General features: G+C 35.3%; 1 protein-coding gene across 5 annotated transcripts; it reads right to left on the reverse strand.

Annotated features, from left to right (window-relative positions):
* Positions 1-3,606: 3,606 nt before the first annotated feature.
* On the reverse strand, positions 3,607-27,795 carry LOC131032483 (uncharacterized). Of its 5 annotated transcripts, XR_009359383.1 has the most exons (8): positions 27,563-27,781; positions 27,230-27,406; positions 26,833-26,973; positions 26,657-26,746; positions 25,777-26,472; positions 22,247-22,505; positions 21,420-21,718; positions 20,754-21,267 (listed from the first exon to the last, which is right to left on the reverse strand). XR_009359383.1 is itself a non-coding variant. In XM_059213976.1 (7 exons), the coding sequence occupies exons 5-7, from the start codon at positions 26,188-26,190 to the stop codon at positions 3,622-3,624; spliced, it is 867 nt and encodes a 288-aa protein (XP_059069959.1). In that variant the 5' UTR covers positions 26,191-26,472; positions 26,657-26,746; positions 26,833-26,966; positions 27,230-27,406; positions 27,563-27,795; the 3' UTR covers positions 3,607-3,621. The 5 variants fall into 5 exon arrangements, 4 of the variants coding, with proteins under 4 accessions (XP_059069959.1, XP_059069958.1, XP_059069960.1 ...); XM_059213976.1 differs by lacking the exons at positions 20,754-21,267; positions 21,420-21,718 and adding an exon at positions 3,607-3,815 and having other exon boundaries at positions 26,833-26,966; positions 27,563-27,795; XM_059213975.1 differs by lacking the exons at positions 20,754-21,267; positions 21,420-21,718 and adding an exon at positions 3,607-3,815 and having other exon boundaries at positions 27,563-27,795.
* Positions 27,796-72,089: the final 44,294 nt, after the last annotated feature.

The raw sequence follows: 72,089 nt of genomic DNA on the forward strand, positions 1-72,089 counted from the left end.
TTGTCCTTAACACTCCAATCCTCATCCCTTGCCTCAGTATTTGACTTGTCATGATTGTTTGAGGTAGGGGAACCGCCCTTCTAAATCCTAGCTTTGGAAGGAGAGGGAAGATATTTAACATGCTCAAGAATAAGGAGAATTAAATATTCACGTAGAATTGAATTTCTTGCACTCTTCCTATTCTCTTTAATTCCAAATTCTAATGAATCTAGTAGATGATATGAAAAGGAAACCTTTTAATTATGCCTAAAATAGTTTAGCAGTGTAAAGTGGAAGCTAAATAAATAATAAATCTCCCATCCACGGAAAAGTAGTGCATAATTACCTTAATGACAACCACCTAGAGAGGTTTGTGGGATTTGATGTTGTAGCCACTATTAGACTTCTTTATTGATTTGTTCCCCTCATTTCCTTTGAGGAAATTATACACAACCACCTTAGAAGATTTTTGTCTCTTAATATTTTCTTTCCCTTCATTAGTAGCACTATAATATCCTTGATGAATTTTTTAGAAATCTCCACATTCTTCCCGTATGAAGAAATATTTTTGATCCTTCCAACCCTTAAGTAATATTTTAGAATCTTTAGGATTAGAGCCATAGAGATGTTCTATTTAAGGAGTAATACCACCCCTTTCCAAGATTGTCTATACCTTATCATCTCTCTTAACATTATCACAAGTGAAAGGTTCAAACCTGTTCCTTTTTTCACCTATATTCATGTCAAATAAGAGGGAAAACCCAAGGTCCACCGCTAGGAATATTTCACACAGGATCATAGAGAGATCAAGTTGCTAACAAGCCACATTTTGACTATTCCATAGAGAAAACTAGGAAATAAAAATACCCACAATCCATGTGGTAATCATGAAATGATAGGGAATTTCCATTAAATCATTAATATAGTAGGCCTTCCACATGGCAATAAGGGCCTTAAGAAAAGTGAGGCAATTAAATGTAATTTTATCTTCAACCAGGAAGCACATCATGCTTAATAATATCATCCACAATAGGAGGGAAGCTACCAATAAAAAATCATCTCTCCTAGTGTCACCAATGTTGGAAAATGATTCAGAAAGGGTATTACCTTCCCTAAAAATATGGGAGATAAAAGAAGCTTCAAAATAATTTATAATAAGAAGATAATCTCTAATTAAGGCCTCTATAGACCAACTAGGCTCTTGAATCTTCTTTAGCCATTGAATAATGTTGACAAAGTCACATTCAATCCAACTATTTTGTACCCCCAAGAATGAGCAATTTTAAGAGAAACATAAATCTCTACAGTTAAATCTATCTCATTATGAATAAAATTATCATGCTCATTTAAATTATAGGTCAAGATATTAAATACATTCTCTTTAATCTCAAATTCTAATGAATCTAGTAGATGATATGAAAAGGAAACATTTTAATTATGCCTAAAATAGTTTAGTAATGTAAAGTGGAAGCCAAAGAAATAGTAAATCTCCCATCCAAGGAAAAGTAGTGCACAATTACCTTAATGACATCCGCCTAAAGAGATTTGAGGGATTTGATGTCATAGCCACTATTAGACTTATTTACCAATTTGTTCCCCTTGTTTCCCTCCTTTAATAGCCCTATAATATCCATGATGACTTCTTCATAAATCTCCACATTCTTCCCATAAGCAGAAAGAATTTGATCCTTCCAACCCTTAAGTAAGATTTTAAATTTTTTAGTATTAGAGTCATGGATCTATCTTCTATGTAAGGAGTAATACCAATGCTTTCCAAGATTGTCTATACCTTATCATTTCTCTTAACATCATCACAAGTCAGAGGTTCAACCCTATTCCTTTTGCCAACCATAGTCATGTCAAATAAGAGGAAAAACTCAATAACCACTGCTAGGAGTATTTCTAATGGGAACATCTAGCTCATCACCAAAAACACAAAACTTCCAAGAATTTACAATCAAACCATAAAGCAATAATGATAGGAAGTTTAGGATCTTAACTAGTTCCTATAGACTTCCTGTCAGAACTGTGACACAAACAAAATAGTGATTAAGCGAATTCTATAATAGACATATAGGAGACAAGAACTATACACAACTTATTCTTCTTAACTAACCACTTGTCAAAACGTGGGAGAACTTTCAGAAATACACTAAATTAACAGTGTCACAAGGAGCACCTCTATATCAATTTCAAAAGACAGTTTATAATATGATTATGTAGAGATTGTCCACACACACATTGATGTTCTACATTATTATTATTCTGACAAACATTACATAATAAGTATTGGCCAAACCATGGCCTTCCTCACTTCTCTTTACACCTTGGTTCGGCCTCCAGAATGTTAAGACCTTACTGGTTGCCTTCAAGTCCCCTCTACTTCCCGTACACATACTCCTTGTTTTCTTAGTCATTTTAACTATATGATGCCCAAGTCTTACAATATTAAACTCCTCCTTAGCCTATCCTCGCTATTATGCCTATTCTGGTGAATTAGCCTTCCTTCAATCGGCCTATTGAGCCTCTTTCCTTTTGGCTCACACACACTAATCTACTGATTGGCCTTCCTTCTTTGTTGCAATTATTCTATATAGTTATGCCCTCTACCAGACTAATTAGGCTCTCTCTCTATATTCTAATTGGGACTTTCCTTCACATCCAAATCAAACACAACTATTCAACCGCCCTTGCCTCTTCTGAGCAAACCTCCTTCTGCCTTTGTTTACCCATTTTATCTCTTCCAAACTACTCAATCACATCTGAGCATTTGATCACCATTTGTAACTAATTCTTTTCAAATGCTCATTAATCATTCAACTCCTTTTTACCAAAGGCAACTAATTCATTATGTCCAACTTTCCGCTCATGTGGTGACAGGTTCTGTAACCATCCAAACTGAATCCTGGCTACACAAGGTGAACAAAACCACTAAACAAATAAGTAGACACAATGCTCTTGCATCAATTTCACACAAGATCATAGAGAGATTAAGTTGCCAACAAGCTGCCTATTGACTATTCCATAGAGAAAACTAGGAAATAAAAAATACCCACAATCCATGTGGTAATCATGAAATGATAGGAACTTTCCATTAAATCATTAATAAATCTAGCCTTCCACATGGGAATAAGGGCCTTAAAAAAAGTGAGGCAATTAAATGTCATTTTCTCTTCAACCATGAAGCACATCGTGCTTAATAATATCATCCACATTAGGAGGGAAGGCATCATTCCTTTGCCAACAAAAATCATCTCTACTAGTGTCACCAATGTTGGAAAAGGATTCAGAAAGGGTATTACCTTCACTAAAAATATGGGAGATAAAGGAAGCTTCAAATAATTAATAACAAGAAGAGAATCTCTAATTAAGGCATCTGTATACAAACTAGTCTCTTGAATCTTCTTTAGCCACTGAATAATATTGAGCAAGTCACCTTCAATCCTAACTTTTTTGTACCCCCAAGAATGAGAATATTTGTTGCAACAAGAAGGTTTGAGTAAGGAAGAATATGTCTATATGTCTCAAAGTCCTCAAACAATGAGGCATTAGAATTTTTGATAGGGTACCTGTATTTTATAGAAGGATAATTTAATGCTAAAATCAATACAACGACTGCTAAATAAATGAGTTTAATAGGTCTCAATACAACTTGACACAACAACGGTACATTATAATCCATGTCCCTGTCACAACAATAGATGCTATTGGATACTTAATACCCTCTCCATCAACCACTCTAGAAGTCAATTTCTTTTTGGCCTCAATACAATGACACAAAAAGTAATATTTTCCTTCTTCGTTGTTCTCATCCAATATAAATGCATATACATGACCTGCATTTAATAGAAGGATATAAGTTAATACCAAAATCAGTATAAGTTAATACTAATAAATTGAGCTTAAAATTGTAACAAATTGCACCCCTTTACCTGGTTCAACTATGTCTGATACATATTGGTCAAAATCCACTGATGCTTCAATCTAGTTCATTTGTAGTGCTCTAGGAAGTTGATATCTATCTAGGGTTTTCAAAGGTCTACAAGACCATTTGTCAACCCACTCTTTTGATTCACATTCATCCCACACAAAATACATACATGAAGAGAAAAACCATGCAATCTATCTAGTATAAATAACTAGTGATGTTGCATTTGAACTTCTAAATGAATGCATGTCACTTGATCTGGTAAGTGTACAACAATCTTGATAGTTTTCAATGTTAGATTCATGTATTAACCAAAAATATCTAGAAACTATAGATTTACCTACATTACTTGGTCTCATCATAGAGTTACACCATTGCATAATTGTTTCTGCATCTATTAACATTGCGCCACCTTCATACTTCAATTCCTCTCCAATAAGAGCTCTTTTCACTTTTACTCTCGCACCATCATTCTCTCCCTTTCCATGCCCCACCTCAATGATATTCCAAAAATGTTGCACACCACTTGTCACATGTATCGTAGTCAACCAGTAGAAAATCCTTGCATTCTTGAATTGTGATGTGCAATTGTTCAACCATATTAAGTGTTGGTTGTATCTTATATCTTTTTCCCTTAAACTATCATAGAAGATTGTAAAGCATCCTTGCACAAAATCTGAGGAATGAGTAAGGTTATCATTGATATAGAAGTGATATTCTCTTATAACCTTTCTATCTTCCTCGATGCTATCATGTGCATGCATGAATGCTATGTGTATAGAAACTGTAACTTGTGTAGAGTGGTAATACATAGATTGTACTTCATTTTGTCACTTTAGTGTATAATTCTCAGCAAAATCAATGATAGAGACAATAGTGCTGAGGGGGAGAGTGTCCTTACACAACTTGAATTGCTCATCTAACCACCTAGCTCTATGTGTGTGACCTATGTACTCATACACTAGTTTCTCTTGAAACATCTTCATAAAATCAGCTACGCATATATCCATTTTCACTAACTCACACCTCTTTAATTCTTTTGCATCTTTAACACCATTTTTGACTAACTTATATTTTTCAATAGAAACTAGTTCCTTACCAATTTCATGTGTGCTATCCAGATGTAGACATCAATACAACTATTGCAATCAGCTACATGTAGGACAAAATCCTCTCAAACACATCATCTTATAGTAAATGCACCCATTATCTCATTTACATAGTACAATTAAAATAAATTCTCTCAGTGACTTAGGAGGTGCTTGTAGACCACATTCTTGCAAAACATCATTACTCTGCAAAGTGCAACATATATAGCGATAAATATCATAATGCATGGAAAATTCAACATGGACCCTACAACAACATGTAGTACATGCATGATTAATCTTAACATAAAATGGTTTTGTCATCTCAAAAAATCTTTGACTAATTTTAATCTGAGGAAAGCTTTGAAGAAAACTTTCATAAAATTGTGTTTGAGTGGTATCTAAATAGTGTTTTGGATGTGGTATCTAAAACGTTCTTAGTGCATCAAAAACAACCTTGTCCTTGAGTGGGAGTCTACTCGAGAAGGCCCAAAGAAAATTATCGTTAGGATCCTCGATTTTGTCTCACCTTTTTAAGGCATAGTGTAATGTGGTTCTACTTATCTTTAATGACTTGCTTGTTTTGCATATTAAACGAGATTTTTCCATTTCCTTTCCCATTATGGTTGATGCGAGGACACGACGAGTAACATTAGCATCTTTAGTGCATGATTTCTAACCAATGGCTTGGTATGCATCAAAAAGATTTCTCACAATGGTTCTTTCACTATTATTTTCGGATGTTCTTAACCCCAAAATTTTCATTGTCTCTCTAAATTTCAGATTTTTAATCATTTCAACAACTAATTGGCATCTTCCACTTTGATTTAATTTTTCAAAATAGTTATTCCAAATTCTTCTAACAGTTCTTCTACAACTTCTTTCAGAAATTTAATCATGCATTGGCTTCACAATATTTTCATCAATATCTATTAGGAACATTTGTTTTCTACAAATTATTCTAAGAGGTGTTAAGATTGGTGCATGCTTTTTGTTTTCATTAGGTGCATTATGTGCATTGATCGCATCAAACTCAAATGGTATATCTTCTTCAATTTTATTAACATGTACATTCATCAAATCATTTTCAAATGGTGTATTTGAATTGGTGTATGTTGATTATTTTTATTTGGTGCATTCATCATATCAATTTCAATTGTTGAATGTTCATCACTTTCATTAGGTGCATTAGATGATGTACCTTCACATAATCTCCTCATACGCTCCCTTTGTTGCCTCTCTTTGTTTATTTATTCCTCTCTTGTTCTTTCCCATCGTCCTACACATAAAATCATGACGACAATCCACAATCAAATAGAAAAAAAATAACAAATGATCATGATTTTGTTATTATCTAAAGTAACAATAATAAAATAACTTTTAAAAAAACCAAAATAAAAGACAAATAAATCATGACCAAAGAAAAAAAATAAAAAATGATCATGTTTTTGTTTTTGTTATAATATAAAGTAACAATTAGAAAAATAACTATAAAAACAATCCAATATACGAAACAAATCAATCATTCCAAAGAAAAAGTGACAAAAGAATATGAAAACCAGACTGTTACTGTCCCAGAAAATCATGTGCAAAAGCAGTGGGGCCTTCAAACAACTTGCAATGTTGGTTTTAAGGCCATTGGGACTAAAATATATTAAGATTTTCCCATAACCCAGAAATTTTTATGTGAACGTTCACAATTTCTCATAACCCGTACCGGTTATGTAGAACTAGAAGTTTTGGCATTAGTTCTACATAACCCATATGGGTTATGTAGATCTAGGAAAAGGAGAGGGGGAGAGGGAGAGAGAGGGAGAATGGGAAAAGGAGAGGGGGAAAGGGAGAGAGGGAGGGAGAGGGAGAGGGAGAATGGGAAAAGGAGAGGGGGAAAGGGAGAGAAGGAGGGAGAGGGAGATGGAGAGAGAGAGAGAGAAGGAGAGGGAGAGAGAGGGGGGGAGTGGGAGGGAGGGAGGGGGAGGGAGAGGAGAGAGAGAGAGAGAGAGAGAGAGAGAGAGAGAGAGAGAGAGAGAGAGAGAGAGAGAGAGAGAGAGAGAGAGAGAGAGAGAGAGAGAGAGATTAGGAAAAGGAGAGTGGGAGAGGGAGAGAGAGGGAGATTGGGAAAAGGAGAGGGACAAAGAGAGACAGAGAGGGGGAGGATGAAGAGAGGGGGGGAGATTGGGAAAAGGAGAGGGAGAGAGGGAGGGAAGGAGGGAGAGAGGGAGGGGGAGGGAGACTGGGAAAAGGAAGGAGAGAGAGATTGGGAAAAGGAGAGAGAGAGAGAGAGAGAGAGAGAGAGAGAGAGAGAGAGAGAGAGAGAGAGAGAGAGAGAGAGAGAGAGAGAGAGATAGACAAATAGAGATAGAGAAAGAGATAGAGACAGAGATAGAGAGACAGAGACGGAGACAGAGAGAGATAGAGAGAGACAGTGACAAAGATAGAGAGAAAAGGAGAGAGAGAGAGAGAGAGAGAGAGAGAGAGAGAGAGAGAGAGAGAGAGAGAGAGAGAGAGAGAGAGAGGGATAGATGGAGAGAGAGGGGGTGGGTAAGAGAGAGAATAGGGGATATGAAGAGAGGGAGATTGGGAAAAGGAAGGAGAGAGAGAGAGAGAGATAGAGAGAGAGAGAGAATATTGGATAGGAAGAGTAAGAGAGAATATGGGATAGGAAGAGAGGGGAGATTGGGAAAAGGAGGAGGAAAGAGGGAGAGAAGGAGGAGGAGGGGAGAGAGGAAGGGAGAGGGAGGGAGGGAAGGGATGGAGAGAGAGAGGAGAGAGGCGAGGAGAGAGAAGAGATGAGGAGAGAGAAGAGGAGGCGAGAGAGAGGAGGAGGAGAGAGAGAGAGAGAGAATGGAGAGGAGAGAGGAGAGAGGGAGAGAGAGGAGGAGAGAGAGAGAGATTGGGAATGGGAGGTGGAGAGAGAGAGAGAGAGGGGAGCGGACGAGAGAGAGAGAGAGAAGAGTAGAGAGAGAAGAGAGAGAGAGAGAGAGGAGAAGGAGGGGGATGAGGGATGGATGGAGAGGGAGAGATGGAGATTATGAAAAGGAGAGGGGGATAGAGAGAGAGAGAGAGAGAGAGAGAGAGAGAGAGAGAGAGAGGCGGGGGGATGGAGTAAGAGAGAGAATAGGGGGAGAGGGAGAGAGAGGGATATTAGGAAAAGGAGAGGGAGAGAGTAGGGGAGAGGGGGTAAGAGAGAGAATAGGAGATAGGAGAGAGGAATAGAGTAGGATAAGGAGAGGGGGAAGGAAGACGAGAGAGAGGAAAATAAGAGATACATGCATGTATATAAATATATATACATATATCTATATAAATATATGTATATATAACTGTAGATATGCATATATATATACATAAATGCATATTATATAGGTGTGTGTAAAATATGTGTAATAAATGGTAAGTTTACAAGCATACATTATTATGTCTTCATAACCCGTACAGGTTTTGTGAAACAAAAAAAATGTTTTTAGTTTAACATAACCCGTATGGGTTTTGTGAAACAAAATAAAATAAAATAGTTTTACATAACCCATATGGGTTTTGTCAAACTAAAAATAATGGTTTTAGTTCTACATAACCCATACAGGTTATTTAGAACTACGAATAGTACTTTTTGTTTTTTGAAACCCATGTAGGTTTTGGCTTGGTAAGAGTTTTGGAAAATGACCCTAAGGCTTGCAAGCCCATTTTCCGCCCTTTTTGTCCCTTTACACATTTTTCATCCTCCAACATGATTTCTCGACTTCATCGTCATCAAGTTTACAAATGATCAAGTGGGTATCTCTAAAATTACCACCATAATCTCACACATCTTCTTAGTTTTCTGACCATATAAATTTTTCTATTTTTGGACAACATTAGCAATGTAAACTTTAATTTTCTTTATCATTGCCTTGACAGTCCTCATAGACATATGTCTACCATTTTTTTAATAACTTTTGATATAATTGACCAAACTCAAATAAAATTACATATTATTGTTCTACACTAGATTATATACACTTTTTTAAAAAAGTTTGCATTTTTTATTATTTTGATCCAAGTTATGCCCAACGCATGAACAGGTACCAAACTTTCAAGATGCGGTCACTTCAAAAAATCATAAAAAAAAAAATACTCAAAGGAAAATTACAAAAAAATACACAACTTCTAGATCTAACTCTTACCTATCATCCTACCAAAGGGTTTTGAAAAATACTAAATCTAACTATATATGTTGTGTTGTGCATGAAAAGAGCTATGTTATATTTTTTGAAAAAATCAGGAACAATTTTTTATGCGTGAAAGGTTTGAATCTCTTAATCATATCCAATTTTTTTAAAAATTAATAGTTTAGAAACTATATTCAGAGTACTACTATTATTTTTGTTTTCTCAACTCCTAGTTTTGACTGCATGACCTTCAAATATCTCTTTGAAGTTCGGGTTTACCTGTTTTCAGGAAAAAAAAAAAAAAAAGTGGCCACTTATACCCCCCTTTTTGTTCACCATCTTCATGCACTTACCCAAGATTGCATCTGCAATGCAATCCAAGGAAAAAAAAAAAAGAAGATAATAAGAACTAAGAGTAGACAAGATCAAACTATACAAACTACAGTTGACATATTTTCCAGTTTGCTACCGGAGATTGATACTTATAGTCTCACAACTCCCATTCAAAAATTGGACCACTTGGTCACAAGAACAGGGGAGCAAATGAAAAGTCTTGGAGAGGTTTCTCTACATAATGTAGACAAATAATATGAAAAGAAAAGAGTTGAGAGATTGATCAAGGCAATTGATAAAGACATATAAGGTCATACTATGAATATGGACCAAATCAAAGAAGCCTTGAAGAATGGAGGTAAAATTCTTTCTACAATTTGCAACTTTTCATTGTTCTTTGATGATCTTGATAAGAAGAGAAAGGAAGCACCACAGGAGCTAAAGAGTTTGAGTGAATCATTTGATCCCTTAAATGATTCGACACAATTTCTGGTAGATCTATCATAGTGATACATCATAAGATTAAGGCATATGAGGCAAAATAGATTAAGAGGACTACATCAATGCAAGAGTTGTGTAGACTCATCTAGTCACTAAATTAAAAATTTTGCAAAGCAGATACAAAGAGACAGAGGCAATTTTGATTACACCTGAAATGAGTACACTTGATGCTATGGAAGAGCTTGCATACCAAGTCCAAACACACATTGAGATTACACCTATTCTTTTGGAGATATGAAAAAATTATTTAAAAGTCTTACAAACAAATTTTGTTAATATTTTTCTCAAAATACAATTGTGAACTTTTGAACTCTCATACATTTAGTAATGCAAATTTTGGTGTGTTTTATTCATTTGCTTCAAATGTATTTGCTTACCTTTGTCATTGTTTTCAAAGGGGAGTAGTATAAGTCATTCACAATTTTGTAATAGCATGCAATTGCTAAGGGGGAATTTTGCATTATGCATTTGAATTGAGTCATGATTGTTGTAATGTGATAGTTGGACAATTTTTTTCTTAAGTGTTGCCATCAATGACAAAGGGGGAGATTGTTGGCTTCATGATGATGATATAGTTGTAATATGTTGTTTGATGACTTTATTGATGTTTCAATTGATGGCAACCATTTTTGTTTAGTCATCTAGGTCATCTAGACCAACCGGTATAGCCTAACCAGTAGTGGAATCAGTTAGACAACAAAAACACTAAGTTGTTGTCAACTGGTAAATAGGAACAAAGTGATGATCAAGTGAATGGTACGGACGATTGGTGAAGAGTTACACATTGCAGCTTTACAGGAGTGTTGGAGACAAGAACATGCACCTATGTTCCAAACCACATCAACATATTCAATATATTGAGCAAGTCATCAACATATTCGATATATTGAACAAGTTATGATGGATTTACCAGTAACAGTCAGGAAGAACAGAGAATCGATATAACAGAGTTAGTTTGATTGGTGACCGGTAGACTTATTGTTATGTTTTTAAGTAGTGAATTGTTTTATCGACAAAATAAAAGTGTATTGAGTGGGAAAATGTAAAAGGTGACTAGATTCAATGAACCTAGGGAATTGTTCCAAAGTTCTTAACCAACCTAACAAAGTTATTTATAAGGAGATGCAAGTTGTATGATTTCATGTATCAAGAGTGAGAATTTGATTGTGTGGTTGAAGGAGAAGTTAGGTATTGATGTCTATTCAGTGATAGAAGCTGAGGAGAAGAAGATCTAATCAGGAACAAAGGTGCTAACTTCAAATCAGTTGAACTTTTCATCTTCCTAATATTTGCAACAACAAAAATCCTCTAACAAGGTCACTCCTAACAAGGTGCAGTAGGATCCTAGCAGGTTTGAAGGTGAAATCTTCTAACCAAGTGATACATTAGCTTGTGTTTGTGAATCTTAGTAACATTGGTAACTCCTAACAGGGCTGGGTCATAACAGGCCTTATCGTATAGCTCTTAACGGAGCTAAAACGGTCTTAATCAGGTGTGCCCCTAATAGGGTAGTTGAATAAGCTTAATTGATCATATCATTATATTGTAGTTAGAAGATCCTTGTGGGTGCTAATTCCCATCATGGTTTTTCCCAGTTAGGTTTCCACGTTAAAAATAATTGTATTATGGTTTGCATGCTTTGTTGGATGTTTTCTTATGTGGTTATATTTCTTGCATGCTTATTGATTTTCAAGTTGCTGAAAGTAGTTATCAGATTTATTAAGTTTTTTCTGGCACTGATTCACCCCCTTTCTCAGTGCCTTATAAGTTAAAATAAATCTTGATTGAGGATTTCATCACCCCATAAGGGTACTTCAAATTGGGACACGTCGGGGATATCGACTTCCTTAAATGATCTTGAATGATGTGTTTTTGAGCCACTATATAAAAAACCTAGTCAAAGGCCCAGAGTGCTTAGTGAATTCGACATATGTGGAGGCCTTCTCTTCACCAATAATATCACTAAGAGCCTTTAGTGGCTTGCTTCATAAATTTTTTGTTGGACTAGACTCGTTAGAAAGTAACTAAGAACCATATTGTAGTAGCCCAAAATCCCACATTCATAGTGTATGGGATGCAGATTGTACCCCAAAGTTACCTCTCATGTACCCACTCAGGATGAGATAGGAATTCCCCATATAATAGATCCCGAGATCTTTAGGGTAAGAGAATCTAGTATTCCTGAGAAGTGAGTGTGTTGTAAGGGGGAGCCAGTGCTACCGGAATTTCTATCTGTTTGCTTGTTTGAGGTATCACTTGTGTGAGAGGCCTATTTAATGATTTCCATCTTCTAACCTAAGTTGTATGTTTGATGTGTGTCTTCATTTTGTGCAAAACCAATAAAATTTTGTTTGGGCTAATCTAGGCCCCCTTCACTTTCACTCTTGTCATAAAGCATTTCCTTGTCTAATGTGATTGTGATTATTTGATTTCTCTCGCCAAGAGTAGATAACATCCAAAACATTCCCCAAAATTTACCAAACATTTGACCAAACCCTTCAATCTTCACTTTATCACTATCAAACCTCTATTACACCACCTTCGTTCGAGTCAAACCTCTAATTATTTTTCATCCATCCAAATGATCATCAATTGATTAATATCTCTGGCCAACCCTCCATCCAACCTTGGGTAACCTTCCCCTTCTTTTTCCTATCATCAATCCATTCTTCCATAATCATTTTCATTCCATCCTCAAGGACTTAGCACATCAACTTGATCAACCTTCCAATCCAATCATCAATCAATCATTTATCAATTAATCAACCTTATCCTAAGGTCAATACTTTGTGCTGGGGAAAGAATCCCCACCAAGCATTTTTTCTTAAATCATTTGGGTAGATCAAAATCCTAAGCCTTTTGCCCTATTTTTCGTAGGAACATAAGTTTGTCCTAAGAAGAAGAAGGCTTGCTCAATTGCATCTTAATCCAAAGGTCTATATTTTACCTATCTTGGTTGTCACCATGATTAGTGGTTAACATCATCAATCCCCATCTAAGTGCTAATGAAAGGGCTAAGTTGTCAACTTCATCAAAATCAATCTTGTCCTAATACAAGGATCAACCCAATATAATCAAATCAAACCCAATCCAATCTAGTCAAATCAAACCTAATCCAATCCAAGCAAATAAAATAAAATAAAATCAATTCAAGTCAATCCTCAATCAAATCTAAATTTTCTAAGTCCTAGTCCTCACTTCCATTTTGCATCACTTCATCCCCTTTCTTAATCAATTCTATCCATCCAATTACAAATTTTTTTTCCATTCTTGTCATCCTGTGGTTACCCTTGCATTGTCTATATGCACTCACAAAAGAAATGGTGGCTACCCAAAATTCATAAACAAATATCATCGATTGGTTTGGAGAAATGGTTACGGAAGTTCACAGATCACCTTATCAATCATTCCCACCCCAACCTACTTACCAAGTTAATCCCATAACCTCCCATCCATCTACCATATCTTCATCTATTTTTCCTCAACATAGTAATTCATCTGACATCTCTTATCCTCCCCCTACCTTTGATCAAAGAATTCCATCTTATTCTCCATCCATGTTTCCATGTTTTCCTTCATCCACATACCTCTCCTATCCAACATCTATACCTCCATCTCCTCACCCATCCATATCGCAATACAATCTTTCATCTAATCCTAAACCTTCACATAATCATAATCCTCCTAAATACACACCATCTCCATCCTCCAAGTCCTTTCTCCACAATTTCTCCAGGAAATGCTAGCAAAGGAGACAAAATCCCCACCTCAAAACAAAGTTGCCCAGTCTCCCCAAGTTCTCTATCCACCTCCATCCCCTCCAAATCATGATAAAACTCAATATTCTAAGCTTCATGATACTACCCAACTTGAATAATCCACCTCCTCCTCCATTACAACATCCCCCCAACCCACACCATGTCACAAGCTTGTTCCAAATCATACCATCATAGATTCCTCTTCACCTCAAGATAAAGGCATCCCTCCATGTCATGATACCTCTGCATCTGAAAATCCATGTCTACCCTCCACTCCATCTCATGATCCCATCCCCTCCACCCCATCTCATGATCTAATTCCCTCCACTCCATCTCAAGAAAAAATAATCCCTCCATCCAATTCTCTCCTTCCATCTCAAGATCCAATCATACCTTCCACTCCACCACATGATCCCCTCCCAAGTCAAGATCAAAGTATTCCTTCATCTCCATGTCATGATACAAATCCCTCTCATGCTCCTAATATTACTCTAATCCCCCACATGATCCTAATCCCCGATAAGATCCCACTCCTACATAAGATCCCATCACCCCTATCCAAGATATCCATAAACCCCATACCTATCAACTTGGCTCTTCCACCTTCATCCACTCTATTTCCCTCCAAGATCTTACTTTCCTTTTCACATCCCATCCCCCTTAAAATGGACTTGCATATTTTTTCCAAACTAAAGTATCCTATTAGAAAAATTATTTGTGAAAAAATGAATTATCAAGGTAAAGGGTTAGGCCTCCATGAACAAGGCATATTGGAACCTCTTCAAGTCAAAGAAAATAAAAGTTCATATGGACTTGGCTACAAAGATCATGATCAAGATGTTGGTATATCTTCTATTCCCTGTAAATCCAAAATCCCTTTGTATAATTTAAAATTACACCATTCTCTATCCTCCACATCCATTTTGGGTCCTTATCTTACAATTCTAAAATATTTCATACCTTCCATCCATATTGGGTCCCTACATCCCTCCATCCACTACTCCATCACCTCAAATGATCCCTAAAAAATATCAACAAAGGCACACATCCTTGAATTTCTTCAAACGATCTCCCTCCATCCTCCCATCCATAAAATCTCCAAGTCATTTATGCATCCACACCATTTCTATTGGAATAAATTTGGATGCCAAATATAAAATGCATAAACCTATAAATCCACAAAAATCCAAGGATCAACATGTCCCCTAAAAAAGACATGCTGAATAAAAGAAAAAATATGATCTAAAAGAAAGAAAAATCCAAAAGGCCACAAAGGCCCAAAATGAAAAAATAAAAAAATATGTGGATTCCCAAACTACTCATAGTTTAGGAGTGCATCTCAAAGAAAAATCCAAATTGGGATCCAAACTTGCTAATCCAAAAGCTCTCTCCACTCATAAGTCCTCAAATCCTCCATCTTCAAAATCCATTTTGGGTCCTTATGTCCCAAAATCCACTATCACAAGTCCATCACCCCCTTCATTTATTTTGGGTTGTCATGTCCCAAAATCCATAGTTTATCCTTCATCTAATTCAGAGCCCTTTCTTCCACAACTCCACCACCGTTCAAGGTGTGTGCCAATGTTAATCTTCCCAATATTCCCATCCATTTATCAATAAGTCTTTCACAACTACATCCATTATCCAACATCTATTTTCAATAGTCCCATCCCTTTAATTCAAGCTTTTGCATAAATCCTTATCCCTCTCCATCGTCCATCCGTTCCATCTCCTCATATATTTCTACCAACATCTATGAGCATACCTCCAATTCTCATGGTTCAATATAGTATATCTTTAAGAGATACTATTCATGGAACTTGATTCTCAAGTCCTTCTTCCATCTCACTATCTTACACATCCACTTATCCTTATTCTTATCCATCCAAAATAATCCCAAAAAATGAAAAATAAAAACAAAAAATAGAAGAAAATAAAAGTAAAGAGAAAAAATCCATCAATGGTGAAAACCACTTCTTATGGCGCCTTGGGTAAGTACCACGATGAAAACTTAGTAAACAAGCATCATGCGTAACCCCCACATCCCCTTGTACTCTACACTTAGGGGCAAGTTCATGTAGGCCATCCTACCATCCTGCCATCCACATCTTCCATATCCCTTGTCCTCTATCCACATCCTATCCAAGTCCATCGTCCTTTTCTATCATTGATCTTGACTATCCTATCCATGTCATGCATCTTGTATCCCTCATCCTATCCAAATCCATCCTTCATTTATACCTTTGATCTTGATCAATATAGAGGTAAAAATAATATCCTTGCATGCTTTGGAAATGACAACCCTTAATTCCCCCTCCTTCCATATCCATTACACAATATCCTTACATCTCATACATCTTTATCCACCATCCTTCCATCTAATTACACTATTTTCTAATGTGGGGCATTTCACTCCTTTGTAACATAGTTCTTGGATCTCCATTCCACCTATCTTTCATGCTTTACTCCTCCATATCCTATCACTATCCATTTACTTAATCCCTCCATCTCCTATTCAAGAAATCTATTCCTCTATTCTATCCTTTTACTAAGCCTTGGTTCTCCAAATGAGAGAATTTCCGCGTAGATTTGGTTAACACATCATGGATAGGTGTTTGTATTACGTGCAAGTCAATATAAGCTTATATAGATGGGAAAATCTCAGATAGATAGAAAGAACAATGTAAATGGGATAAAGCTCAGTGTAGGATTGGATAATATGGGAGGGGGGTTAATGATTGGATAGAATTGGATGGGATGGGGAATATGATTGGATTAGATTGGACAAGATGGGGAATATTATTGAACATGACAGAATTGGATTATTAATATAGGATAAATGGTTTGGAACAATGACAAGGGAGTACTTGTTACCTTCCATCAATCCATCCACACACTACCCATCAGGATGCATCCTTCCCATGTCTAACAATTTATCCAAATCCATCACTAGCCCATCGAGATGTATCTTTCCCATGTCCAACAATCTATCCAAATGCATGTCCTACTCTTGGCAAGAGGTATCCATTGGTCATGTGCATGTTGTTTGCATGATTGAGCTTTTCACTTTGATTTTTGTCTTGTGTCCCAAGACTATACTTGTTTAGGGCTGCCTTGATCATCTTATATCTTGTTATGTCTTGGTTGGTGTATAATGGGGCATAATTTTTATGGTATGATGTGTTTGAGGGTATTTCTTGTATGATCCTACATTCTAGCATCCAAACCATCATTGGTGTTTGTGAACCTGTGTGCATAGAGATAACCTATTGTCTAAGAGTCTAGTCCACACATCAGATATTCACAGCATCCCGACTTCTATAGTTAGTGGTATAGATACCCTGTTGCAAAATCAAAACTAGGTTTTCTCTCCGCTTCTACACAACAAGAAATCCCACCCACTTACTTCATCTTGTTCATTCATCTCATTTCATCCATTTATCCTGGAGACTCCAATTCATTCATTCCCCCTTCATTATACTTATCCGTTTTACATCCTTTCATCCTCAATCCTCTAGTCCTCAAATCCATTTTGAGAGCATACCCATGTTATTGAAACCCACATATCCTCTCAAGGAGGCATACCACTACCTCCTCATCATCCTTCCTCATCTCACATATGACTAGGGCATCATGTTACTAGTCTTAATCCCTTTTATCCACTACATTTTATTCTTCTTTGATATAACATCACTTCATGACACTATATCAAAGAGGGGAAAAATGTAGGCATCTAAATTAATTAAATTAAGCCTTCCAACTAATTAATACGATTAATTGTGTTAGTCCCACTCGGCTTAAAAGTAATTAAATCTTATTTAGTTAATTTTATCAGTTTGAACTTATAATTAATTTATGAAAAAATAATTATTTTCCATTCTTCTAAAATCCATTTCAAAAATTATTTATTTCTTCTAAACATTTCTTAATTAATTAATTTTAATTAACTAAGATAATCATGTGATTCCTACAAATCACCCTTTCTAATCCTATCATCTAGCCTAATTAATCACCCTCTAATCATGCTTATCATTTTTCTCAAATTTAAATTCCTTCACTAATTCTCTCTCCTCTTGTCACATCCTCCTAACTTTTCCACTTACACTATAATCCTGTATCAAGCCACCTAAGCAATCCCCTTAATCATTTGCACATCCCTAATCACCTTGATTAGGGATGAGTCAACTCTTTTCTATAAAAGGATTTCCTATCTCATCCTCCAATCTTAAATTCTACCCACTTTGATCCTTTGAAAGAAATTAAAATTCTTTGAATCTCCCCATGCCTCCTCTTCCCAAGGAATTTTTAATTGCTTTTCTCATTTAGTTTTCCCACACATCTCTTATTTTGGAATTTTTAATTTCTCCTCCCTTCCCCCAAGGAATTTTATTTTCCTTTTTCTCTTAACAATGTACTTGGGAGCTCTTCCCCATGGATATTGAGAAGCATGGGGACAAGAAATGCCTTTATGGAAAATCTCTTGGTTCTCCCACATTGTCCTCCCAATCCTCCCCCACTCTTTCTTTGAATCCTAGCCCTCCATTTCGAAATCAATATTGGCTCTCCATTTTGGCCTCCTCCAATCTATATATTGGAGTCTCCTCCCTTAATAATCATATCCACTGCTCATGCATTGTCATGATGTCCATTTTAGATCCAAAATAATCCATCATACCATCATAATGCTAAAAATATCGTCTCATGTAAGCCAATCCATCTACCCCTATCATCAAATTAAAATCACTCTTGTTGTGTAGTGGAGATAATTCCACACCCAACCTTGGAGCCAATCCAGTCAAGTGGAGAAGGGGCACATTCTTCATTTCATCCAAGGCTTAATTTGAGGGAGGAGAAGAAGGTATAAGAGCTCTCATTTGCATTGTTTCACGATTTTATATGTTTTTATGAATATTCTATGCATTTGGATTCTCTAACAATTTCCTCATCTTCAATAGTGAATGCTATTTGTTCCATAATAAAATAAAAAATATATATAAAAAAGTAAAAAAATATGTTATCAAAACATAATTTCTTAAAATAATTTAAATAAATAAAACCTACAATTTATGAGTCTATATATAATAAATAAAATAAAATATTTAATAATATTCTATTTAATTGTATCTTTTTAATTAGATGTATTTAAAATATATTATCAAAGCATAATTTTTCAAAATAATATAAATGAATTAAAATACTATAAGTAAAATTTAAAATTTATGAGTCTATAGATGATAAATATTTTTAAATAAAACAAGATAATTTTTAATATTCTATTTAATTATATCTTTTCATGTTTTTAATTAGATGTACTTACGCTTAAGTTTTTTTTTTAAATTATTGTAAAAATGACATTTTCTCTATTTCTAGTGAATGTTGGACAAGATATTATGACTTGATATTATCACTTCTTCTTTTTTACTTTATATAGAATAAGTAACAAACCAAATAAAATTACTTTTAAGAGTTAAAGTGAAGATTTGTGTCATAACCAAGGATAATAATAATATAAATATTCTCTATGCATGTGTCATTCCCCTTTTGGACATCTTTCCCTGACTATATATCTCTCGCTCCCTCTTTCTATACCCATGTCTTCCTCCCTATCAATCATTTTCTATATCTCTCTAGTTCTCTCTCCTTAAATTATCTCTACCTCTCCCTTTCTCTATCTATCTCTCTCACTGATACACACACACACACACACACACAAAATCTATCTCTATCTCTATCCATCTCTTCACCTCCCTCAATACCTCTCTCTACTACTTATCTTTGTCACCTTTTTCTTTTGTCATTCTTTCCCCCTCTATCTCTAAATAAACTAAAATAACCACACTATTGACAGGAACTTTATGCCTTGCACATCCCTTGTTGAATACATGCAATACTTATTCTATAGCATTATGAGCTACATTACAATTTTGATCTTGTAAACAATTTTCTATTTATTAGGGACATGAACTAGAACAAGTTAGATTCATAAATACGTTAAAAAAAATTGAAATGCCTTAATAATGTATGATAACCAACAAGTCCTCATGGGACTAGAAAAAAACTCTATTAGTACTAAAAAAAGTGCCTTATATAATTCATTTATGTAAAAAATAATGTGTTCACGCTTCATGACAAGAGAGAGTTAAAGTCATTAATCACACCTCTCTCACATAGTGTATCTACTTATAGAAAGCATTCAAAATAACATGATAATGATGAAAATTATCTTGATAATGAAGTAACACTCTCTGGTTGGTCCAATGGATAATGTTGGTCATCATGGTTAAATGTTCCCTTTGTTAATGGTGCACTTGGTATTGAAAATTATATTTTATTTTGAAGATACTAGGTCACCTTAATTTCCATTTTATGCGACCATTGAATTTAATAATTAGTTAGATTTCTATAAGAAATTAATATTGTAAAATTTGTCCTCATTTCACCTATTACAAGAGAAAATCATACATGCGTTTTATTGAAAATGGATTAGAATCCAACCATACACAAACAACAATGAATAACATTAGAAAGAGTCACAATAAACATTGGAACTATATGGAGAACATGTTCTTTATTTAGTACTATTAGTAAAGTTAAATCTCTTTTTATGAATATAGTGTCATTCTAATTTAAGTGTTATTTAAAGATACAAAACACTTTTTAATGTAAGAAATTGAAAAATAAAGAGCAACAATTACAATCCTTATTTGTAAGGTATTACCTCGAAGAAACATTTAATGAAAATGTTTTAAGATGAATTTTTTTATGGTTTTTCTAGTGATATGGTCTTCCTACTTAAGGTGTCAAAAACATGTCAAACTTTATGTTTGATTTTTTTCTAGTATTAAATATGCATATAAAATTACAAACAAATAAATCACACATATAGTGAATTAATTAAAAAATATAAATTACTTCTTCATTTACACTCTTAAGATTTGTTCCTATCAACCAATTAATAACACCTCTAATAAGAAAATAACTTACAATAATAAGTAACAACATTTTTTTATGACATGCCTTTAAAACATTTTTTTGATACATTTAATAGAATAATAATACATTATATAGTACTTTATTTGTAACTTAGGAGTTGTAAGGTAAAACTAAAGTTGGAGAGGAGTAAGATATCCTACACCACAATGAAATCTAAAGTGTTGAAACCATTGGATACTCTTCATTGATACGTCTTGAACTTTTAAGGCTTTGTGCAAGTTATACCATCGATCTAGTTCCTTCTTTTCCTCATCCATTTTCCTCTTCTCCTTTTCCATTAACATGGAAACCTCAGTGTCCATTTTAAGTACCCACCTTGAAAGAACATCACCAAGTTGCATTTCTTCAAAACCAAGTGAGAATTTCTTTGGTGTATCTTGGATGGTAGCTAAAGTATCTTTAAGCCTTGTCCTCTCTTCTTTCTTCTTCTCCTCATTGGATTCATTTCGTTTTTTTATATAATTGGCAACAATATCCTTGAGAGAAGGTTCTTGTTTCATTTTCTCATCTTCTTTGAAATCAATGTAGGTATGCCAATCCTAAACAAAGATTATTATTGTCACAACAACAATTATTTTTTAATTAACTAAAAAAAGTAATACAATATTAAAAAAAAAATGATGAAAGCATGTCCCAATAAAAGAATTTAAAAACTTCAATTAGAAATTATTATAAAAATAGATTAAAGTACCTTAATGAGAATGTTCATTTCATGTCTCCATTGAGAACATATAAAGATCCAAGCCACTAATTCAACTTTCCATTGATGAGAATTTTCTCTGTCATTCCCCATTGTTTTGCTTATCACATTCCTTGCAGAATTGTGGTATTTTGTATAGCTCTAACGAAGATTAGGAATTTCACTTGCAAAGCAATTCAATCTACGAAATGTTGCAATTTCTTCTTTACTATTTGCCATTTCTTGAAGTTCCTTGGATTTTTTTGTGGATGTTAGTTGTATGCCTTTCTCAATATCACTTCTTGTGTTGACTGGATGTCACATAAGACAAACAAAGACATTAAAGGTATTGATGGAATCCAACATAGACGATTAGTGCAAAATATGACAAAACAAATATTTTGATTAATATGAGATATTACTAATAAATTTTTAATAGCAATTGTCTAGTTATTTTAAAATATTTTGATGTTTAATTCAATTATTTGTATTTCCTTTTTTCATATTAAGATGATTATTTGTTTCAAATGTTTTTAGGTTAAATTGTGCTAAGATTTTTAACATTAAATTGCTAGATCATAAAGAAAAACAATTGAATCAAAAAAATGATCTAATATTTTGATGTTAATTAAAACTAAAAACAATATAAACAATATTACAGACCACACAAAATGTTCATTTTTACCAATGAAAAAAATGATAAAAAGATTAATAGAACTTTTTAAAAGAAATTCATATTCTCATACTGAATTTTATTTTACCACTTTCAAATTTACTATTTAACCATTATAAATTATACCTACAACATGTAAGCATAACTGAGATTAACACATGCATACCTTGTCCATTAGAGGCCCAAACGTTATTTTCCGTGGGTATGGCCTCATATTTTACTATAGGGTTGTCCTTTTTTCCCCATTCATCAACTGCTGGGTGTACAAGGGTTACTGGTAGTTCCACAATTCTGCTAATAAAGTGGTCGACATCATCCTCATTCTCTGAACAAGTTTGAAATGCCTTTCTAATAATATTCTTGTCCAGCGCTACAATAAAGTTGATTTCACAGACTTTAAGTACCGTGTTTAAGACCTGCAACACCTGTGTTTTACAGGTAATATGTAAAATTAAATGTGAAAAATTAATATGTTAAAAATAAAAAATATATGTAAAATATGCTGAGAGATATCTTATAATAGAAAAGAATCATATACTAGTATACATATATTAAATAATAATATATGTACTATAGGCGGAGAGATATCCTTTAAACAATATATAACAAATTTCACTAAAGGGAATCAAATTAATGAAGTACATATCATTTGATAGAGCTTGGAATCCATATACATTGGAAAGTATAAATTTAATAAATAAAAACACTTATTTTTTCTTAAAAATTAGGATCAACTTTGTAAATTTTCTGTTCAATAAGTATTTGTGAATGTATGAACGCTGGTTACCATTTTCTGAGAAGAAGACATTTAAACGAAAACAGAGAGGAGAATACATAAAATGATGAGAGTATTCCACACAGTCCTCACTATTGGCCCCCATACCATCTATTACGAGTTCCTGCCTATTGCCTACAAATGGGATAAAACATAAATTTAACCTTTATTTGAAAACTATCATAATACTAAACAAATTTAAAGCCAATCACAATGTCATAATAGCAGACAGATTTTGCAGATGTAGAAATCAGAAACCTTTCAAAACATCTTACATTTGTCTATTAAAATTGTCATAATAGCACACAGTTTTTGCAAACGTAGAAATCAAAAGGCTTTCAGAAAAAATATCGCATTCGTAACTCAAAATATTTCATCAGGTCCTCTTTTTTAATATCTCCTCTTATTTTTAAATTTAAGGAACTAACTATGAATGCAGAATATAAACAAAATATATTTCACGCAAAACAAATAGATGTTGGGAGGAGGTTTCCGAAGAAAACATGCTATTGCTATCTCGTGGAGATTGCATTGGCTACTGTTGTTGAATAGAGAAATGCATTGGTGATAATTTTGTTTTAAAAGACCCTACTCTTCCAATATTCTTTTCATGCATTATGCTGTTACTTCCACGTATGGAACAATAGTTGTAACGGCTTTATAATTAAACTGTGGAAGAGGATGCCTTTAGAATTAAAGACCATCATCAAAATGACCGTTAATTTCATTGAAAGGAGTTAATTTTTAATGAATTTTTACATTTCAATTATTTTTTATGATCCATTAAATTTAATGCTTATGAATACGTCTCTTGGACCTTTGTTAATAGCCAGTACTCTCAATGTTTCCCATTTCTTGAGGGGATCTACAAAACATATAAGTTAACTTGCAAAAGGAGAACATGCACAAAAAATGAAATATATAATGCTGGTTAAAAGTCAAATTTCTATTTAAATATGTGAAGTGATATTCCAATAACAAATCATAACAATTTTAACACAGGGAACCACTCGGAAATTTTGTAGGTCTAGAGGTGCCTAGATGTGTTTTTTCTATGTTTTCAAGCTGTTAAATTTAAAGCCGAAATTGCTAAGAAATAAAGCGATTAACGGGAGGCAGATATCAATCTACAGTAGCAAAATCTGGTTAGTTATTGAGCCTAGGATAGGGATTTTTTTGTTGCGCTCAAGAAAATTAACACCAAGAATAGATTGATCTGGAGATTATAAAAGCGGACACTCCACAATCACTTGGCATTAACATAACTGATATGCACAAATGGTCTTGTTAAAACAAAACTTAATAAAACTTGAAATAAATTTTGCAGCCAAATTACGTGGGATTGCTATACAAGAAATAAATTATTTTCAAACAGAAATCTAAAATGAGAATAGGATATTGCAAATTATAGGGGTTTAATATGAATATGTTTCTGGTAAAAGAAATGGAAGAAAGACTCTTGGTTCTATCATGCATTTTACACTGGTCTCCTAAAACGTACCAGACAAAACTTACATGGAAAACAATCATAGCACAGAATAGATTTGTCTAGTAATTTTATACAAAATGGTTATGTTCAATCTCCAAAATGAAGTAGTGAAATGGTTGGGTGCGCAGAAGGACTAAGTGCCTAGATGAAGAACTTGTAAGCCCACTTCAACCAATAGCTGGTAAAATTTATACAAATCTTAGTGCCCTCAGAATCTATGTACTTGTCTTTCCATTGTAGAATAATTCAATTATGCTGCAGAAAAATCCAGATTATACTGCAAAATGATTCAATCATGTTGCAGAAAAACCAAAACCGGTGCAAAACAATGATTCAAACTTCAAAACGGGTGCAAAACAAAAGCTCGACCAAACATGCACTTAGCACCACACTTCACGATGGAGAAGAGATACATTGGTGCCCAAAAAACATGAAATGGCAATTTTATATTGCCCTCAATCTCCTTCAGTTTGATGTCAGTGTATCCAAATCATGCACATTTAAAATTTATTAATCACTCCGTCAGTTACAAACAATTTAAATACATGCATATCCTGGGTGGATATCAATACCATCACTATATTGGCCGATTTTTATGAATCTATTAAGTGTGTAGCAGGTTTGTGGTGCAGTAGAAGTTGTGCTGGCACTAGGCGACAAGATTCTTCTGACAGATTTTATTTTGGGAACTATCATTCCAATGGAATTTCAACTACAGGCGTTCCATAATCATTAATGGCAATGATATATAGTTTGGATTATTTAAACAGGCATGAGACCGTCATTTTTTTCTTAAAGGCATTTTGTGTTTACGGACAACTTCGATCCCATTGTAGATCGCCTCTCGGCGAAATAAAATAAATGTTGCTCTAAAATACTAAGCACTAAGAATACAACACTTCCACAAAAGCTGAAACATGGCATATTTCATGCATTTATCTGTCATTTGCATGTCAAATCGTTTCAAAAATGGATTTTTGTTTCGAACATTTTGATGTCATTGTAAATGTCTTTGGCATAATTTGATGTCATTGTAGATGCCTTCGACATAAATATCTGAATTGTTTTTTTTTAAATTTAAGATAAAATTTCATGATTTATTAACAGAAAGAAGAGAATAAAATAAAAGAAAAAAACACTAAAAAAAATAAACTTACTCGAAATGAAACTGTAAAATTGTGAATTAATATAAAAAAGCTATACACAACTTATGTCATCGTGAATAGTTTTTTATTTTAATTGTGGACCTTTTTTTTTCAAATTTTTAGATAAAATAATATTTGGTGCATAGTTTCTAATTTTTATAGTAAATTTATAAATAAACTTGAATAAATAAACTTACATCAAATTTGTTTGGATGAAGAAAGATCAATTACCCTCATGACGCTGATACAAAACACTAAAATTGTGAATTGATATAAAAAATGCTTACCCGCACTAAAACTGAGTCTTCGTAATGATCGAGGTCATTGAGAAAGGCTATTATACGGAGCTTATATTGTGGAGCTGAGCCAAATTTGGGCACAGGAGTGCCCTTAATCTTGTCGTCTAGGAAACTCCGCCAAAATGTAAATGTTTCACCTGCAAAGAAAGAAAAAATAATGGAGGGTTTTCTCCCAATTTCTTCCTTCAAAAATTTGATGTCTGAAATAACCCTCTGTTGCTGACCATATTGCTCTGAATTCTCAGAGCTGAAACGAAGACTCACGTAATGGCTCACGGGCTTCAATTTGAAGAAAGAAACTGATAACTTGAGTGCAGGCACGAAAATCGCCATTACAGTTGCAGGTATAGATCCATATTTTAGCTTTTTCCACTGGGTCAAATTGACGCCGTTTAAAAACATCCATGTTACAGAGGCTATCCAGACCACCACAAATGCTAAAGCAAGCCACAATAAATTAGACGTACTGTAAGAGCTTTGACTGTTTTCTCTCCGATGTCTTCAGAAAGTTCTCCACCGCTGGGCACGAGTCAAAGATTTCTCGATTTCGTTTGTTATCTCAACTGCCAGACCATCGAAAGCTTCAAGCGTTCCCTTGTAATTTCGAGCACTGAAATTTACAGTTAAAACCCTAGTAGCTATTTCCGGCGATTTCTCCTTCGACACATCTTCTAGATCTTTCATCTGGAGAGCTCACAATGAACGGAGATAAATAGTTTAGAATCTTAATATAATTTCTCCTCGCTCTCATTTACTGGATATTTTAGCCTAGGGTTCACAACGCAACAGAGAAACATTTATTTTAGAGCTTTATTGTTTGCAATTTTGAAAAATAATTCATTTTAAAGTTTTCGTGCAGATCTCTCACCAGTTGTTTCAACTCCACGCATGCCAGAGATTTGTAAACTGCTTCATGTTCTGGTTGATATTTCTCCAAAAATTGGACCAGTGCCATTTTCTGCTTGTTATCAATGATCAAACATACATTTAAATTCTTATATTAGATCAAAATAAATAAGAACCACAATTAACTTGATATCTTACTTGATCTTTTGTTTTGCATTCTCCTGGATTTTGTTTGGCCAATAAATTGTTAACTCCTTTCCATATTCTTCCTCCCTTTTCATTGAAATCTTCACCTAGAAACGCGGCTTGAGCAGCAGTGAGGAGCAGATGTTCTTTCATCTTGAAATACAGAGGATAAAGATTTTTTAAGATTTTACATGGAAAAAATAAATATTTTTTAAAGAAAATATTAGAAAATACAATGAATCTTTGCATAAAACTCAAAGATCAAGGAATATCTTTTACACCTCCAAATTGATATCGTCAACACTTACAGATATAAAATATTGAACCTTTAAAAAGAATAATAAATTTGAAAAAACAAACCCTATCATTCCTCTCACCTTGTACATATAAAGATAAATAGAAAACTAACCACTGAATCAGATGAGTACATCCTGCTGGAAGAGAGATTTGAAATAAAAATAAATTTAATAATAATTCCACGAGACTGGTCACTCCCTCATTACATCCACCAGTAATGCCTACAGTGATTGGAGTTTTTATATTTGGATTAAGGAAATGTCCAGCTATGCCTTCTGCCAATTCATCGCTACCTGTTCCCATATTTTACACTGTTAATTTTACATAGAAAAATATATACATACAGAAGTAGTATCAAAACCGCCATTAGTAATAGATCTTGTTCAACCAATTCAAAATGTCAAAAGCTTCAAACAAACCCAGGACCAAGATACTGATCACTTACTTGGACTTGTTAACATGTGAGTTTGTCCATCAGCCGCCATATTCTTTTCCATACCATAAAACTCAAGTTACAGTGTCTGTATTCTTCAGAAATCGCCAATGCCATTTGTGGAAGAAAATGCTCTTTATTTATAGATGTTCTGAATAAAAGCACGCGCGTAATAGGAATCCAATATTTCAGGTGTTGCAAGCCACTGATGCGATATGAAAAAATCAAAACAGAAGTGGCGATCTTGGATTTTTTTTCCTGTTCGCATCATTTTTAATACTCTTCCTATTCATGGATGCTTTGTGCTTCCCACTAAACAAATTAATCTGTTAATGGTGGGGTTAATTTGAACGATTACAAAGCTTAGATTCTCCACTAATAACGTAAAGCTACATTCCTCAAGGGTACTTTCTCTGGTTCAGGACAGAAGAATTAGTTCTATAGTTATCAATTGTGATGATTTTGTCACCATCAAAGTGGTGACCTAGGCTGCCTCAACTGGTAAGAATCTATGCTTTTTTTTTGCGAATAATTTTTTTTTTCACATCTTTATATAGAATAGTTCATTTTAGTAACATTTGTTGTCATTTTATTTATTTTTTCTAATTATGTTGTGATCAAAAGAGTCACTATAATATTAAGTGTTTTAACCAAAAAATAATAGTAAAGACATCATTTTAAAAATAATATCATAAAGAATTAGTTCTATGGTTATCAATTAAGATGATTTTGGACATCAAAGTGGTGATCTAGGATCTATGTCCTCATAGTGCAATTTTTGAATAAGCTTTTTTTTAAACATCTTTATTTAGAATATTTTATTTTAGTAATAGTTGTTGTCATTTAAAAAAATATATTTTAATTATGTTGTGACACTGCAGTATAAGATTAAAGACATCATTTTAAAAATAATAACTTAATGAATTAGGTCTATGACTATCAATTAAGATGATTTTGGACCCAGGATGCCTCAATTGGTAAGAATCTATGGCAATCTTCAGTGAATAAGCATTTTTTTTCACATCTTTATCTAGAGTATTTCATTTTAGTGACGTTAGTTCTATGGTTATCAATTAAGATGATTTTGGGCATCAAAGTGTTGATCTAGGCTACCTCAACTGTTAAGAATCTAATTCATTATAGTAACATTTTTGGTCATTTAAAAAAATAAAATAAAAATTATATTATGACAGAAAGGGTCTCTATAATATTTAGTGTTTTAACCAAAAAAAATTAAGAATATCATATGTAAAAATAATAAAAGAAAACAAATAATAATTCAAACATAAAATTAAGAAATTATATTTCATTTAATATAATTTCTTAACAAAGTAAAATATAACTAGTGTATTTATCTTTCAAGTTGAATACATCTAGAAATATCGAGAGATATGGAGAGATATCCATTTGAATTGAAGGCATTTCATTTTACTTTTAAACTTTTATAGCACAAGAAATAAATAAATTTTATTGTACCAACATTGTACTTTTATAATGATATAGTTTTTTAATTTTAAAGGGGGTCTTTTAAATTTACCTGTAATTCTATTTTTTTAAATCAATTATTTATATCAAAAATTTTATATTTATATTTTAAATTTTTTTATTATTATTTAAAAAAATCATTAAAAATAAATAATTATGAAATATTATTTAAAGATATTAATATTTATTAATAATTTTTCAAATTTTTTTTGTAAATTTTAATGATGAAATGATAAATGGAAACACCAAATGCATACCCAAGCTTGGTGACCTAGAAGACATTTGTAATTAGTGGTCAATCATGTTGCTCAATGTCTCATATAAGATCATTGCCAAGGCCTTGTCACTCAAAATTCACTATTTACACCCACAAATTGTTCATACTAAATAAATAACATTCATCAAATTCAAATTTATTCTAGATAATATTATTGTAGTTTGGGAGGGAATGGAATAGGATCGATGTTCTAAGTAGTTAGCCTTTTTTCTAAAAATTAGTTTTTCTAAGGCTTATGATCGTATTGAATGGCCTATCATTTTATCCATGTTAGGGGCTCTTGGCTTTGTCCTTTACTTTGTCCTTTACTTCATTCAATATGTGAAAATATTGTTCGGGGATTCTTATGCCCGCATCACCATTATTGGCTACCAATCCTCTTCTTTTAGGATTTTTCACCCTATTCATTAGGGATGTCCTCTTGCTTCCTCTTTTATTTGGTGGTAAAATTTATCTCTGCAAGTAGAGTTTGAAGAATCACCCCGCTTGAGTCACCTAACTAGTTGGTTAATGGGCATTTTGTGGATGATTCTTTCCTTACGTTTATACAAATGGAGAAAAATATCAAAGAGTCTCTCTAGTTCCTTAACACCTTTTGTTTGCCCTCAATATATACCATCTAGTCAAATAAAGCATAACATTATTGCCAAACGTTCCTCCCCATGCCCTCTTTACTTTTGGGGTTTGGGTAGAAGTGGATTAGTCATAGGGAAATCTTTTTCTTTTCTGGGCATTCCCTTTTCTTTTCAGTCTTCTCCTATCAACCTTTTAAATGTAATTCTTGCTTGGATTGAGAAGAATCTCTTGTACTTTATTAGGATGGTAAAGTCCAGGCTTGTTGTAATATCTTAGTAGCAATCCATGTGTATTATTATTCACGCTAGGCTCCTTCCAATGCCTCTTATTTGAAGTTAGAGAAGATTCTTCATGGTTTTCTCTAGGATTTTTTTGAATACCACAAAGGCTTTCAACCATGTTGCCTACGATTTCTATTGTCGCTTGTGAGAGTCTAGTGGGTTAGGTCTTCTTTCCACTCAGAGACAAGGGTTATCCCTTTGCACTAAATGGATTTTTTGCAACATCTTTGGAAATGAGGCCTAGAAAGTTTTCCTCAAACATTGCATTTTTTCTAGGTTCTTGACTCATAAACCTGTTTGAAAGGGGATTGGTTTTTAGACCCTTCTTGTTATGCTCAAAGCTATTCAAATTGAGAAAACTTTTGTTGCCAAAAGTATCTAGCATGCTTGGGAAGCTTTCAAGCCTTTGATTTGATAGGGCAACTCAGGATCTCAAGATGGGCTTTCTAACTACTAGCACAACCTTTAATAGTCTCCTCTTATTCAAGTTTAGGGCCTTCTTTGACTTTCTTGCCTTAAATGCATGCCTTGTGGTTTCACAAAAAAAGCATCTACACTCCTAGAGATTTTTTTGTAGAGCCACTATGAATCTTTGCACTTGGTAAGATTTATGGATCTAGTAAAATTTCATTTGGCTAGAACGATAGATATTTGACATAGTTGTGTCATCTTTGCCTTTGAATATGCTACACAAGCTTGAAATTCATTATATCAAGCCTTGGTGGAAGGATTGGGTTTGGCATCCCAACACTTCTTATTATAATTACAAGTTATTGTCGGGCTACCACTAGCTTTCTCCTCACCTTCCTATGGTCTCAACTCTCAATTTGAGGTAGCATTTATTGTCACCTATGGTATTCTAGCGACAAGATTTCAATATTGTCTTGTCGATTATTACTAAGCCTAATCTTGCCCATTTATCTTGGTGTATTCATTTCCAAGGCTCTCTTGTGGGCTCTAATATCAGTTTTATGGGGGTCTTGGACCCAATGTTGCCCATTTTGTGGCCAAATATGAACTTTCTGTAACATGGTGAAATATGGATTCACTAGTTCAACTATGCAAACAAGGAATAAATCTATTTCATAGTTGTCCTTACATTAAAGGGAGATGAGAATAAATAGATTAACTCAATAGCAGATGAATTTTCATTGATTTTAGATGGATTCCTTTGCGGGGATTGAATTGGATATCAAAATATGAAGATGAATGCTAAATCTAGGGCTAAGGATGGACATGTGACCTAAATGCATACAAAGAAGAAATTGCATTAAAGATATAAATCTATAACTACAAAGAAGAGGTAAGGAAGGTGATCAAAACTTGTGATTGAAAACTAGGCCTAAAAATGGAAGATAAAGTAACTCAAAGCAAATCTATTCTAAGAATAAATTATTCCAGAACCCAAATGCAAGTCAAAATCTACCCCAAATTTTTTGTGCGAAATTTGTCGAACAAAGTAGTTTGGAGAAAATTTGTCCTCCACTTTTTGTGCTTATGAAAGCTAGATCTGATTGTCTATGTCTATAATGTCCAATTTCAGATTTGCAGCTCTTGAATCTATCAATTGCGACAAAAAGAGAAGAAATATGTTTTGAAAAGGTGTTTGCTAAGTCAAACCTTAGGTTTGGAATTAACTTTTGAAAATGATTAAAAAAATAAATTAAAATGTTGAATGATATACTTCAGATCTACTGTAGATGATGCAATTCTCTTCAAATGTGATGACAAGTGTTTATGCAATAACATGACACAATATGACAAGACATGACTGACCTAATCAAACACATATTCTTGCATCATTATTGAAAAGAATTTGTACTCCATGGTGTGTAGATATTGAAGAATATGCAATAACATGACATAATATGACAAGACATGAATGACCTAATCAAACACATATTCTTGCATCATTATTGAAAAGAATTTGTACTCCATGGTGTGTAGATATTGAAGAATATGCAATAACATGACATAATATGACAAGACATGAATGACCTAATCAAACACATATTCTTGCATCATTATTGAAAAGAATTTGTACTCCATGGTGTGTAGATATTGAAGAATATGCAATAACATGACATAATATGACAAGACATGAATGACCTAATCAAACACATATTCTTGCATCATTATTGAAAAGAATTTGTACTCCATGGTGTGTAGATATTGAAGAATATGCAATAACATGACATAATATGACAAGACATGAATGACCTAATCAAACACATATTCTTGCATCATTATTGAAAAAAATTTGTACTCCATGGTGTGTAGATATTGAAGAATATGGTTAGATGAAATGTTTCCTTGATGCTCAATGCTTGATAATAACAAATGCTTATGATATATTATGTTGTTTGTGGATGTCAAAATTAATTAGAAGAATGCTCTTATATAGGGTTCTCAATGTATTTCTCCAATTAGACTAACCTCCAATTGTCAAATTGAGATACTATAATCTAAAACCAATGGGCAGGAAATATACACCAACCCATTCAAATCTGGGCCTAGTTTATGAGGACATATGAGCTTTGAGAACCACTATCCAAGAAAGGTACAATTGTCCACCCAAAAGAAAGTGAACAACCTAGGAATAGTGTGCACCTAACCCGAGATAGAGGTTTGAACCACCCTGTGAATGTATGACACTAGTTTCAAGGTGAAATGCCGAAGATAGGCTTGGATGAGAGCTAAAATTGGTAACACAAAGGTAATGACACAAAAAGTGGTGAAAATTGTACAAGGTTATAATTTATGATTCTATATTTAGCCCCCACTTTAGTGGGAGTATGAGTCTACAATCATACTCATAGGAGAGAGAGAGAGAGAGAGAGAGAGAGAGAGAGAGAGAGAGAGAGAGAGAGAGAGAGAGAGAGAGAGAGAGAGAGAGAGAGATCTCTAAATTCAAGGAATAATTCCCCAATCTTAGGATCTTAACTCACACAAAATAAAACAACAACAAAGATAAGACAAAAAGATAGAAAAAGGTTAAAGACACATTAAAGGGTTGAGTATTAAAAGAAAAGGATCCAAGTCAACTAGTTGAGGAGCCCTTGATAATAAGAAATGTCTCAACCACTAATATCATTCTCAAACTGCTATTCCAAGAAAGAGAAAGAGCATGCATCGAATGATGAATCGTGGAACTTGAGCAAGAGCATGCACTGAATGATGAAGCATTATCTAGCGATGAGCAAAGTATGTTATGCTTATGGGTTCATAGGGAGGAGAAATGAAATATGTATTCTATAGGCTAGCAATTTTTTTTATGATAGGTGATATATGGGAGACAGGGAGAGGAAGAGTTGAAATAGTCTACAAAGTTTTGTTAGGCTAGTTTAACTCATTTTAGAAAAGGAAAATGAAGAGTGAAATAGTCTAGAAAGTTGTGTTATGCTAGTCAACTAATCCTACAAAAGGAAAAAGGAAGAGTCAAATAGTCTACCAAGTTGTGTTATGCTAGTCAACTCATCTTGTAAGAGGAGTGCCAAGAAACTTTTTCTTAATACAAGGCAACTCATATGTGTAAATTGAAAGAAAATATAAATTTCCAAATGAAGCTTACTTATTACAAGGCAAACAACTATAAAGTTGTTATTGGGATGCCACAAAAAGGATAACCAACAAATTCATTGTATGTAAGAAAACAATGAACAAGGATAACCAAGCAAAGCATTGTATGCAAGAAAATTTATAACTTGGCAAAGAGTTGTATGCAAAGAAATCCACAAAATGAATTCAAAAGGATATCCAAGGAAAGAATTATATGCAAGGAAATCTTCAACATGAATTGTAAAGGATAACCAAGAAAGTCATTGGATGCAAGGATTTATCTACAACATGAATTGAACATAAGAAATAAGGAGGCTACATATATGCCCCCTCATTTAGATGTCAAAATATCCCTATGTTGATGTCTAAAGTTAGAAATGGGAGAAAAGGATACACACATTCAACACCAAGGAGATATCCTTTAAGAAACAACATATATTACTTCCAAGCTAAAGATGCATAATTATTTTGAAGTGAGGAAGAGATAAATGTAAAACAAGTATCTTGCAACAAGTGTAAAGGGATCCTTTTGAGGGATGCATAGTGAAAAAGAGGAAGAAATTTTTCCCCAAAAGTAAAGGAAATATCTAATAAAGATGACATATTTTGAAAGGGAAAGGAAACTAACAATTAAGTGACAGTGGCAATGGTATTCATAATGAAGGATATTTAACTCTAAAGATACTACTGAATTTTTAATGTGTTCTCTCTATATATTACCATTATCGATTGTGGCCTTGTCTAATGTTAGCCATTAGGAATTTTGTATAGTTAGATCCCATGTCATCATGATTATAATTTGTGTAGGATTACTCTTTGAATAGGTGAAACAAAGATAAATTTTATATTATTAATGTCATATAGGTACATGATTAATTATAATAAATATGGCAAGTAGAGTAGCCTAGTAACTTTATAATAATTTATATTGTTTACAATATCAAGTTCCCCATTAAATAAGACAACCTCTACATATGTAGACCGATACTATGCATTTGTAATCATAATAGTACCCCATCATTTAGCTAGTTATCATAATTCTATTGTCATATTTTATGCATAGTATATATAGATACACTATGTGAAATTAGTTTTATCAATGAATTCAATAATATCTTGTTATGGAGCATGACCATATTTTATATTGCATCGAAATACATTGACACATTAAATATGTTACATCCCTCTCTCATGAAATTTTATATATTTTCTTAAAATTGTATAATTAGAGATGTGGTGATATGATTTGATGTTAATCAATTTATAAAAAATATAAATTCTAGCAACCAATGCTTTCTTTTGATTTAAAAAAGATGGGATAGGCTTGTTACCAATATAGAACCGCTAGACAAACACACAAGGGGAACCTCACAAGAAGTGAGATTGCTAAAAACACAAAGACCCAAAAAGGCAGACCCTTTTTGAAAAGGATACTTTTGACTTGAGCTTCAACCAGTGAGAAGGAGTCCCTAACAAGTAAAATCACCTAATAATAACAAAGAGGTTTAGGAAAGCCCTCAACCATCTACTAATGGAAACCCCTTGCATAGGAATAGCACAGTCAAGGGAGAGAAGAACAAGCATCAGGTTTTGAAAGGCATTCGACAAACTTTTGATGGAAGAACAACTATGAACAACACTATTCATAGAAAGGGAGTAAGGCACCAAGCCCAATCCCATCCAAAAGAAAACCGCTGCAGACAACAACACATGGACCACATTGAAAGATCCTGATTTGGTCACCTCAATAGATACATCGTTCATAGGAAAGGACCGACTAGTAATCTTTGTAGAGACAACAAAATACACCTCCAAAGGACATGCATGATCAAAATCACCATAATCTTTCTTAGGAGCCACCTCTATATGATCATAAGTAAGATTCATAGTAGCACCAATGGAAATGAGAATAAATATCCTAGTAGAAAGCAATGAACGCCAAAAGAAATTAGAAGCCACCATAGAAGTAGGAAAGAAGGAAGGAGTTCCCTCACTGACTTGATGCCCACATGGAAACCAGTCCTCAACATGTAACTTCCTCCAACTCACAACGAAAAGTAAGGAAACAACTTCCCAGGAACCACTGAAGTTCACTAAGATAAAAATCTACACTGCAACCACCATAGAAAAACATAAAAAATGAAAACTCCACCACAAAGGTAGACTATCACAGAGGAGCCAAAAGAGGCATAGAGAATGGTAGAGGTGGATAGGGCACGAAAATACCAAAATCAAAACAAATCCTAGGTGTTAAGGTTTAGGGCACTATAAAATAGAAACCTTCACACACGACCTTCAGAGGAAAAACCAGCCAACCACACCCTTGAAACCAAGTCAAAAAAACCATAGGCCGAGGAAGCAAATGAAAAACAAAAATAATCACCATTAGATCCAACACTCCTGACCACCACTTGCAACAACCACAAAGCACAAAGGCATAGAACCAAGAAAAGGTAGAAGATCACCATCCAAGGAAAGAACCCAACATCAAGGGGAGGAAAAGGAGGTGGGAGAGGGACACTAGCCCTAAGCATCCACACTATCAAAATCATAGAGGCAACAAAAAATACTAACCCACGAAGCCTACCACAAAACTCCAAAGGAGGGAGGCATAGAAGGAAGCAAACACCCCAACAAAAGTGAGGGAGGACCAAAATAATGCCCCTGTAGAAGCCACATAGAAGGCAAACACTAAGCCATTCTCAGAAGCCACCGAAAATAGAATAAAAAACAAAGGGAAGCTAGGAACAATGGCCCTAGGAGAAGGTGATAAGAACAATGCATTCCAAACCAAAGAAACCAAGAAAAACAAGGAAACCCACCAACAAAGGGGAGAAAGGCATTAATCCAAAGGGGGAGCACAAATGGGGGATGAGACACCCAAACCCTAATGCACTAGACAACCCTCAACACCATAGATCCTAGATTGGATGAAAAATAGAAATGACAAAGGATCCATAAAAACAACAAAAATAAAAGAAAAGAAAAAATGCCCCTAGCCCACAAGGGAGAGAATAAGCCCAACTAGAGATGGACTCTCTAGAAGGCCTAATCTCTAAATATCCATATGTAGGATACCAAGACAAGAAAAAACCCCATATCAAACTAGCACATAGACCCAGATACATCTGCCCCTCCATCACCATCCTCCTCCTCCTCACCACCTTCCAAAACCCTACAATCACTTCCTCTCCCTCCACTGTCACAAGCCATAATTAAAACTTAAAGTTAGAAACTTATGTTTTCAACTAGTAATTTGTTATATGGATGCATGGTATGGTAAAAATATTATGTCTAACCACCTTCATATGTCTAAGTGGATACAAGAGATTTAATCACCCTCTAATAAGGGAGGAAGAGTATTATCAAGGAGAGGGGTGCAAACATGGGAAGATATCAAAGTTTCCATCTTTGCTAAGATCCTTGAGATAAGTAACCTTTTAGGGTTTGATCAGTCTCCCTAGAGTTGTAGGGTCAAGTTAGTGTTAAGTCATTGTTGTCAATTTCTAGTTAACTAGTAGGTTTGGTCAGGGTTGCCTTCTCATGTTAATCCTTTTTATTGTAAAAATTAATTAAAAACTTTGAAGAGGATTTATAATGATTATGATTTAATTGAGTAATTAACTTGGGTTTTGGAGTATTTTATACTCAACCAATTTTACCCTTGTAATTAGTCACACACACACACACACACACACACACACACACACACACACACACACACACACACACACACACACAGAGAGATATATGTGTGTGTGTGTGTGTGTGTTAACACACAAATTAAGTTAGAAATTATCCATAAGCAATTAGGAAAATTGAGTGTTTTATATCTAATAAAGATAATGACATATCTTCTTATTTCCATCCCCTCACCAAATTTATATTTCCTTATGAGATAGTTTGGTTATAGAAAAGTCCCATCTTTTGAAATTCCTACCTCAAAATGGAGCATATGTGTAGAAAAATAAATTTAACAAATTTCTAATCAAATAGATTCCACCTCCAATCACTATCTTCAAGATCGGTTTTGATGGTGCTCCTAAACTGAAACCAAGCAAATCTAGATTAGGATCTATAATTAGTGATCACTTAAAAAATATAATTTTGTAGATTTAAAAATATATACAAGCTAGTTGTACTCATTCAATTAAAATTGTCTTTTAAAAAAAATATCATCCTTGTAGATTGAGAGTGCCTCAATGGCAATAATTAACATCTTAATTGAGAAAGGCTCAAATATTTGGAAACTAGATTATATTGTTGATCATATTAGTAAATCAGTTCTAAAATTTTACTATCTATGAAATTATGTTAAATAAATAGTTACATAGAGTCAAACTCTATGGTAAATAAATTGTCAAATTTAGCAATTGAAAATCACATTCAATTTTCTAATTAGATCATAAAATGAATGATCAAATACTATGTAAAAGTTATAAAGGTCAAATTGGTTATTGTTTTTCAATTAAAAAGTTTATGTGCTACAATTCTCACTCTAAATGTGATTGATTATTCGGGAGCTTTAAAGTACATTAATTGTGGAATGAAATGGAGTGAATGATCTAGTGGCTACAAATAAATCATGGAATGAAATGAATTTGATGTGCTAATAGATACAGATCTAGATTCCTTGAGAATCTCTTCATAGAAAATAAAACATGTATTTTCATTAACCAATTTAATTGTGTGTGCTATGCATGGTGTATAAATGGTGGCCAAATTATGTTATTCTCTCTTTCCAAATTTCATTATTTTATCTTGATATATTGTGATGATTTATCCTCTTCAAACAAACTCATAACGAAGATATTGATCACTTACATCAACTTGTTAACATGGGATTTTGTCCATCAACCTCCATATTCTTGTCCATAAAATAAAACATCGAGCGATATTTGAGAATTCACCTGGAATACAAATGCTCTTTATATAGAGATGTTCTTAATGGTGTAATGGGAATCCAATTTTTCAGGAGTTCCAAGCCATTGATGCAATGTGAAAAATCAAAACAAAAATTGGAATCTTGGTTTTTTTCTCCTCCACTTATCTTATTGAAAAAATGCTTTTTATTCTTATTGAATATGGATGTTTTGTGCTTTGTACTAAACAAAATATCTGTTAATGGTAGGGTTAATTTGAACGACTACGATACTTAGATACTCCACTAAATCTTTCTTTTGGAGTGGTTTTGATATTCTGATTTTGAATTTCTACCTAATGTAGTTTGAGTGAGGAAAAATGGCTTCCTAAATTATTTTTAGAATTTTTAAGAAAAGTTTTTGTTTTGCTCTTTGTTTTCTCAGTTTTGGCTATGTGCTAAGCCAGAAACCTAATGTGCTACCAAATGTCTTTAGCGTGCTAGAGAATGATCTCAATGCACTAAGTTGCCTTTCTGACATGCTAAGTTGGACTATTTGTTTTGGATTCAGATTTGAAAGCTATGCTCCCATATGTCCTACCAATGCGCTTACTTTTGACCTCAACACACTAATGTTTGATCTCAATATGCTAAGTTGTTGCTCCAACGTGCTAGGCTGTTTTCACCAAGCGCTAAGGTTTGAACTTTTGAATGTTGTTTTTGTTTATGCACTAAAGTTCAGAGCTTATGTGCTATGTTGAAGCTAGCATGTGCTAAAAGATGGTTTCAAAGCACTAAGATGTTTCTCTTACACACTAAACTGCCCTGGGCATTTTGACTTGGTAGTTTTATGTGATTTTCAAACATTTTCTCAACTATAATGAATGATTTTCTAAAGTATAAAATGAAAATACAACATGAAAGAGATAACCATTTTGCTTAGTCTAAACAAAGAGTGTATATTTTGCGAGGATGTGTTCAAATCCCCAGTGTTTTGACAGGTTTTGATATAGATAAAACAATTTAGTCAGACTTTTAATTCAAGGGTCATCAACAATAACATAGCCCACTAGTCTCGATACTCCGTCAACTCAAGCAACCTTGATACCCCCTAGGGGGCGCCTGTTTTTTTGCCTTTTGCCAGAAATTAACTCAAAGTTAATTGCTTCACAATTGAGTAGTTATCTTGGGAGATATATGGTGAGTAATCTTGAGGGCAGATTCTTCCCCACCCTTGCACTATGATATTGCAAATGTCTAGATATTGACTTGGCTCAAGGTTTCTAATGCTAAGGTTTGTAATCAGGCTTCATGTTCAACCATCAGTGATAAACTCCAATAGGAGGCTTCCCAACCTTTAGAAAAAAGGCTTTACATATCGTAAAGATACTGGGGGAAGGTTAATTGCTGTGCAAAACCGTTGAAAAGGACTTTCCTCACCTTACACTTTTGATTATAGTGGGTTGGAATAATTGGCGTCAAAGTTGTTTCCCACTTAGGTTGTTCCCCTCACACTGGCCAAAGAATGACTTTAAGAGTTTTTCAACTCCTCGGGAGGGAAGACCTGCTAAAGGATTTTAAATGCTTTTAAAACACTGAAAACATAAGAGTGGTTTGGCTTTTTGATCACCTTATTAAGGGGAGCACATATACCTTCCACTTTCAAAGCAAAGCACACAAGTGTTCTTTTTATCCTTTCATTGCAATGATTTGCTAATGTCTATTTGGAGATGTTGCTCCAAAAAAACATGGTGTTTATTTTATTTCCCAAATCAATGATTTTCTAAGCTAATAAAAAAAAATCTTGTTCAACAAAGCAAAGAGTTCAATTTGGTCAACAAAAACAAATCGATAAAGGGGAAGAATTTCCCTCTTTTGGTCTACCTCAAAAAAAAAAATTGACAAATGAGGTTCTCTATTTTGTAAAATTTAAAGTGAATCCTTTTAGACACCAAAGGATGGTGAGGTTATTTTTAAAGTACTTTGCAAAAATAAAGTTGTTGGTTCTTTTTATAGTTCCAAAATGAAGTGTTATTCTCCTAAGAAAGAAAGAAATGGTTTTTTTGTTGTTCTTTTTATGTATCCAAAGTGAAATGTGCGTTCAATTTTATCTAACAAGAAAATGAATTTTTTTTTAACTTAAATAACTTAACGAAGTTAGAAAAACTAAATTACTCCACTCCAAACTTAGGTAAAACAAACTCTCCACCCTGCAAATAAACCGTTAGTCCCTTGTAGTAAAACCAGTTAGTAAAAAACTTTGTTTTGTGGACTTCTACAAGTCTATTTTAGGCTTTTGTTACAAATTTGTTTTCTGCTTTATGCCCTTGATGCGCTACAAAATGGAATTGATGCACTATAGAAAGGTACTGATGCATTACCGAAAAGACTTGACATGCTAAACTGTGAACTGGATATTCTAGTCTATTTAATTAAGCGCTGAAACCTAATGCGCTACATAATGCTCGCTATGCGCTAATTCCAGTTTCCCATGTACCTGCAGAGTTAGTCCTACACAAAAAATGATTTGATAAATGGGGTTAAGCCCCACAGTGGGCGCCGGAAATGTATGTTGGAAATATGGTGTCATAGATCTAAACTCTTAAAATTGTTCCATGTTTCTCTATCTCCAAGGATCTTCAAGATTCAAGGTGGCTCTCAGCTTGGAAGAGCACTTGATTCTTTAAGATGACAACCTAAAGAATGAGATTTAAATGATTCTAAGATCTAAATGGAATGCAACAAAGATCCTAGTGAAGATTTAGATATGAAACTAGATGATGATAGGATGCAAGACATTGATATGAAGCTTAAACTAGTATGAAAATGATACTAAGATGAAGCTAACATGATATGAGATTAACATGATATATCTAAGATTATAATGCTATTCTATCAAAGAGAGGTAATATGCTTAATGCTATGAGACTATAAGTTTGATGCACAAAGACTTGATCTTTTTGAAGAAGGAATGGGCTCTATTTATATGGAAATTTGGAAATGGATGGTCAAGATTGGATAATCTTATCAAGGGCAAGGATTGAAAGATATTCAATCCATGTGAGACTTTCACCCCAATCCCATGTTGATAAGTGTCACCATGAGGAGGCTTGAGAGGAGAGATAAGGAGCATTAAATGCTTGAGGGGACATGATGGTTACCCTAGGGGGCTGGGTTAGGGTTAGGTTAATGGCTTTCCTTTTATCCAAGGGATAAATGAATGTGCAAATGTTAAATGGTTACCTTAGTCAAAGCAATAAATGCTTTGAAGAGACCCATGAGTAAAAAGGATGGTTAATTTAGAGGAAAGTCTCTAACCAAAGGTAAAAGGTGAGTTAACCATAAATGGTTATGTAAGAGCCTTTAATGGTTTGGAAGACTTTAGAGGTTAACCATTTGAAGACATAAAGACTTTAATGATTATTGAAGACTTTGGAGGTTTTGAGAAGTGCCTTCCATTTATTTAGGAATATGACAATGATTAGGATAGAATTAGGCTAATTAGAAGGAGTTAGAAGAATCTAGAAGGGATTTAGGCATGCAAGTGGATTTTTTAGGAGAATGCAAGTGGGAGGAATTTTGGGATTTTTAATTAAAATAAAATCATTTATTTCAATTAAATGGTGTAATTTGTATTTGGATAGATATTTAAATAAATATTTATTTATTTAAATGTGAATGTGAATTTTAGATTTAAATAAATCTTAATTTATTTACATGAGAAAAATGAAGATAAAGCATTAAATGCTTGAAGACTTTGAGGGAAACCGTTAAAGGCTTAAGAAGACTCTAGAAGGAAGCCATTAAGTTTGAAGACTTTAAGGGGAACCATTAAAGGTTTGAGAAGACTTTAGAAGGAAGCCATTAAGTTTGAAGACATTAAGGGAAATCATTAAAGGTTTCAAGTGGGTGAGGATAAATAGGATTTTAAATAAATAATTTATTTATTTAAAATAGTTGTGCAACTTGCATTTGTAGGAAAATGCAAGTGGGTGGAGGATAAAGGTGATTTAAATAAATGTTAATTTATTTAAATGTGAGAGATGATATTTTGGAGGATTTAAATAAATATTAATTTATTTAAATGAATTTGAACAATTTAATTAAAAGAGTAGAAAGAGAATTTAATTAAATAAAGTGATTTATTCAATCAAATGATATGAAAGACCTAGGTGAATTTAATTAAATAAATTGAATAATTTATTTAGTCAAATAGATGAATGTGAATGATTTAATTAAATTAAATTTAATTAAAATAGAGGAATGAGAATAAAATGAATATTAAATATTCACTTAGGAAAGTGGTCATTTTTATACGTCTACATTTTGCCCCTCTTTGAAGTGACGTGTGTGCACATGTTGATTGAAAGAAAATTTTGCCGGATATGCTGTTGGAATTTGTCGATGTGATGCTGTGTCGAAATAACGATATGATGCCCCAGATTTGATGAATAATGCTGATGATTCCCTAGATATGAAGAATTGATTTGATATGAAATCGATGTCGATATGAAATTGATGATGAGATTTGATATGACAATGCCCCCTTGGGAGATCATTCGTGCACAAAAGGCATGAATGATCTCTCGAAAGAAGAAGAATCTTGTTTGAAAGATAGAAGAGTGGATAGTGATGACATGCATGGGTTTGATAAGATTGATTAGATGGATTGGATTGAGATCAAGTCTGGTTTTAGGTATGACACCTCCTGTATAAGACATGGATGATCGAGTGTCTGGTTTTAGGAATGATACCACCTATATAAGACATGGATGATCGAGTGTCTAGTGAATGATATATCTTGTACAAGAGCTTATCAAAACATCTGGTTTCAAGAACGATATATCCTGTATAAGACATGATAGATAGTTTGGAAGAATGATGAAGATATTAAAGTAAAGAAAGATTCCATGATGATGCGATAGATATGCATGTGACAGATGCAATGATGAATGAGATGCATTATGTTTCGATATGAGATTCTATGAGGATGATGTGATGCTTAGATAAATGCATTATGTTTCAATTTTGATTATGACATGAATGTATGATTCATGATGAGATGAATGAAAATGTGATGATGCATTCCTTTGATTTATGAGATTTGTATGATAATGATAATGATGTGCAACTAAATGCAAGATTAAAAATGATTTGCAACCTAATGCAAGATTAAGATGATAATGATGAGCAACTAATGCAAAGCTTAATATGCATTCTCATTCGCAATGTTGCCATCTATTGTGATCAAAGTGCCAGTGCTTCCTTTGTTTTCATCATCGAGCCTTGTTTTGTTGAAATTTGATACAAGCATCATGGTATAATTGAACCATAATGACCTGAGTATAACTTACATGGATTTTTATATTTCAAGATGACACAAGCATCGAGGTATAATTGAACCAAGATGACCTAAGTGTTTCTTGCTTAAAAACAAACAAGTTTGAATCATTTGTATGCACAAAATGGAACCAGGTCTTTAGTGATATGTTTTGATTCCCATCTCAAGACAAGTATTTGCACAGTACAAGTGATCGCCTCATAGATAGAAAGCTAAAAAAAATCAAAGTCTCCAACCACTTTCTCTGGCTCGATGTATCATTGAGAAAATTTAGGGGATCCAATAATTTAAAAAGTTCAAGCATAAAATAAATAGTCAAAACCTTCATGCCAGATGTAAACAATTCATGCTTCATAAAATCATCCATTAATGTGTTTTTGGAGTTTGTTAATTATATTAGTGTTGTTATTTTTTCGTGGCTGTGGAAATGTTTGCTTGACAGGATTTTCTTGCTGTGTTTTCTTATTTGTTGGGATGCTTGAAGTCTGGGGAATGTTGCCCCTAGCTATTGAAACCAAATGATGTGGATATGTATAGTGATTATCAAGCCATGGTGGGATATGACGAACTGATATTCGAATAATCAAGGACAATGACTGTGCTAAGTATGTCCAGGATAATTCTTTTTGAGTGTTGAGCGATGGCCAGTGGTTGTGGACTTTGGATATGTCAGATATGAGCAAAGATAGATAGAGGAGTTGGTCCCTCACAAGTAGTGCTTGTTGTTACCTTTTCACCATTTATTTTTATTGTACCTTTTTGTTTTGTTTTGATTTTTTTGTTTTTGTATTTTTCACTTTTTTCGTTCATCAGACTACTCAAGTATAGTATTTCTTCAGATGGATGTTGTTGGTTGGGTCTTCAAGAATATCGCCTTCTAAATTTGTTAGCTGATAGGCCCCTGATCCACAGGTGGAGATGATGACATAGGGACCTAACCAGTTAGGTTCAAATTTCCCCTTCTTTTCTCGATCCTATTGATTTATGGGATTTTCTTTGAGTACGAGATCACCGACTTTGAAATTCCTAGGGATGACTTTGTGGTTGTAGCTTCTACACATGCACTGTTGGTATGCTTTGAGGTGAGTATAGGCATGTTGTCATTTTTCATCTAGAAGCTCTAGTTCTTGTAATCTATTTACTCAATACTCCTCATCTGGAATGAGACCTTTCAAAGATACTCTGAGTTATGGAATTTCTACCTCAAGAGGTAAAATTGCTTCCGATCCATACACCAATGAATATGGCGTAGCTCCTATGGGTGTCATGATGCTAGTTCTTTATGCCCAAAGTGCCAGATTGAGCTGCACATGCCAATCCTTGTCTACATCATTGACTGTTTTGTTTAGGATTTTCAATATTGTTTTATTTGAAGCCTTTGCTTGACCATTCCCCTACGGGTAGTAAGGTGTAGAGAAACGATGTTGGATTTTGAATCATTCACATAGTTCCCTTACGTCTTGGTTTTTAAAAGGACATCCATTGTCAATGATGATGGAACTGGGGATGCTATATTTGTAGATCAGATAATTAAGAATAAAAGAGGCAATTTGTTTCCCAGTTACAGTGGTCACTAGGACTGCTTCAATCCATTTTGTAGAATATTTTGTTGCAGTGATAATGAACTTGTGTCCATTTGAAGATAAAGGATGTATCTTGCCCACTAAATCCATTCCCCACTGACAGAAAGGCGAAGATGTTGTAAAAGGTTGTAATTCATGTGCTGGTGCATGTATAAGATTGCCATGGATCTAGCATTTAGGACACTTTTTTGCAAAATGATAAGAATCTTTTTCCATTATCAGCCAGTAATATCCCATTCTTAGACATTTTTTAGCAAGAGTAAGACCACTTGAATGTGTACCACATATGCCTTCGTGAAGCTCTTGTAAAGTGGACTCAGATTCATTATAATCAAGGCAATGAAGAAGAGTATCATCTAGACCTCAATGATACAAAGTATCAACAGTGAGAGTATAATGGGCCTCTTGCCGGATAAAGCTAAATTTTTTGGTTTCAAGATAGGTCGATGGGGAGGATATTGCTTTTTAGATAGTCATATATCGATCCATATAACGGAGAGTCAGAACCGATCAAGGCATAAATAACATGGGATTCAGAATGGTCATAAGCTGGGGAGAACAGTTGCTCTACCAGAAACTCATAACGACTCTATTGCTCTAGAATTTGTAGTAGTGAAGCGATAGTAGCCATTGCATCGGCTGCTCTATTTTCCAACCTTGGTATTTGCTCAAAGGTGATATGTACAAAATATTGTTTGAAATCATCCATCATTCTTTTGTAGGGTAGCAGCTTTTCGTCCTTTGTCTGATAGTCATTGTTGATCTGATTTACAACTAGTTGTGAATCTCCATAGACTTTTAGTTTTGTGATTCTCAACTCTACTACCATTTTGATGCCTATGACTAGTGCCTCATATTCAACAATGTTATTTGTGCTTGGAAACATGAGCTTATATGATCTTGGTATGGTGTGCCTTTCAGGAGTGATGAATAGAATGCCAGCACCTGAGCCATGTTAAGGACAAGATCCGTCAAAGTATAGGGTCCATTGTTGCGTGGAAATAGTAAGAACATCCCTATCTGGAAATTTGATCTCCATTGATTGTTTTCCAGGAAGTGGTGCTTCAGCTAGTTGATCTGCAATTGCTTGTCCCTTGATGGCTCATCGCTCTGTGTAGTGGATGTCAAATTCATTGAGAATCATGACCCATTTAGCCAATCTACCTATAAGAGCTACTTTGCTAAGTAAATATTTGAGAGGATCAATTTTTTCTATGAGCTTGATTGTATGTGCTAGCATGTAATGTTGGAACTTTTGAGAGGCAAATACTAGTGTCAGACAAGCTTTCTCAATGAATGTATAGTTGAGTTCATATCCATTTAATGTCCTGCTAATGTAATGTATAGCTCATTCCTTGCCTTGTTGATCTTCTTATGCTAATAATGCCCCAAGTGATATATCGATTGTTGAAATGTAGAGAATGAGTGGCTTCCCTACTATTGGTGGTACTAGAACTGGTGGGTTCATTACGTATTGCTTGATTTGATAGAATGATTTTGCACATTTGGCTTCCCATCTGAATGGTACATTTTTGTGTACCGGATGGTTAAATGGTAGACTTTTATCTGCTAGTTGAGTAATGAATTGCTTGATTGATTGGAGTCGTCCTTGTAGAGATCTGAGTTGGCTGGTATTCTTTGGTGGTGGCATTTCCATTATGGCTTGTACCTTTGCTGGATCTACTTCAATACCCTTAGCTAAAACTATGTAGCCTAGTAACTTGCCTGATGTAACCCCAAAGACACACTTCTTAGGGTTGAGCCTAACTTGGAATTTTTCCAATCTGTCAAATATTTTCTCTAGTATGTCCTGATGATCTGCTCGAGTAAATGTTTTAGCTAGTAAATCATCCACATAGTCTTCCATGAAGGTGTGCATCATATCATGAAAGATTGTTGTCATTGCTCATTGATAAGTTGCCCCTGCATTCTTTAGGCCAAAAGGCATGACATTCCAACAGTACATTCCCTAAGGATAGGTAAACGCTATTTTATCTTGATCCTCTAGGCTATCTTGATTTGATTATAGCCCAAAAAACTGTCCATTAGTGATAGAATTGCATGGCCTACTGTAAGGTCTACAATTATGTCGATACTGGGTAAAGGAAAGTCATCCTTTGGATAGGCTTTGTTGACATCTCTAAAATCAGTTCATATTCTGATACTACCATTTGGTTTGAAAACTGGTACAATGTTGGAAATCCATTCAGCATAGTTGATAGGTTGGATAAATCCAATGTCTAATAGTTTCTTCAACTCATCTTTGACCATGAGTGCTACATGTGGATTCATCTTTCATAGTTTTTGCTTGACTGGCTTAGCTCCAGGAGCAATAGATAAGTGATGCATGATTAAGTGTGGATCAATCCCGAGCATATCTGCATAGGACCAGGTGAAATTGATTTGCTTTTATTTGAAGAATTTGATAAACTCTGGTTTTTCTTCATCTGTCAGAGATTCTGCTAGGCATATGTTTTTGGCTAGTTCTTTTGAACCAATGTTGATTGATTGAGTGGGCTCAATCAATATGGGTGATCGCTCATGATAGTGTTTAGGAAGAGTGTCAAGTCTCTCATCTTTAGGTGCTTTAGAAATATTTTCACCTTCAGATGCCTACTTTATTTTTACTTTTTTGTGATCTAATTTTGTCATTTGTTAGTTTTCAGCATTAGACCCTTTATTTCTTTCATTTTTGCGACTGAGAGACTTGGCACTCTCCTGATTGCAGAGGTCATTACTTTGTTTGCTGGTAGAGTCTGTTTCTAGGTTGATAGTACATAAGTAATGGATAATGGAATCATCATTTGGAAAAATAGGTATATCATGATTTTCAGTTCATCCTAGTCTATGAGGCCAGGAAAGACAAGTGGTAAAGAGTCATTGGGTGGGTCGAGTTCGGCCACGGTAAGCGTCATGATGGAGGTATCATTAAGATTGTTTGGGATATTAAATAAGTTGATGATTTTTTCAAGGTCTTCGATGGTATCATCTTTCATGTAGACTTGCTCGTAATATCACTGCTCGTTTTCCTTAGTGTCATAGATATTTTGTGGACCAAATTCAAGTAGTCTAGGCTCTATGCTTTGTTCTTCTTGAGAAAGGGGTGTGTGGCGAGCATTTTCAGTAACATGTTCAATAAAATTGGAACAACTTCCCCACTCATAATCATTTGAGTCATTCTTAGAAGTATTATCCCAAATTCTTTCAGTACTATGGACAGGTATGTTGTAGGGTGAAAATAGGTTCCTCATGATGGATACTATAGACACCTAAAATTGTCCAGTCTAATTAAATAAATATTTTATTTATTTAATTACTTTAGCCTAATTCTTCTATTAATTAAATAAATCCTTATTTATTTAATTAATTCATTTATCCTCTTCTAGCCTTATTTCTCATTTAAATAAATACATTTATTTATTTCAATTATCATTTTCTTAAATTAAATAAATATCTTATTTATTTAATTGATCCCACTTCCTCTATTAATTAAATAAATCTTTATTTATTTAATTAATTCATTAGCCTTTTCTACCTATGACACATGTCATTCATCTCTTAATTCCTACACTACTTACCTACCCTCTCATTATTTTATTATTTCTTCTACCTACCCTCTAATCATAGCCGACCTCTTTTACACCTCTCAATCTTAGCCCTCCATTTCTTATTGTGTCTTCTATTTAAGGAGATGCTTCCTTCATTATCAAACCCTAACTACCTAACTACTTGGCTATTTTTCAATCTATGCACTTGACTGCATTACATTTTTCATAGGAGATCCTACTTGCAACCATATTTCCGTTCTTTGTTGAGCTCTTGTGCACACAAAATTTGAGAGCAAATATATCAAGCAAGATCAATGGAGATAGGAAGAATGGAGATCAAAACCCTATTGGACATGTGATGGTATAATCTTTGTGATTTCATTTGATTTGAATTGTCTTAGGTAATCTTCATATGTTATGGTGGATCTTTGTTGTTGTTAGGCTACGGTTTTTGTGGTTGAATCTATTTAGTCTTTCAATTATTGTTGTTATCCATTTTCACCATATACATTTTGGCACACTTGGTGGGACTCTTGTCCCTTTTGCATTTAACATCCTTGTTGTAGATTTTGTGTTTTGAAGTTGCAGATTTGACATTTTTTATGGTATTTTGGTATTTTCGCATCTGCGTATTTTCGGATAGTGTTTTTGGTTTCCTACCGCATCTATGACATCTGGGATTGCGTCTACATCCTCGACAGTATTTTATTTTTTTGTAGATTCAAAAAATCACGTCTGTGTTACTTAGTCGCGTCTGTGGGGTTTTTCAGGCGCGTCTGTGGGGTTTTTCAGGCACGTCTGCATCCAGAAGTCGTGTTTGCGTTCTGGAACCACATCTGTGTTTCACAGAAGCACGTCTGCACCAAAGAGTCATGTTTGTGTTTGTGGTAATCGCATCTATGTGCATTGATTTCATTTTTGGGGTTTTATTGATTCAGTTTTTAGTCATTCGGTTTTATTTTTAGATCTGGTTTATTTTTGAGCTAACATTTGCAGATCTAGCTAACGAAATTGGTGCAGCTTGTCTTGAAAGAAAAATCATTTTGTTGAAGACCCCTATTTTCACAAAGTCTTTTGGATCTAAAATTTACCTAACTTGTGTGCTTACAGGAAGGGGTGATCATTTGAAACAATCCAAACTACTAATAGATCTTTGTTGTAGGTCCTTGGCAAGGGTTTTTTGGATTTTTATTGTGGGCCTTGTTTTCATAGACTAGCAAAACACTTCAATTGGTGCACTAAAATTGAACCATTGTCTTTTGTGTCTTGAGCAATAGGCTCTTTTTGTTTCATCTTTAGAGGGCCTGTCTCCCTGTGTGGTCATTAGGACTACTAGTGAGGAGAGAACGACCCAAGTGGTAGCAAAAGAAAAGCCATCTTCTTCCAAACCACTATAAATAACTATATTCATGGTGAAAAATATGAATAACGTATGTTGATTAGTTCATACCGACACTATGTCTCCCCATAAACCCGTTTGATCAAATTTATTTGATCATTTGTAGGGCATAACCCCTACCGGCTAGGAGCCTTCTATATTTACAGAGCTGAAAGTGCCGCATGTATGGCCACATGAGCAGATGCCCTTACTAGCAACTTTTTGTTTTAGAAGCCAAAATCCTTCTAGTTGTTGAGGTAGGAGATCGGACCTCTAGTAGCGGCCCACACACATATGGTTCTTAGTAGAGATACAAAGTTTGCCACAGGGAGTTTTCATGGGGACTGATGCTTGGCTAACCCGAGAAGTGAGTGCCGAGGGTGGAGCCAATGAGGTCAAGCATCTAAGTATCCACTCTGAATGGCATAGCCTTAGGGGAAACTCCATGTGGGATCAACAACTATTTTCTTGGCCAACCATAAGAATTGTGCTTGTCTTATTTTGAACATTCAAACATTCAAGACCAAACAACAAACATTGTGTCTTTTGTGTCTTCAAGTGTATGCAAAACATTTTACATCAAACAACACACATTCTTGGAGTCATTTTTGAGTCTAAACACTTGCAAACATTGAGTCTTCATCAACACTGTGTCCTCTTGTCATGAAAAACAGTCAAACATTCAGATTTGGTCACAATAAGCAACTTTACAGATTGGAAAAATTGCACAAAATCTCCAAAAATGCGTTTGTGTCTGATATAACCGCATCTGTGTCATATAACCACATCTGTGAAGGGAAGCAACGCGTCTGTGTTCTCAAAATCAACATTGCATTTGCAAAATCTCAAAATTGCGTTTGGGTTAAATAGAACCACGTCTATGTCAGGAAATCGTGTCTGTGCAGTATACAGGCACGTCTGTGTTCAGAATTGAAAAACTTTTATAGTCCAGCAAACAAACACATTCAGTTTTGGAATTATTGAGCTTCCTAGGTATCTCTCTAGGTTTTCATCTAGCATTCAACCTGTCTTTGGGTCTCACAAAGTCCATCATTTCTTTACACCTTACATTACATACACATTTGTCTAAACTTGAGTCAAAAGGTCACTTGCTTGTCCTCATCATATTTTGTCAACATATTACCTACAACATTTTGCTAAGTGGTCCCTCATCAAGGTCTATCACCTTTGCGTCTCATTCAGTCTTACCTAGAGTCAAGGTCAACTTACCTCATCAAGAGAATCTATCATCTCTTTGGAAGCCACACCTACTCTACTACATACATACTTGGTCTTACACTTTGGACATTGCAAGTAAACTTCAGATTCATTTACATTCCATTCAACTCTTGGTCTTCCATACTTTTTCCATTTTCATCTAGTCTCACACATCTTGGTCAATACTTAGTTCATGGTTGAAACCTGTTCACAAAAATTTAGGAGAGAAGCTAAAGAGGCTCAAGAGTCCGCAAACATGAGTTCCTATGAGTATGACAATGATATCTTTTTCAATTTTGATCATACCACACTACCCGACATGGATGCTTATAGAAACATTCCAAATGTTGAGAACATGGACACTACAAACAATAATAATACACACAATGACAATATGGACAACTTTTCCATACATTCAGTAGATGTGGAAGACTCCATTATGGATCCTCGTTTCAATCAATTGGTTGAGGAAATAATGAGGAGAGATAGACAATACTTCCTACAAGTGATGGCGCAAAGTGGAGCCAAGATTCCTCATGATTTTGACATGTCTCAAATAATGGAAAATAGACCTTTGCAACAAACTTAGTCCAACATGGATCAAAGGAGGCCTAATAGTAGAGGCAATAGAGGACCACATATGGTACCTGATTCACCATCATCTTTGTTTCCAAAACCTGAGGTCCCACATACACATGGGTAAGCATATGAGGCTCACTTTCATAGACCATTATGGAAGTCATATACTCAATCACATGCCAATGCTAAGGACCAACCACCAAAGCAATTGGATATTCAAAGGCATGATCAAAATTTGGACACAAGGAAACCCTGCGTCAAATTTGGGGGCAACACATTAGAACAAATTCATGACAACACATTAGAACAAATTCATGACATTCCTATGGAGTATGGTATACATGGACAAAACAGATATTCTATGCCTCATCATGACTCTATACCAAGTGGTCCATACACGCAGCATCACTATAAACCTCCTCCATATGAACATGTGTATGATCAATATCATCCATATAAGCAATATGCTCCGCCTCCACCTGGCACCTCAAGCATGGGATATGGTCCAAGAAGTCGATCTCCACCTAAGAACAATTTGGAGCAGCAAATCAAGGACTTACAAAAGAAAATGGAGGACATGAATACACCGAAGCCAACATACACAATGAGAGACATATGTCCATATCCATTTGACAAGAGCATTCCAATGCCTCCATTTCCTACACACTTTGTGACACCTAAGTTTGATAAGTACAGAGGAAAAGGGGATCCTAAGGCACACATAAGATAGTTTTTCATAGCCTGCATTGAGGTAGTAGTAAAAGATACATATTTGATGATATTATTCCCATAGAGCTTAGGTGATCAAGCTATGGAATGGTTCTCCCAACTTCCACCGAGAATTAAGTCATGGGGTGACTTAGCAAAGGCATTTATCCAACATTTCTCATACAACATAGAGACAGACATATCAGTCACTACTTTGTGCAACACCAAGGAAAAGGATGGAGAATCTTTTGCATCATTTCTACAAAGATGGAGGAATCTAGCCAGCAGATGCTCTTGTGAAATTCCACAAAAATAAATGGTAGAGATGTTCACCCAGAATGTTAACAAAGACATTGGTTATGAACTAAGAAAAGCTTGTTTGTCCACCTTCAAGGATGTCATTGAAAAAGGATTAGCAATAGAAAAGGTCCTGGTTGAACAAGGCATTATCAAAATATTCAAAGAAAACAAAGATGACTTTAAAGGAAAAGATAAGCCAAGATTTTGGAATAAAAACAAGAACACAGTCAATGATGGTGTTGTTGATGCCAATACAGTGTGACCCAAAATCATTTTTTCTGGATCAAGCTCTACAAACAATAAAATGAATACTCAAACAACTTCCAAATCACGAAGAAAGTATACCCCATTGGGAGAACCACTTGAGTCAGTTTTCAAGAAGCTAGTGGCAAACAAAATATTAACAATTATAGATTTCCCTCCATATGAGCCAAAGGTTAAACCGAATTGGTGGAATGATGATGAGTATTGTGAATTTCATAAGAGCAAAGGTCATAAAATAGGAAATTGTCATTGACTGAAGAACATTATACAAGATCTTATCGATAGAGGTGACAATGAGATTGAAGGGCACTCATCCAATCAGGAGCATGAGATGTTTAAGGAACCTTTCCCAAAACATGACAAGGGAAAAGCCAAAGCCACAAATGACCAAACCAACTATACCAGAACATCCTATAACTATGAGTCAACTATCAATCACATTTCAATGGACAATCATGTCTCTACCATTATCATCAAGGACAAAACGTTTGAGAATCCTACCCAAAGGCCCAAGATTGTCCTAAAAGGTGTTGGATTTTCTTTCGAACCTACCTCTGAATGCAATGTTACAACTCGTCGAGGTAAATTTACTTTGCAAGGTGCTCCAGCTAAAAACACCGCTTCCTCATCAACCAAACCTGAGTATGACCTTGTAGAATAGTTAGGGAAGACACCCATGCTCATCTCAATCCTTGAGCTCTTGCGCATATTCCCTGCACATAAAGCTATTCTTGACAAAATCTTGAGAGACATTGCTGTCCCTACTGATCTGAACGTGGACCAGTTTCAAGCCATGGTGGGATACCTTTCCATTCCACACTCCCTTACATTCACAGAAGCTGATGACACCTCCGTAAGTCAGCCACATAATGCACCATTACACATTGAAGCCTTCATACACAAATATCAAATAAAAAAAGTCCTGATAGATGGAGGAGCAGGTCTAAACATTTGTACATTGAGCACCATTAAACAATTGGGATATTTTGAAAAAGCTATGGATGCTACAAACAAAATTACCATCAAGGCATATGATGATGAAGAGCGTTCATCCAAGGTAACAATCACCTTACCTCTCAGAGTTGGGCCAATTACTAAGGATGTGGTTTGTCAATTTCTTGACCTAGATCTCACATACAATATATTGCTAGGATGTCCTTGGATTCATGAGATGAGCGCAGTACCATCTACATATCATCAATGTATCAAGTTTCCTCATAATGGAGTTGAAGTGACTGTCAAAGCTGACCCAAATCCATTCATATATTGAAACAATCTGTGACCTAGATTAGAAATAACAATTCCAGCCAATCGAGAGGTTGTTCCATCTTCAACATATGTGGATCCAGAATCCTTAAAACTTTCTACATCAAAGCAAGCAGAGCTCAAAGAAAAGTTCAAGATTAACGACGTGGGATGTGGTGAGTATATCTTTCATGTTGATCAACTCCCACTATCTCCTAAGTTATTCAGTTGACAGGAACAATCTACAAACAATTTGCAATGCCAAGGCATTGGGTGTGAACCACCTAGTGTTGTGGCTACTAAGTCTGAATGCAAATCTCCTTTAGTGGTGCAAGCAACTCTTGATATCAATACTCTTAAGAGTGGTTCCAACAAAGAATCTATTGAGCATATTGCCAACCCTCTTGAGAACTCACATAGCTCTACTATTTCATTTGTGTTGGCATATGGACACTCCAATGAGACATTGTGTGTGATTGAAGGTTTTGTCATTGATGGCAACCTTGCAATCCTATGGCACCAGCAAAGAATTACTCAGGCAACCTTGCAATCCTATGCCATCGGCAAAGCATTACTAAGGCAACCTTGCAATCCTATGACACTAACAAGATATTATACCAGGAAAGCATTACTCAAACAAAACAGTGCACCGACATCAACAAATTCAATCTACACCAGCACCAGCACAAAAGATGTACAACGGCACATAAGGAAATATGTATACCGGTACAGAGGCTGACAGGATTTTTGATATATAATATTTTGTTTATTATTGTAAGGTGACTTGGAAAATTATAAAATGACTCTTGTATATAAAAGAGATCATTGTAGGCATTTGGAGGATAGGGATAGGAAGCATAAATAAATTATAAGACAAACCTAATGTGCGAATTGTAGATCAAGCGTATATGTATAGAACAGAGCAAGAACTAGTACTGAATCTGGCATTGAAGATGCTATTGTAAAGCAGTACAGATTATTGGATTTGCATAATCCTCATAGTAAGTCAGTGTGACTTCTTATTGAGCAGTGAGCTCTAGGTAGTTGGCCTTCCTGCATGTGCAAGCCCCTATTGTAAGTAATATTCTCTTATTGGCCAGTAAGTGAATATTGTGGCTCACAAATCCCACCGAGGTTTTTCCGACATCAGGTTTCCTCATTAAACATCTTGTGTTATGGTGTTCTTTTCATGTGGATGTTTTTGATTTTGTTATTTGCATTAATTCTTGCATACCGGTATACTATTACTTTATATTCTGCATATTCAGTTTCAAGAAAATTTCATTACCAGTCAGATACTAATTCACCCCCCCCTCTCAGTATCTGTGGGAACCCTAACAATTGGTATCAAAGCCTGGTCCTCTATTTTCAGAAGCCTCACAGCTTGAGGAAGATCTTGACACTGGTAAAGATGGAAAATATGATGAAGCGACTTGAAGGAGCTCTTACTGACTATGATGCAGAGAAGTTGAAAAATATCAAATTAGAAGATGATTTAAAAGTATCTCAAGATATTATTTAGGCACTTCAAGAAAATCTTTCTGTTACAAGAAACAAGAGAAGAGAGCTTTGTGAAAAATTGCAAAATGAGAATGATGAAAAGGAATCACTAAATGATATGATAAGCAAATTGAAACAAGAGATCATGACAACAAAAAATGAAATGCAGGATATGACTATGATATTTTGCAAAGAGATTGAGGACAGAAAGAAGAATGAAGAAGAATTGACCAGAATATTAAGTGATGCAGCAAATGAGAACACAAGACTTAGCTATGAAAATGACATGTTGAAGACAGATCTGATGCATACTTAGAATGACTCAAATGAACTAATGAGACAAAAAGAGATCTTGGAAAGGGAATTGGAAACTGCAAACCAACACAAAGAAAAATTCAAGAAAAGCTCAGAAGAACTTGGTACCTTATTGAAGAATAAAAAACCCAAAGGTGAGACTTCTGGAATTGGATTTGAAGTTGGAGAAAGATTCGATACTGCAAATACCCAAGATCACAACAAACTGGTAAGACCTTCTAATACTTACAAATTCAATGGAAAATGCTTTAACTATAATAAATATGGTCATAGGGCAAATGAATGTAGATCTAGGAATTATCAGAACATCAATCCTCCCACCGGTCAATGCACCAAATGCAACAAAATTGATCATAACTCTGAAAATTGCAGAATGAATGTAAGATGTTATGTTTGTGGAAGATTTGGTCATTTATCAAATAAATGCAAAACACAAACCAGCATAGGCTATGGGAAAGCTATTCAGAAAAATAATGTAACTTGTTATGTATGTAACAAGATTGGTCATATTGCTAAATTCTGTAGAAGTAAAGGTACACCGGTAGATAACAAAAGTACTAGCTTGAAAGGTAAAGAAAAGGTTGAAGAGGTTAAGCAAGAATTTTCAAAGCAATGGATTAGAAAAGGTGATCTAAATATTGGGGTTACTCCTCCACCGGTAGAACCAACAAATACTTCACCGATAGGACAATATGATGCTCCACTGGTAGGACAAAGCAATGCTCCATTGATAGGATGTTCTTCATCAAATTGAAGAAAATTATCTTGAGGGTTTGGCAATTTAATGACACATGTGCTATTATTCCCTCGGTTAGAGAAAAGAAGTTGAAAATCCTTCATTAATGGCAAATAAAGTTGAGTTAATACATTGCCAGCAAACAATTAATGTGGTAGGCAGTAGAAAAGACTTTATAAAATAAGGTTTTTGGCTCCATTTCATTTCACCATGAATTCAAACTTTCAGAGAGCGCGAAGATTTCTGAGCTAAGGCATTCCGGGTAAAGAGGCAAAGCACTTCAGCAATCAATCCATCCAAAGGCAAAAAAAAAGGTATTTATCATCATGGCATCCTCCTTTGCACCTGAATTCATAGAAAACCATACAGTAGTCGAGGTTATAAAATGACCTAGGCTCATGTTTCAGCTAGTTCCCGAGGTAGCTAAGAAAGATGACAACACAGGTGCTTTTTCAAAAATTCCAAAAGTTGTTGTTTATGCAAAAGACCCTAGAATGTATATTCATTGCAACATAGAGGAATTAGGTTATGAAGAAATTAAAAACATGTATAAATCTGTTATATGTGACAATGCTGGAAATGTGAAACCTGAACATAAAATTGTTGAAACCCTAGGATTCACTGAAATACTCTGCATTCCTGAATTTCCCAAGGAAGTGGTTAGGATAGTTCTAGGTAGGGTACATGGCTCATTCTTTTGGCTTGACTCAGTGCATAAAATTACAAAGGTAGTTGTGAAAGTAGTGACAGGGTTACCCTCCACCGGTACCAGACCTGACAAAACCAAGAAGGTCTCCAATGACTTGGTAACAAACTTAACTGGTGCAACATCCGACAAGAGATCATTGAGGGTTAATGATATGACTGATACAAATGTTAGATTTGTTAGCATGATTCTAGGTTACAAAGCAACTCATGCAAATAGGCTTAACTCTATTTCTAGTTTATGCATAAAGAGTGCTTATGACATGGTTAAGGACAATGTGAAATTGATATCTGTGAATGGTTAAAAGATGAGTTAATTGACAATTTGGCAAAAATCAAGAAGGATAAGAAAGGAACCTTTAGATTTGGAAATTTACTTGTATGCTTAATGCTACATATAACCAAACAGGCTCTCAGTATAGGCTACAAGGATTTTGGATTCGACATACCAGTAGGAAAACAATTGTCTGACTTATTCAACAACATGGGTGAAAACAGAGAAAAGAATATCAATGAGTATTTTCAAGCACAAAAAGTTAGAATGAATAAAAGAATCAGACTATCACAGGGAATTGTCAACAAATACAAGGATGATATATGTTTTGTAATAAAAAAGGATTAGATCTGGATGGAAGCAGTCATCCCAAGAACAATCTGGGTTACAGAGATGGGGTATGAAATAGATGACCACATAGTGGAAACTTATGCCAAAGCACTTCTAGAAGCCCCCAATGAACCAAAGGAAGAAGTATTTGGTAGTGCTGAGACCATCAAAAGTCAAATTCAATATAAAAAGAGAGTAAAGAAAGTTGAGGCATTTGTGAGGAAAGGAACCAGGCAAGCAAAAGCCACAAAAGAAGATGTATTAAAGAAAACCGGCATAACAGAAGAAGAGTTGGTAGCCCAACAGCGTGAAACTCATCTATCATCGGTAGATACCTCCTCAGAAGGAGATATGCCAGTAACTTTCAAAAGAGTTGTTAGGAAAAGAGACCCCTCACTAGTATCCACTCCTTCACCTAGAAGGACAAGACAGAAGCAACAAGCTATGAGGTCTCCAGTCAAGAAAGCCACACCTAAGAAAAAGATGACCCCCAAAAAGAAGAAGAAGACAAACACTAACTTGGCCCCTTTTGACATATTACTGAATGAGATCACAGAGGAAGGTAAATTGAAAAATATAGGGAAAATCTATGACACCCTATTAGATGATGAGAAAGGACAAGTCGAGGAGAGTGTTATATTACACATGGACATGTATAAAAAGTTTTTGATGCAAGTCCTAAATGAAATTCTTGATGAATTATATAAAAGACTTGAGGCTAGAAGGCAAGGAATAGTTGAGTTGGATAAGAAAATTAAAATAGAAAAATTGCTTGCAGTATACTCGGTCAACTCACCTAAGGAAATTGATGATTTGATAGCTCAGGCCAACCAGAAATTTTTTTCCACTACACAACGGCAAATATCACTAATGGCAGGTAGAGTTATTGAAGTTTCAAAGGAAACAGAAGATGGTTGGGATACATTCTTGGTTGAAAAAGAAAAACAAGAAGAATATAGGAATCCCAAGCCCATTCTGGTATGTCAAAAGGACAAAGGGAAAGGTAAAGTTGGTGGACCACCAAGTATCAAGATTAGAGACAACTTACCCCCACCTCCTTTAAATACTCCACTGGTAAAAACAACAACTACAAAAGATCAACCGGTAGCTGAGAGCATGGACACAAAGGATAATAATCCTAATCCTGAAGTCCTATATACTGTGAATGTTGATACTCAAAAAATCAACATAGTGGTAGATAAGTATACCACAGATAAATTAGGTAACAAAGAGCAACCGGCAACAGGAAATAAAGAGCAATCGGCAATAGGAAACAAAGAGCAACCGACAGCAGATTCAGAGAAAAAGATGGAATCTGGAACACAATCAGAGAAATCAATAGAGCTAAAGGCTCCAGAATAGATGCCACCAGTAAGAAATGATGCAGGAAAAACTATGCTTAAAGATATGGAGACACAAACAGACCTACCAGAGGTCAATACTAGCATGGTCACTTCCACTGGCACTCAATTTATTGGGTTACCATCAAATGTAATAGAGCTGTTGCTCAAATCTATCAAGAAAATAACTAATTATAGCTCACAAGCCTATAAAGCGATAGATGATTCAATTCTAGTTTTGAAATCAATAGCTCCCAATTGTAATATAGCCAACAAAGATTCTTTAGGCTAGTTGGATACACTTTGTAAATATATTTCTACAAATTTTGAGTAAACAAAGGTAGAAACTATAAAGAAAAGTGTAGAAAAAGAGAAATAGAAATTCTTTGAGGAAGGAATAAAGAAGTGTAACAGGGAATTTGACACACTTCTACCAAAATTGTGCAATTTATTGAAAGAGTACAAAACTCTATATAAAGACACCTGTAAGATAAACTTTTTGACCATGAATGTAGACAAAAAGATGAGAAAGGTATAGGAAGAGATCAATAAACTTGCTGATAATTTTGTTAACTCACCCGATACATTATCAATTTTTGAGGAAAAGATAACAAATTTTGAGGAAGAATTGCTCAAATTAGAAAGAGAGAAAGAAAAAATAATAAACAAGGCAAAATTCTTGAGATCTAAACTAAGTCCAAGATTGGACTATTTAGCATCTCTGTGAAAGGAAATCTCAGAGGCACTAACATAGGGTAGCAAAACACCGGCAGAGCACTTGCAGCATCTCACCAGTACAGTATACAGAACTGAGATAGCAATTAAGGAGAGCAAGAAGTTTATGGATGGCATAAACTTAATTTTGGGAGATATTCTTCAGATAATAACCACCCAACTACAAGGTTGAGGTTATGAATTTGTACAACTACAAAATCCACTAACCTTTGTCATTGATGCCAAAGGGGGAGTAGTAGATGAGAAAATTCAAAACATAGGGATCACATGCTCAGGGGGAGCTCTCACATTTTTGGTCTACATATTTTTGGATATCTTTTTGAAATTTCTCATGAGTGTTGCCATCAATGCCAAAGGGGGAGATTGTTGGCATATGGACACTCCAATGAGACATTGTGTGTGATTGAAGGTTTCATCATTGATGGCAACCTTGCAATCCTATGGCACCGACAAAGCATTACTCAGGCAACCTTGCAATCCTATGGCACTGGCAAAGCATTACTCAGGCAACCTTGCAATTCTATGGCATCAACAAAGCATTACTCAGGAAACCTTGCAATCCTATGGCACCAAAAAAGCATTACTCAGGCAACCTTGCAATCCTATGACACTGGAAAGACATTATATCGACAAAGCAGTACTCAAACAAAATAGTGCACCGGCATCAACAAAATCAATCTACACTGGCACCGGCACAAAAGACGTACACCAGCATAGAAGGAAATATGTATACTGGCACAGAGGCCGACAAGATTTTTGATATATAATATTTTGTTTACTATTGTAAGCCGACTTGGCAAACTGTAAAATGACTCTTGTATATAAAAGAGATCATTGTAGGTATTTGGAGGATAGAGATAGGAAGCATAAATAAATTATAAGACAGACCTAATGTATGAATTGTAGATCAAGGGTATATGTATAGAACAGAGCAAGAACCAGTACTAAATCTGGCATTGAAGATGCTATTGTAAAGTAGTACAGATTATTGGATTTGCATAATCCTCATAGTAAGTCAGTGTGACTTCTTATTGAGCAGTGAGCTCTAGGCAGTTGGCCTTCTTGCATGTGCAGGCCACTATTGTAAGTAATATTCTCTTATTGGCCAGTAAGTGAATATTGTGGGTCACAAATCCCACTGAGGTTTTTCCCACACCGGGTTTCCTCGTTAAACATCTTCTGTTATGGTGTTCTTTTCATGTGGATTTTTTTGATTCTATTATTTGCACTAATTCTTGCATACTTGTATACTATTACTTTATATTCTGCATATTTAGTTTCAAGAAAATTTCATTATTGGTCAAATACTGATTCACCCCCCCCCTCTTAGTATCTGTGGGAACCCTAACAATCTGTTAATTCCATTTCCATTCCTCTCTCGGGCTTGGATCAACAAGAATCACAAAAGCCCTCACTCATTGGGGATCACAGGTCAAGATTTGAAAAGAAAAATCTAAAAGTAAAAACTAAAGATAAGTTCTTTAGTTCAAATCAAAATCAAAAGCTATTGGACTCTACAAAAATAAAAGTCAAGGATAAAAATCATATGAAGAAAAAGAGCAAGAGTTGATCTCCCCTAATATCAAAATAACTAGGGGCAAAAGTTCTACAATTTTAAGTCAAAAAAAATACTTCTTGTTCCTAAGTATCCATCATGATATCCTACTTTCACTTCTTTTCACAATCATAAGCCTTCATAACTCATCTAGTTGTTCCACACATCCTTGCCCTTCTGGCGATACATCATGGACCTTTAATGGAACTTCCTTAAAGGACTTTGTTGTCAAGGGTGCCCAAACTTCTTCAGGTGACACACATATGGACCTACGTAGTCCACACATTAGTAATTCTATCTCAGATCCTTTATCAAGGAAGATAGTCACTCGAGCTACCCATCATTCAGACAAGGAACAATACATCTACAAACATAAGTTAAAGCCTCACACATTCGAGGCAGGTGACTTAGTTCTCAAGGAAAATCCAAAAAATCAGCAAGATAGAGACAAGAAGGGAAAATTCAAACCAAACTGGCTTGGTCCTTACATCATCACAATAGCATATGGATCTGGTGCATATCAACTCTCAACTATAGAGGGTGAACCTTTGGAGGATCCTATCAACAGCATGCACCTTCATAGGTTTTACACATAGCTCTTTAGAGTATCCTAATTCAAAAATACATAAAAAAATTAAAATAAAAAAAATTCAAAAATACAAAAAAAAAATCATAAAACATAAAAAATCGTTACTTGGTGAAAACCTAGCAAACAGGCGCCTTGTGACATAAAAAAATTGGTTTAAAAAAAAATTAAAAAAATATATATATATATATTTCATCCAACGGTGAAAACCACTTCAGTGGCACCCTGGGCAAGTACCATGGTCAAAACTAGGTCACTCGCACCATGCATAGAGACATTGCTCCTCCCTCCTTTAGGATTCCATTCCATCCTTTCACTTTGCACACACTCACAGCCTATTCATTCATAATAAACTTACACATTCCCATCATGGCCTGTTATTGATCTACCTAAGATTGGTTTGCCATTCATAATAAACACCCCTTTTCACCCCTTTCCATCCATAATAAATCAGCTCCTATCTATGGCTAAGGCAAATCCTATGTCTAGTGATGGGTGTGGAACTGAGAGCATCACATGTTTCGAGGGGTATAGTTTCTTCCAATTTTTTTCAGTCTATCCGCGCACAATCCACAATAAAGCAACACTTGCATCGCCAATCCGCAATAAAGTTCCATCTTCTATGCAATAAAGTATCAGTTTCAAATGAGGTACAACAACAACAATGGGCTTCAACAAATCAAATCTTTCAATAGACTCAGACAACATTATGGTTCAGTGCGATCTATCCTCTTTGGTGAAAGTAAACATTGTGACCACAATCAAATAAGACTTATACAAGTGACAAGAGACACTAAACTTGAGGACTACAATGGATGTTGGTGATGAGTCTTGGTTTTATTTTTATTTTATCTTTTGGTGACATATCTTTTAGCTTTTCCAGGATGTCTTTGACTAGAGATTCTATCTCCAGGATGTCTTTCACTAGAAAGGTGAGGATGGGGTATCGTTGCCTATTTTTCTTTGCTGTCTATGGATTGTCTCTTAGTAATGCTATGACTTGTCCAAGGATATGAGGACACTGTGAGTCTAGTGTGAACTGGGGCATTCCTTGTTTGTGACTATCTTATCTCCATGCAAATGGGTACAATGACTTTCTAGGTCGAACATATGCCTCGATTGTCATAACCTATTTTGCCATAATAAAGCTCAATGATGATAATGCACAAGAAGCTCTTTCACTTTCATATCTTCTATCTTCCATCCCCCTTTCTTGATTGACCTCCATCATCCTTCTCGAGTCTGAGTAGCCTGCTATCACATGACTGAGTATAATGACACACCAAAAAAATTTGCATTTCATGTAGTTTCACCTACATTATCACATGTTAGCATTTCATACATACATATAGACATCACAATTGCATCACATCCTACACACAACACATGTTAGCACATTTTACATTTTCATCATAGTTATTTGCATTATCATATTCATCTTCATTTCATACATTCACATTTGCATAACATATTAAAACATAAAAGAACAAAAATATGGCATTTCATTATGTACATATTTGCATCCATCACATAAGAAACATACATCATAGAAACATATCAAAGTAGCACATGGGTACACATGCATATAGCTATCACAAAAATGAATCATCTCATATATATATAAAGTGTCATGATACAATGATGTCAAAATACATATGGCTACAAAATCACCTGAAGGTGTCTACATCATAATACAAAATGGTACAAAGGGAGCCCTCTATGGCTATGATGAACTCCCTCCCTCAGAGCTACCTAGCCTCGATGGAATCTAAGCCCTAGAAGGACCCACCCCAGGATCATCCCTCCTGTCCCCTCTATCTGGTGGTGGTGGCAGACCCATAACCCCACCGTTGGACACCTGTCTCCTCTGACTCCCCCCTGTAGCTATTGCGGTCCGTGATGGTCTACGGAAGCTCCTTGCCCACTGATCTAGTGGCAATGCACCATAATATAGGTCCCACCAATAGCCTATCTCCTCCCCTACCCATAGAACATAGGCATATCCAGCCCCTGTTTCCTCTACTACCTGCCTCCTAGCCCTTAGTGTTGTCTCAGCCTCAGTGTAGTGCTGAATGGCCTGATCTCTCTCCTACTCAGTGTCTCTGAGCTGTCTCCTCAGTCGATCCCTCTCCCTCTCCAGCTCTTGGATCTCATCTGCCTATCCCTAGCAGATCTCCCTCAGCTCAAGCAGTTCATCCTCCTCCTCCTCAACACCCTCTTCCTGTGGCTCCCTCTGTACTGGTGCTTGTGCCTGTACCTATGGTTGTGCCTATACCTGTGGCTGTACCTGTCCCTGCCTCTGTCTAGAACCCTATGCTACTGACACTTGTAGCGGCAATCCACTGCAACCCCTCACCACCCGAGCCTATCTCTCCTCTCTACCCTCCCTCCGTGGCGCCACTCTCCTCTCTCCAACTACACCCCACCTCCTTCATCAGCCTCTCCCCCCACCATCTCCATCATCATCTCCATCCCCACCACCATCTCTGTCTAGCAGCTCTCTTGGATCTGTCAGGCATGGAAATGGATGCTCAACCCAGTATGCAGTGTACTCTGCATCCATCTCGGCATCCTTGATCTCTGGCCACATATCCCATGGCAAGGGCATCATCTCCACCAGCTGTGTCATGACCTGATCATAAGACAACAATGGCCCAAAGTGTGCCTGGTCATGCACTATCCGTGCATACATCCCTGAACCCTGTGGCATGCACTAAATCCTGCCAAACTGCCCACTCTATCTACCAGCTGCCTCTCTAGTAAATAGGGCGTCTGCCCAATCAGATATCTGCTTCAGAAGGTGTATGATAACTCTACTTTATCATCCTCCCACTGCTCGCATCCAAGGTATGGCCTCCATATCACCATGTTGATCTCATCAATGACCCAACACCAATACTCCAACTTGCTAATCTATGGCTGCGAGGTGATCATATCATATAAATGCATGAAATTGCATCCATGATGTCTGCCCCTGAAATGTATCAGTTGTGTCACTGGCAGATGCTCATATGCCCAAACCTGCAGCAATGTTACTCTGTAGCCCAATCCTATGGATCCATGATAGACAAACTGATGTAGATCATAATACAAGTGTGCCAGCACATATGGTCCCCAGGCATATCTGATGTGCTGTGTCACTAGTGTCTCCAATGTGCTCCCCCAGCCCACAGCCAAGCCTCGTCTCACCCTATCCAGACATAGGAACCCACTGATCACTCCTCCTACCACTGTTGGTAGTGTTAGTCTTATAGCCGTCATGGTGTCCCATGCCACATGTCCTACCCTCATCTCTAGTCCTAGGTCCCAAAACACTCATCTTAGGGCATCCCTATCTCCCTCTCAATCGTAAGGAATTAGCTCCCCATCGATCGGTATCCTCAAAATCCTATACACATCCTCCAGGGTGATTGTCATCTCACCCATCAGCAAATGAAAAGTACAAGTCTCTGAGTGCCACCTCTCAGTAAGTGTAGTCAGCAAACCCATGTTTACCCAAAACTTAAGCACATACAGAATATGTCTCAGACCCATAGCTTCAATAGCAACTCAGTCCTCGGCTGTCAACTCTGGTCGCAGTCTCTGTGTCGATGTGAATCTCTCTCGTGACTCTAGCATAGGCAAATACTCTTGCAGTCAAGCAAAGCAATCATGTTAGTCATAGTGGCATTCACTATTCATCACAAAATGCTACTTATTTATCCTAGTGCTTATATCTATCATATGGTGCTCTATCCTAGTGACACTCACTGTTCATCACAAAGTGTTGCTTCTATTCTAGTGACACTCACTGTTCATCACAAAGTGTTTCTTTTTATCCTAGGGGTACTCCCTGTTCATCACAAAGTACTACGTGTTTTTGCACTCCCTATTCATCACAAAGTGCTGCTTACATTTGCACTCCCTGTTCATCACAAAGTGCTGCTCATATTTGTACTCCCTATTCATCACAAAGTACTCTCTATCTTGGTACTCACTATTCATCACAAAGTGCCTCGACCTATTTTAATCTTCCCTAGAGGATCTACTTGAGTGTATACTCTCAGCAGCTTATCCAATCGATAGCGTATGTTCATCATAGAACTATCGATTTGACCTTGAAGACATAAACGCAACTTCATGACATAAACGCACTTATAGACTACATAAACGCACCTGCTTTGCATAGACTCGCTTGAAATACATAGATGTGGCTATGCTCTGCATAAATGCACCTAATTTTCATAGATGTGCCTGCCTAGCACAAATGTGCCTGCACAACATAGACACAATCGAATTCTGCACAAACGCCTTTTGCCACATAGATGCTCCTGGCACAAATGCAGATGTGCCCGACACCAACGCAAATGCGCCTAGACATTTTTGGCATTTTTTTTATGCTATCCAAAAGCACATTTATTACTCTACCTAGCATGCATTAATGACAACAATAAATGCATCAAAGTACAAGGAGGTTTTGTGGTACTTACTGGCTCTCCTGCATCTGCTGGCCTCTGGAATCGGTGAATGCAGTCGAATCTATGAATCAATGCCATCGCTGCTAAGTGTTGCTGCTCTATTCTCTCTTTGCACTCTGATCTCTTAGATGTGTGGATGACAATGAGGATGTATTCCCCTCATGGTCTATCTTATAGACTATCCTAGCCCTAGCCCTAGCTCTAGCCCTCGTCTCCTATGTCAGTCTTCTTTATCCCATGATTTTGTCACTCTATCCTACCCGGTCAGTCCTTTCTAACCTTTCTTTCTTATCAAGAGATTGTCTGTGATCTTTTCAGACATTTTCATCCAATCTCTCAAGGGGGCATATCATTCCCATCTTGGGGAAACTTTGTATCAGTTCATATTATCTTCTTTGAAACAATGCGACAAGCTGCATTGTCTCAAAGAGGGGCAAAATGTAGACACCTAAAATTGTCTAGTCTAATTAAATAAATATTTTATTTATTTAATTACTTTAGCCTAATTCTTCTATTAATTAAATAAATCCTTATTTATTTAATTAATTCATTTATCCTCTTCTAGCCTTATTTCTCATTTAAATAAATACATTTATTTATTTAAATTATCCTTTTCTTAAATTAAATAAATATCTTATTTATTTAATTGATCCCACTTCCTCTATTAATTAAATAAATCTTTATTTATTTAATTAATTCATTAGCCTTTTCTACCTATGACACATGTCATTCATCTCTTAATTCCTACACTACTTACCTACCCTCTCATTATTTTATTATTTCTTCTACCTACCCTCTAATCATAGCCGACCTCTTTTACACATCTCAATCTTAGCCCTCCATTCTTATTGTGTCTTCTATTTAAGGAGATGCTTCCCTCATTATCAAACCCTAACTACCTAACTACTTGGCTATTTTTCAATCTATGCACTTGACTACATTACATTTTTCATAGGAGATCCTTCTTGCAACCACATTTCCGTTCCTTGTTGAGCTCTTGTGCACACAAAATCTGAGAGCAAATATATCAAGCAAGATCAATGGAGATAGGAAGAATGGAGATCAAAACCCTATTGGACATATGATGGGATAATCTTTGTGATTTCATTTGATTTGCATTGTCTTAGGTAATCTTCATATGTTATGGTGGATCTTTGTTGTTGTTAGGCTAAGGTTTTTGTGGTTGAATCTATTTAGTCTTTCAATTATTGTTGTTATCCATTTTCACCATATACAGATACTAGTTTGATAGTTTTCTTTGATTCTGTATCAGATCCTTCTTCTACTCATTGCGTCTGTTCATATAGTGTCTCTCCTTGAGGAGTACTGATGTTGTTAGGGGGTGATTCTTCTTTGTTTGGAATAGGTTCGTAAATATGATGTACTTCTATATCAGCTAGTGCTTCTCTTTGAAAGGTTGATTTTGCTTGTCTTTTCTTTTTGTCCTAGTGTTCATGTCCCCTCCTTATTGTTTCGGCTGATTCAAATAGTGCCTCGTGCCATGAGTCCTCCTTGTACTTCTTTTTTGCCTTCCACTCAGGTTTTTGATATTTATTTGGTGTCTTTTTTGGGGGTAGAGTGTGTTCATAACCCAATCCTATTTTGTCTTTAGAAAACTGTGAAGGTGGATCCAATGGTTTTGTGACACCTTCCTGATGCTCGCTGATAGGTCCTTTGCCTTTATATCCCATTTGTTGCATGATCAGGTATCCTTTTCCATACAACTATGTTGGTATAGCTACTTCCATAGTAGCTGCTCTGGCTTCTTCTTCATCCTTGTATAGCCAACTATGGATGTCTTTTTCTCTGATTCATGAGCTAGTGTGCCTAGTTGAAAAAATTGACCATCAAACTTCGTGATGGGTTGTGTTTATTGATGTGTTGATGTAGTAGGTTGCCCATGAGATTTTGGTGATGTTGGTAAGTTGGTTAGACATATGGATTCAAAAGAGTATTCTCCCATGCCTTGCTCTTTGATTTTTATCTTTTGTTTGAAATCCATGGATAAATATTTAAGCTTTTCTTGTTGAAGATCTGGTGATGAGGGATTTTTTTTTCCTTTGTTATGTGGAACTAAACTATCTTGGGCTACCCCCATAGCATTACAATGTTGAAAAGGGTTATGATCTGCTGATATAGAAATTTCCTGCCCATTGTATGGGAACTTAACACACTGGTAGTAAGTCGAGGGTACTTCTTGCATTTCATGTATCCAAAGTCAGCCAAATAAAATATTATATGTGAGGTCTATGTCTAAAACTTGGCACATAGTGTCCCTTTGTATCAGTCCCACTTGAATTGGCAATACCATTGTTCCCTTAGATAATCTTTCCTCATCATCATATGCTTTGATAGTGATCTTTTGCATGGATCAATAGACTCCTCAGAGAAGCCTAATGCATGGATAAGTTTCAAGGTACATATATTGAGTCCAACTCCTCCATCTATTAATACTCATTTAACTCAGTGTTTATAGACCAATACTTCAATGTGAAGTGGAGTATTGTGTGGATGGCTTAACGAAATATTATCATTCTCAGAAAAGGTGAGATTATGAGATCCTTTCATGTGAGAAACCATGGCTTGGAATTTGTCAATATCCAGATCCTAAGGTACATTTGTTTCCAATAGTCCCTGTTCCAAGATGTCTTTATGCTTTGGTGAGAGTTTCAACAACTCAAGTATAGATATTTGAGTAGGAGTTTTGTGTAGTTGACTGACCAGATCATATTGAATATTGGTGATGGTGCTTGTTGCTGATGTATGCCCTTTCAAGACATATTTTTGAGCTCTGGTGGTTACATTGATCGATTCATGTGCGTGTTTGTCTTTGATTGTAATGACACTTATTTGATTGTCAGTTGTAGATATATGATTGATGGTGTTATTCTAGACATGATTGATATGAGCTCTGCATGTATCATTTGATGTTGAAGCTCCATCCTTGTCATAGTTTGGAAGAGGATTTTTAAAGGCCCCATGGTCACTATTTGTCTTGAGACCATCAATTGTTAAATCACCTCTATCAATCATGTCTTGAACAATGTTTTTTAGTCTCATGCAATCATTTGTTGATGACCTTTGTTACAATAAAAATCACAAAAGTGTGAGTCATTCCACCAAGGTGGTTTGACTTGTGGTTCAAAGTTGTTGATTGCTAGTAAGGAGATAATTTTGTTTGCCAGGAGCTCTATGAATGTGGACTCCAATGATTGCCCTAATGGTGTGTACATGCATTTATTTGGAAAGTTGTTGGTGTTACCTTGTGAGTTTGTTTTAGGTCCTCGATTTGTGTTATTATTTTGGGTATTTTTGGTGTTGTTTGTGTTGAGTTTATCTTGATTGGTATTTGGTGCACAGGTGTTAGTGCCTTGGTTAGCACCTTTCAGATTCTTTGTAGCTTGAGGATTACCTGATAATTCTAGCACTGGTTGCTTGGATTTTGTATCATTTGATTCATTTCCACCTTCATTTCTAGTGTTTTTGTTTCTAGTCCAAAACCTGGATTTGTCTAAGTTGTTGTTATTGTTTTGATCATTGTAGTTTGATGAATTTGTTCCTTCTTTGAAGAATTTCATTGTTCCTTTCTTGACACATGGCAACTCTACTTGGATGCCATTTTTAATTAATTTGGAAAAAGATGGTATGCATTGTATCTTGAGTATGTAACTCATCTCACTATTCAAGTTGTTGATGAAAATTTCCATTTTTTCTTTTTCGAGTACATCACAAGGATATCTTGAAACCATACGTCGCCAATGTTGAAGGAATACCATGAATGTTTCATTGTTTTTCTACTTGGTGTTACAAACATCTAGCATAGTGATAGCATGTTGAATGTTGTAGGAATATTGAGTTATAAATTTGTTGACTAATTCATTAAACGATCTGACAGGAGGTGTGATTTTGGATAACCATTCCATTGCTTGTCCTCCCAAGCTTCTTGGGAATAACCTCATCAAATAGGTTTCATCATGAGAAAATTCAAGACTCATGGTACAAAATTCCCAAACAAGATCACGAGGATCTCTTTTCCCATCATATTTGTCAAATTTGGGAATATCTGAGTTTGGGGGAAAAGGTACCATGTTTAACCGTCTATCAAAAGGATAAGGACAAATTTCATTTAAGGAATACCATATTGTTGATCCTTGTTGCATGTCTTGCATTTGTCTTTGCAGCATTTGGATTTGTTGTGTAAGAGCAACCAAGGGTGCATTAATTTGTTGAGGGAAAAGTTCTTCTCTTCTATTGGTTCTAAATTGGTATGGCATGTGTAGTGGTATGTTTTTCTTTGGGATGTTTTGCTTAGGTATATTTTGCTCTAGTATGTTTTGCTCTGGTATGTTTTGCTCAATGTAACCTGGGTCTTCTTCTATTTGTTGTTCTTGATAAGTGTAGAGGTTAGACCTCATTCTAAAGGTGTTGGAATAACTCCTTTGCTCGCGAGCATGAGTAGATATTTTTCTTTGTCAGCCTCTATGAGTCCTTCCATGAGTCTTTGGAATGAGGCACTGCCTTGGCATTCTTGAAGGAGTTCTTTAGTGATCTCCATATCTTCTATATTTGGGAAGTCGAAAGGATTTGATAACCTTCGCTCCATGCTGAACTCTAGCTCTATTTCCCTTTGTTTGTTTCATTGAGAGCGAGTAACAATGGGCATCTAGTAGAAGCTTTCTATGACAAAAGGAATGAACTCTTCTTTGATTTTTTGTTCAGGAGTTAGTTGTTCAAATCGTGGTATATTGTAAGTGATGCACTCTTTGGGAAATAAAGCCAGATTGATCTTTCCTTCTTGATTTAG

Source organism: Cryptomeria japonica, chromosome 11, assembly GCF_030272615.1.
Source record: "Cryptomeria japonica chromosome 11, Sugi_1.0, whole genome shotgun sequence".
Lineage (NCBI taxonomy): Eukaryota > Viridiplantae > Streptophyta > Pinopsida > Cupressales > Cupressaceae > Cryptomeria > Cryptomeria japonica.

Excerpts from the sequence above, each read along its gene's own strand:
- LOC131032483 (XM_059213977.1), bottom strand. The coding sequence starts at position 26,190 with ATGTTTTTAAACGGCGTCAATTTGACCCAGTGGAAAAAGCTAAAATAT. Across the intron at positions 22,506-25,776 it reads AAGACTCAGTTTTAGTGCGG|GTGTTGCAGGTCTTAAACAC; the intron begins GTAAGCATTTTT and ends TGTAAAACACAG. Across the intron at positions 3,816-22,246 it reads TTGGGCCTCTAATGGACAAG|GTCATGTATATGCATTTATA; the intron begins GTATGCATGTGT and ends TATTAAATGCAG.